The sequence below is a fragment of the Clytia hemisphaerica genome, unplaced genomic scaffold (genome assembly GCF_902728285.1).
Source record: "Clytia hemisphaerica strain Z4C2 unplaced genomic scaffold, Clytia hemisphaerica genome assembly, whole genome shotgun sequence".
In the NCBI taxonomy this organism is placed as follows: domain Eukaryota; kingdom Metazoa; phylum Cnidaria; class Hydrozoa; order Leptothecata; family Clytiidae; genus Clytia; species Clytia hemisphaerica.
In genome coordinates this window covers 284,802-356,890 of record NW_027103907.1, presented here as the reverse complement: position 1 = coordinate 356,890, position 72,089 = coordinate 284,802, and the positions used below count along the sequence as shown (strand labels likewise).

The 72,089-nt window shown below is 37.0% G+C and overlaps 2 protein-coding genes across 2 annotated transcripts; both read left to right on the top strand.

Moving 5' to 3' along the window:
• Positions 1 to 32,966: 32,966 nt before the first annotated feature.
• On the top strand, positions 32,967 to 44,091 carry LOC136809039 (uncharacterized). The gene is made up of 8 exons (XM_067065614.1): positions 32,967 to 33,120; positions 35,608 to 35,784; positions 37,443 to 38,201; positions 38,908 to 39,064; positions 39,540 to 39,865; positions 40,284 to 40,661; positions 41,857 to 42,076; positions 42,575 to 44,091. Exons 2-8 carry the CDS (start codon positions 35,611 to 35,613, stop codon positions 44,089 to 44,091), a joined length of 3,531 nt encoding a protein of 1,176 aa, XP_066921715.1. The 5' UTR covers positions 32,967 to 33,120; positions 35,608 to 35,610.
• A 555-nt stretch (positions 44,092 to 44,646) lies between these two features.
• Positions 44,647 to 70,615, top strand: LOC136809038 (uncharacterized). The gene is made up of 24 exons (XM_067065613.1): positions 44,647 to 44,763; positions 44,921 to 45,156; positions 45,557 to 45,736; positions 48,993 to 49,168; positions 49,422 to 49,814; positions 49,983 to 50,769; positions 51,692 to 51,936; positions 52,341 to 54,222; positions 55,091 to 55,688; positions 55,965 to 56,289; positions 61,824 to 62,354; positions 62,579 to 62,730; positions 63,179 to 63,409; positions 64,139 to 64,285; positions 64,577 to 64,721; positions 65,000 to 65,155; positions 65,646 to 65,738; positions 66,859 to 67,000; positions 67,677 to 67,809; positions 68,022 to 68,268; positions 68,848 to 69,097; positions 69,239 to 69,331; positions 69,764 to 69,892; positions 70,232 to 70,615. The coding sequence occupies exons 1-24, from the start codon at positions 44,647 to 44,649 to the stop codon at positions 70,542 to 70,544; spliced, it is 7,701 nt and encodes a 2,566-aa protein (XP_066921714.1). The 3' UTR covers positions 70,545 to 70,615.
• Positions 70,616 to 72,089: the final 1,474 nt, after the last annotated feature.

Sequence of the window (72,089 nt, the reverse complement as noted above, 5' to 3'; positions counted from 1 at the left end):
CCATCGAATCCCCCACTAAGAAAATATACACTGGTAAACGAATTTCTAGTAGTTTATATGTGGCCTCAATGCACATGACTTCTGGAAACGAGGCAAAGTCTCCCTTCATAACCTCGTCCTGAAAGAAGAACTCAATAAAATCTCCATTTTCGCTCACGTTTAATTCCACAGCGCGACCTAAAAGAAGGGTTGTAGGAGAGTTGTCGACCATCATCATTAATAAGTAATAATCTTTATATAAAAATTATCATGACTCATCTCCAAAATTGCGAAGAATGATAAGAGAAAGTGAATAATGTTTGGAATGTGAAAAAGTTGTGAGGATCTTTATGTACTAAAATATTTGAAACACTCTGTCCTGACAGTATGGTTTATGAAATTGTAGAATAAACAACTAAAGGAAATGTTAAGGTGCCAGCAACGATACTTACTTCTCAAATTCTAAATATACGCTATTCAAAACATACTTTACAGGAATTTTTGTGTTCATTGAAGTCTAGTGAAATACATACCATATTGGTTTCTCAGGATATTTATGAATTCAACAAAGGTATCTTTATTCTGACTATTTTGTGCGAGGTTACTCAAATCTTTCAGAACAACCACCTTACCGCTCTCCGCTTGAAGTTGGTTCTTCAGCATTTTTTTGTTGACTTGGAGATCCATCAAGTTTTTGGCCTTTTTATTAAGTCATCTGGCAGTTTCCTCTGTTGGGGAAGATACTTAAATAAATTCTTTGAGATAAATAAAGAAAATAATAAAAAGTGGTAGTTTGTATTACATTGAATCGAATCATCGTTTAAGAAAGGGACATTAGTTTTTTTATGAATCACAAGATCAAATTCTGTCATTTCATAAATTTTATATAGAAGATATTCTATTGTTTGCAAAGATTTCTGACCTATAATGCAATAAGGAAAAATTTTAATTCTACAATTGCAACTTACAAACAAAACAATTGAAAATGTTGAAAAGTCCGGTTGTACTTATCATTGATAAATAACTGAGAGATTATCTCATTGAGCTCGTGGTTGTGTTCATCAAGAAGAGGTAATCTGACTTCAAAGTGCTAGAAGAAATCAAAAACAAATTGAAGTAAATTTTATATGAATCTAAAGTCCATTCATAAATTCCAACCAGCCAGAAAACAAAATTAATAATCAAACTTACTAGGAAGCTCCTTTTACCAGTCCCACGTGAAGTAAATTTCTACCGACTATGAACACAGCAGTACTTGACTTCCGAACAAACTAGTTTTTCAACACATTTCTTTGTTTTGCTCAGCCGACTACCCTTAATTGCAGCCGCCAAAGTGCGACAATCACTTTTCCAAAGCTGCACAAAATTTTCCTGCGTGATAACTGTAATATGATGATAACAGATAATTTTACTTGAGAAAATTTGTCAGATCTGGTCAAAACTAGACAAAGAAAAGGATGACAATTAAAAATCTAAAGTAAACGGAAGAGAAAATTGCTTCAATCTTTTTTAATAAGAACAACTTTAAGTGTCGAGGCTGGGAATGACAAAAATAAGAACATTTAAAACTGAAGAACACATCAAAGCTAAAAACGTACAATTTCTTACAGAAATAAGGAAAAAATAAAGTAAAATCGATCAGAAAGTTGTAATTTTAAGATAATAGTTCATTTCAAAATCTTTCATAAAGAATGAAAAAATTTAGAGCAAAAAGTCAAAATCTATAGTAATTAGTACTTGTAATCTCAGGGTTATTAGGGAAATTCGGCATAAATTTCCCGAGGTCAATTTAGAAATTTAAAACATTTCTAAATTTGACCGAGGGTAATTTATCCAGAATTTTACGAAAACAAGCATGGGATTCCTGGTTAATCTCATGGTTTGGATTGAAATTCTAAAAATTCTGAAAGACGTCAATTTAACAATGGAAATTAATCTACTTTAAAAAGAGGTCTCAAAAAAGTCATAGAAATGTGAATTGAGTTTTAATTGGATAGCATTCCATTTACTTAACCTTCGAAGTTAGTAAGAAATTCGAAAAAGGTGATGCATTTTCAAACGATGGAAATTTCACTTTTGCGGGAAATTACAAAATCTCGGAGGGAAATTACAAAATCTCGGAGGGAAATTGCAAAAGCTAGGAGGGAAATTACAAGTTCGCAGGAAATTACAGATTAACGTAAGCAAAAACGTTATTCGAATTTCAATCAACCATGAGATAAGTAAACAAAAATCTATAGTAGTTGGTAAACATTCAAGTTAAATGTTTTATTTTAAAGAAATACTACAAAGGTAATCTTTACAATGTTTACAATTTCTACAAAAGAAAAAAAATATTAAAAAACTACCAAAACAAAAATCTTCCAATATTCCTTATTGTCAAGTACGAGAGAGAACTTAAAGACACTGCAATTGATTGAATTAATTGAATTATAATTATAATTCAATTAAAAATTCTGGATAAATTACCCTCGGTCAAATTTAGAAATGTTTTAAATTTCTAAATTGACCTCGGGAAATTTATGCCGAATTTCCCTAATAACCCTGAGATTACAAGTACTAATTACTATAGATTTTGACTTTTTGCTCTAAATTTTTTCATTCTTTATGAAAGATTTTGAAATGAACTATTATCTTAGAATTACAACTTTCTGATCGATTTTACTTTATTTTGTCCTTATTTCTGTAAGAAATTGTACGTTTTTAGCTTTGATGTGTTCTTCAGTTTTAAATGTTCTTATTTTTGTCATTCCCAGCCTCGACACTTAAAGTTGTTCTTATTAAAAAAGATTGAAGCAATTTTCTCTTCCGTTTACTTTAGATTTTTAATTGTCATCCTTTTCTTTGTCTAGTTTTGACCAGATCTGACAAATTTTCTCAAGTAAAATTATCTGTTATCATCATATTACAGTTACAGTTATTGTTATAAATTCAGTGACGTATGCGATTGACCAAGAAACTACAGTATTGCTTCATTTGATTAGGAAAAATTACCCAACATCCAGATCATATAACAAATGCATCAGTTTCCATAAGCAGTTAAATATCCTTGAGTAGATCACTACTATGATTTTCAATGAAGGAAAATTCAACAATTGAGAAGAATGAAGAAAAAAATTACTGGTGACTTTACATTTTTAGAGATACTTTGAACGTTACAGTTTCGGAAAATACTAAATCTAAACTCTTCGTTGGAAGGGGGGAAGGCTACAAATTTTGATCTATCATTTTTTAAATTTATATGTGTGATATACATCTATGAATTCTTTCTCAATCTATGTAGTTGGTAACTTGGTTTTGAAAACACAAACAATTCATCTCGTATTGACATACGAAGTCCCTTTAATAATAACAGATGAGAATTTTGAATAATATTTCTTTCCATAAATTTATATCAAAGTTTTTACTTTTGTCTTGTCATGTCTGGTCATGCCAGCAGCGTCCCGTCGTGATGCCACCATATACAAGACCAAGCAAGCCACCAGTCGCCAGAATTTTAGATAATATTGTTTTGTTGTAAATTTCAAAAATATGTTATATGAAGTATACCGCATTGCTCATTGCTCACGTCTATACCACCAGTACCAGAAAGCAAAGCAAAAAATGTCATAAAGCGAAAAAGTCATGAAGCAACCTAACAACCTAAACATGCAATTTTTTCATCGTTCAACAATAATTCAATTACTTAGCTATCTAGCTGTCTAGTACCCTATGTTTTATACTCCATGCATGGTCCCACCAAGGATAAAGATAATAGCTAAGCTTTCTTTTGAAGGCATTAGCAGCATAGTGTTAACTGGTAGATGTCAAGAGCATGAAAGGGACAAAATCTCACACACTTACATTTAGTTTATCATTGTTTCATAAACATGAAAACAAACTACACATTTTGGTTGGGTTTCAGCTTTTTTGCCAGCATGCATTTGTCCACACAAACAGAGTCCATTGAAATCCATCATCGCCATGAACTGCAATGCACATGTCTATCTCATGAAAGATTTTTACGGAGGAATGTTACTACCCTCAGAAAAGGTCACTTGGGTCCTTGTATTCAAAATTTGTTCAGAGATTGAGATGCTTCTTTCTTTATCCACTCGGCCATCTAGCACATCCACAAAGTTGAAAAATCTACTATTTACTTTGTATCTGCCAAATTTAAAAGGTGCCATTACTCTAGCCGTTCCAGAACGGACTGGCTATAGTCCCGGCAATTCAGCTACAGCACCTGACCCCGACAATGCAATAAACCCCGAGAATGTAGGTTTCTCATTTTTTAGCGTTGTAGCCCTAACGATAGTTCAACTTCATAAAAGGTTGTAACAGAGCCTGCTGTTACATATTACTTATCATTTATAGACATAAAATTTAAACTTGAATTAGTTTTTTCCAACAGAAATCTGAATCAAAGTTGATCGGATACAGCCTGAATTGAGGCATTTTTTGAATAAATCTTCTCTAAATCGAAATCTATTGGAATTAAGTTATGATGATGGGGTATTTTCTTATTCCTAAAGGAAATGGGAAAAATAGTCCATTTCAAAATTTATTGTTCTAAGTCAGATATTTTGACGAAAATGTTTGACCTACTTTTTGGGGTTAGTTGACCTTCAAATTTGGGCCTTCATAATCCAACACAAAAAAGTTTGTCAAATTATGTAAAACTTATTTGTTGTACTTTCATAACATGATAGTACTACCTGAGAGATGATTTATGTTGACATTTTGAGCTTTTTCGACGTATCCCAGACCCGCTGGGACCCCACCCCAATTAGAAAACTTGCCTAAGTTTGGAACAATAGAATTTCTATCCACATTGGGACTTTAGTAGAAATCTTTGTCCCCGTTGTGGGAAAAGTTCCAACGGGGCTATGAGGCAGGGGTATAGTTACATTATTCACATATTTTAACAAAAAATTTTCAACTTACAAAATAAAAACAACTTTCTTGTCTCTTCTTTTCTTCCTTTCTTTCACCTTTCCTCATTTGTAGCACATAAAATTAATATCTTTGTTAAATTTTTGTCAGAGTATATTTCTAAAGTATGAATTTCTCTTAGAAATTAATAATTTCGGATGAATACTGAAATTCTGCTCTCAACAACCAAATCTTTTCACCTACAAATAACAAAATGCTCTTTAGAATATTGTTTTGGCACAAAATATTTCTAAAATTTGCTGTTATAATTAATCCATTTGAAAAAATATCAACATTTTACTATTACTAGATTTAAAGCCATAAAACCAAACCTACATTCTGGGGGTTATAACGGAAATGGGAGTCAACTTCAAGGACCAAAAAAATTAGCCTATCTATCGAAAGTAATGAAACTAACCCCTGGGAAAGGATTTTGGAGGTTCAAAATTTCATTGAAAACATTCATTGTTTTTAAAAATTCAAATCTACATCTTTCAGGTCTGATTCAAATTTCACCTACATTCTCGAGGTCAGGTGCTGTACAAAAAACAATCTACTGGAACTTTAGCCAGTCCGTTACGGAGCTGCTAGAGAAACGGCAAACTAAAAATAACCTGCCGTAACTATAGCCACTTCGAAAAAAAAACTTGCAATTCCGATACCGAATTTTTTGGATATTTTTCCTCGTTTTGACTAATTTTTTATCAAATTTGATTTTTCATGTATGAATTCCGAAAAAGGGGGATGAAAACTTTATAATACCGAAATTGCGAAGCAGAAATTCATGGATTTTCGATACCGAAACAATTTCAGCATTCCGAAATACCGAAGAGGTTTTGCCCTATTTCCGAAATTCTATGGAAGCCCAAATGCACAAAAATATCTGTAAACCTAGGTTTATTTAAGCTTTGTGAACCTAGGTTTCTCCGATGTGACTACGTGAGTTGTTTTGGATAATGGTATATATAGTATTCCAACATTGTTGAAATTGCTGACCAGATTAACTCATAATCATAAAAATGAAGAAGACATTGGATGTAACAAGCAATCAGATTGGCCATTTTTAACATAATGCCTAGGAAATGTTGCCCGGGGCCACTTATAGCTTTTTGATAGACTGGATGGGTGCTGATAAGTGGATGGCACGGTAATTTTGGCAAGCTCCATTTGTTGGCTTTGCTTGAGGTGATAGCAAATCTGTACTGAAGTCTGGTTTCACAATCTTGTCTGCGAAATGGTTGTTTGGAATATATGTGGTTTCTAGTTATGGAATTCGCTCCTCAGTTCTTATTGGTCAGAAATGTGAGAACAATGGATTCAGGGAAGGATGTGCATTGATTGGTTAGCCATGTAAGCCTAAGTAAAAATCCCTAAACCCGCAAACCCTAATCTGCATCATAAACCTGAGATCAGATTGTGAATGTTTTACGCACACCACGCTGAAGCTCTAAATGGATGTGTTAAAACATAACAATCTAACGGATATGCAATCTCGAAATCGTAAGGACTGCGTTCGTCTAAAAGGACTGGAAACTTACGTGCACGTAAGAAAATTACGAACAGCTGTCATAAAGGTTATTCTTCGTTCGATTTAGGTTTGAAAATCATGGGAAGTAATGGGTTAGCCATTTTTTTTTATTTCTTTTGATCCAATGACTCATCTTGAATGGGGTTTTGTCTGAAATGACAAACTTTGTGCCCACTTTGAGAGTTTATGTCCATATCAGCAAAAAAATGATATGTACTCATCTCTAGTCGGATAACTAGTCATTGGTGCGACACATAAACCCTAGGGTTCGGATATATCCGACATCGACCGGAAGTGAAAATATTCAAACCTCACGTATAGTTTTTGATGGCATTTATCATAATAACGTCAGATTCGGCTTACCTCGTTACGTTTAGGTTTGAGCCCCTTTTTACCAGAATCCGAGTATGTCAGGTGTTGAAGAAAGGCTGATACAAACATTGCTGATATCTGAAGGAGAAGGAAATAGGTTTTTACTCCTCTTAACTTTTGTGTTAATTGCCACCCCAAGAGGGAGAAATGGAGCCTTCCTATTTTTATTTTCCGTCAATAATTCGTTTGAGCTTTCCTTTTTCTTTCAAGGAGGGCAAATCCACATATTCCTGGGTTGGGGATGCTAATGTACATTTATATATATATAATATATAATATAATCTTTGTTGTTTGTAGGTCTGACAGGAGAAGACATTTTATATTTTCATATTATATATATTTGCCTAGTACATCAGGATGTGCGAGGATGTCCCCTGCCTGGTGTCTAGGTTAGTCGGCTCCAAAGGAGTCTAAGGTGTTTACTTACACCTTTGCTGATTCATGTTTTGTTTTCTTCTCCTGTCAGTCTACCTGGAGTTTGTTGTCATTTTGTACAGGCCGCTGGGGTAATGTCGCCTGACTGTCTTAAATTAAAGTCAGCCTGTCCCAAGCCAGGATAAAGGCAGAGGGACCCAGAAAGGACTAATTACCCTTTCATTATAACATCGTCTCCCTAAGAGGAAAAAGAATTCGGCCATTCTTTGTTGTTTGTAGGTCTGACAGGAGAAAACATTTATATTTTCATACTATATATATATATATACTGTTAAGAGAAGGTCTACTTACATGGAACTGAAAGAATTCCTTTATCTTATTGTAGTGGCTGTCCATGACATCTGTTACTGCATGACTGTTTCCCCAAATATATAGCATTGCTGTAGTATGTTCCAGAGTGGGAGACGCATTGGCTTTTTGAAAGCTTATCCAAAACAAACTAAAAAAATAAAAATAATTGTGTAATGTCAAAGCAATCCTCTGTGCGATGTCTAAGTACGAAGATTATAACGAACAGAAGTGAGACAAGATTGCTTTAGTAGCCAATTTAGGGATCATGAAATCGTTTGAGGGTTAACAGCATCATGAATATTTACCACTCGTACCTTGCGATTCGTTCAAAGTGCCAATCCTCATTTTGAACCAAAGTTGTTCAAGACGGTCTTTTCGATTCTCTTCTTCGCATCTTGCGCCTTGGCAACCTCTTGCCCTATCCTCAGTAACTTGATCACCTCCCATGAAAAAAAACTCATCTAGGTCTTCCATCCGTATTTCTCACTTATTTCCTCAATGATCTCCATCATTCCCTTGGTTGAATTTTCATTCCTTGGTATCATTCCCAGTGGTACATGCAGTGAAAATACAATTGTTGTATTTAGATTTAGATTTGATCGCCGAGTTTATTATTACAACGGTCGCCTTTGTGGAATTACAACAAAATACAAATTGAAAAATTAAATGGGTGTAAATTTATTCATAGAATTATATTTCACAGGTCTATCGACCTCTACGAAATAATTTTAGATTTATAAATTGTCTAATTCTTCATCTGTCGTCCAGTCGTCAGAAGATATGGACAGAAGAGAAGACGTTGTTTTGGTCTTTGTCCTAGATTTTCGAACTAGGCGAAGGTTTGTTCTAGGGCTTCCTCTTACATGCCAAACGAAATCGTCATTTTTTGAATTCATTTTTTTCGCCTTTTGGCACATATCTTTAATGATTTTTCTTTCGTTGATGGTGAAGTCGTCTGTGATGCTAAAGCCACCAATTTCATTGAATCGTTTCAGCTTATGCAGATTTTGCATTATCCGTTCTTTTTCCTCTATACTTTTTAAGATCAACTTGATTGGACGCCAATGTAGCCCTTTTTGGTTTTGTCCAATGCGATGATGGTGGGACGGTTTGATATCTTGAACGCCAATGTTACCTAGTATACCTGCAATATCTATTTTGTCCTGTTCCTGTTGTTCCTCTTTGTTGTCTACCTCTAATTCCACCATTCCATGTATAATAATATTTCGTTTTCTTGATTCGATGTCTCTTTCTTCATTCTTGTTTTCTTGTTGGTGTTCTCTCACTGCTGATTTCAAATTATCCTTGTGTTTCTTAGTTATTTCAGCGTATGTTTTTTCTGATGTTTTCTCTATGTAATTCGTCGTTTGCTTTATTTCTTCTTTTATAATCTGCTTGGTTTTTATTTCAAAGTCAGCCATCTTATTGGTTAAGATGTTTTCGATATCGTTCTTAAGGCTGCGGTTCTTGGCTAGCTGGTTTTTGAGCTTTTTAATGACGTCGTCCTTCTTCTCAATCTCCCTCTGCATCATATGATACGAGTTCTCACCTATTTTACTCATTAGAGATCGTGTTATCCGCACGCAATTCTGACATAGATATTGTTCGTTATAAGTGTTGGCAAAAATTTGCAGCTGATAAAGCGGTAATTGTGTGCACTCGTAGTGTACCATGCGGTGGCAATTTCGGCATTTTAGACGGTTTTGGTCATCGTCATCTGAGCAGGAGGTGGGAGTGCATGTTTGGTTTTGTTTAGCTTCTTCAAATGGTTGTTTTTCTTGCTTTTTGTCGGTTTTTTCGTTCATGTTTTTGATTTTGCTAAATTTCAACCATTTTTGAAGAACTGCACAAAAATTAACGACGTTGTGAAATTCCGCTTGATTCTGTTTTCTTTTCTTTACTTTATTTGATTTTACTAATTACTCATTTATGCGAACGGAAAAATTAGCAAGAACTACAGTGTACAACTTACTTCAACTGTTTTTTCAGCTGCTTCTTTAGAGTAATGATGAGGTATGTGCCAAAAAGCACAGTCCTTGAAATTGTGCAGGCTTTTTACCTTTAGGACAACAATCCTTAAACATAACAGAATGAAATCTCTTTTAAGCATGGAGAGATCGTCATTTGTTGGAAGAAAGTTCCTGATCGGTATATCCTTCAAACGAACAGTGTGGAATTCGGAGAGATGGTCGCCGGAAACAGAGTCTCTAATCGCATAGAAGTGAAACCAATGGAAGGATTTGTTTGGATTAATGTTACTCTTTTGACGGGTTTGTACGTGCATATCACAGTTGTCACCAGTGAAACTAGATTTCGGACAGGGGTTGAGTTTAATCCGGTCAAGAGATACATCAAAGGTGGGATCAGGTTCTGCATTCGACAAATAGGTTGTACAAAGGTTTGTCAGGTTGGGCACAGAAATCTTTGAGTCTTTCATTTGCTGGACGAAATTTTGAGATACAGCAAGTAAGTCATCATCAAAGATAGGGACATATGCCTCAGGATCTTCTTCGTAGATTGCTTCGATTGGTAGTTCGCTACATAAGAGGTTCATAAGCAGCAATACGGTTTCAGTTTTTGCCGCAGTTTTTTCAAAAAATCTTCTCAGAAATCGCAATGTTTTCTTCTCAGCGGTACATCTATTGCTGGCGATTTTCCATTGTATAACCTCTTTCGTCGTCGTGGTGTTCACTCATTTTCAGTATCTCTCTTGTTAAACTCCTTCCATCTACCGTAAGTCCCATTTGAGCCAACACAGACATTGCCTGAAAACAACAAAAGGTGTGCATACAAAGCTCTAAATATTGGGAACCAAACCTTTAAGCAGAAGTAAAGCAGATGTAAACAAAGCAGGAGAGTTTTACAATACTGTACATTATGGAAATATTTACACTCTCTTGATCTGTTAACCCCTTATTTTTGGAATGTGAAATGTGGTTCTTACATTGCAGAAGAACTAACTTTATCTCAAAAAGTCACCACATAGTAAATTGGAGGAAACTACCTTTTTTTCAGAAAGAGTTTCAAAGAATAATTTTCAAACTTTCCAATCTAATTTTCAAAAACAATTGCTTTTAGTCATTACAAGTCAATATCAATAATAAACAAATACAAATACAAAACGATAATAAAAAACAAGTGTGTCATCGAATTGCATCTATTTGGAAGACATTGACTGCCTTGCACAATAAAGAAAGTGATGAAATTACAGTGGATAGGCGTAAAAGATATTGTCTTAGAGTAGCCCCTAGGTTGCTTAGTACTAGCAGTACCTAGATAAATGTCAATGTGGTTTTGTCAAATCCTTGAATCTGACTATAGTACAATAACCACTCACTTTCAAGCTATGTTATTAAACCAGGTGATTTTACTAGGTGATATAGTTTTCTAAGCTCTGCAACATCACATTCTCATTAACTTAAATTTTGTTTATGACAAGTAAAATGATTCTCCTGGTAGAACTCTAAGCGTGCATGATTAAGTGATTAATGACATAAGGGCGCATAACAATATTCTAGTCATGTAGTATTACGTCTTTACCATAATAAAATAGAATACAGGTGAACTTTAGTAGGGAGTTCCCTTAGGGGTTAAGTATAAGAACCACAATAGAAAAGTGTAGAAATTTTTTTAAAAGCTTTGGGCCTATTTTATTTAGGCAATTTATGATGACCATTTCCAAAAGCCCAATTTTTTTTGGTAAATTTCAAAATTTATAACGTCCTGGCTATTTGATGACGTCATCAAGAAATATGGTGTATTTTGGGCCATTTTGGGTCATTTTAGGGTAACTGAAATAACAAAATTTTAGAAATGATCCCACCTTTCTTTCTTTTTACGATTTATCAGTTGAACTTTCTTTTCACGAATTTTTGGCAACTCTTGGGAATATTTTTTTAAAAGTGGTGTCATGAAAAATGACCGAAAAGGACCAAAGACTTTTCCAATTGCATGCTTGCACTTTTTTCTGCTGGTTCTTGGCCCCCAAAGGACCTCTCCACCAATTTCTTTATCCAAAGTTGGGGCCTTCTAAAAAATAATTAGTAAATAAACTAACTTATGGGAAGAATAATACTTTTTATAAATAAAGAAATTTGCTTACCGATGAACGTAGACCTGACCATCTTAGGAAATAACCAATTTTGTAAGCAAATGATGTCAATGTACGGCTTTGTGAGTGTAGGTAGCATCAAGGCCATGGAGAGACTACTTTAAAGCTCACCCTGTCGATGGCATCCCCTCAAAAGGGACGATAATGTTGGACATGTGCTCTTTGTTTCGTCTCTCAACTTTTCCAAAGTGACATTCATGATGGCATATGGTGTTCTTGGGCACAATGAAGCACTTTTCTGTGACCTGTACTTAGCCATTTCCCCAGTTAGAAAATTTAGCATCTGACCAAGAATAATGTTTCGCAACATGTCATCATTCATCAAAGTTTTTAGGCCCTTCTGAATAGAATTCATTGCAAGACATTTTACTGCAATGCCAAGTGTGTCAGTTGAATCCATTTTAAATACTTTGGAAGAGTATGGAAACTGTACTGATATCTAAAATAAGAGCAAGATATAGGTTTTTAACAATGTGTGAAATGTTAAATTAGGCTATCAAAACCTTCTCGCCACAAGTGGCCATACTATATTCAATTCAATTCAATTATACTGTATTTAAATCAATTTCAAATAACAATTTTGTAATAATTTAATAAGCTTTTTATATTTTCAACCCTTAAAAAATGATAACTTTCAGTTAGCTCTGACTCAATATAAAAACAAAATATATGATGAATGTTCCAAGTACATATGGTATATTCAAATTTATCAGCTGGCAATAAGATTTAGTAAACCACCCAAATCAAAAGAATTTCCATGTAAAGTAAATAGATAACTAAAGAATCACCTTTGTGAATTTATCAGAGGGGCAATGTGCTCCAGTATCCTGAACTCTAACATTTGCAATAGATACAGGTAATGATAGAGGTTTGGCTGTCACCGGATTGGTAAGACTTTTTACTTCTGGCTGCACTATAAGGGTAAAATATGTCCATATAAAGTGGATAAATATAAGTATAAACTTGCTAAAATACTTAAAACCTTAAATCCTACAAGTGTAAATAATACATCTTAGGTTGTATGTCAAACATTTACTTTTGTCCATTTTATATGTAGATTTCCTTTGTTTGTGTCTGATAAAAACTGATTTTGATCAGCTGAAAAATTCAATTACTTTCACTAGCTATAAGAAATACATACCTAATCTACTGTTAATCTATTATTTGTGGTGTTGAATGTTGTATAGAGGGTAGTAGTGTTATTTTCTTCGATGTTGGTGTTGGAACTTGTGCTAAAGCTACATCTTGTGAGGATACCAATGTTGTTTTTAGTGCTGGTGTTTGAACTTGTGTTGGAACTATGCGTTGTACTGAGGGTACCTGTATTTTCAATGCTTGGCTCTGCATTCGTGGCGAAGTTCCACACTGTGTTGACGGTACTGGGGTTGTTGTTGCTGCTTGCAGTGGAGTTAGTGTTTTGGCTAATCTTGTTTTTTTTCCTTGCAAGAATTCATTCTCGTTAACTCTCTTCAATCGAATAGGAGAGTCATTCAAAGTCATATTTTCTTTCCCATACCAATGTTTTTCAAAAAAATACTTTAATTCAGAATTTCTTTGTCTCAGTGTGTCTTCATGTTATTTTATTGAAACTAAAGTGTTCATGCACTTTTTGCAAACTTTTGATTCATCGTCATGTTGAATCCTCTGTGACCAAACATTCATTTGTTGCAGAATATTCAGAAAGGGTGCTTTTTCACTTCTCCAAGAGAGGGGTAGACCTCTCTTGGCTTAATGACCAATTAAGCGAAAAAGGTAGCATAAATAAATTGGTTGCCATAATAGTAGCGGAATGTGCAGTGGGATTCTTTTGTAAAAAATTGTTCATATGGGAAAAGTGTTTTCTTTCCCAATAGAGTTGAAGAGCAAACTTTCATCTGTATTGATTTGATACAAAAGACGAGGAATCTTGTCACAGAAAATGTTCATTTGAAGGCTGTAATTCTAAATCCCTTGATATGCGAGTTGATGATTTTTAATAAAATTTTCTTCAAATTCAAAGGGTTGTAAACGCTTTGACAACTGTTTTGGGAGTCAGTAATGCTTTCCTATCAATTTTCTTTGTTTCAGCTAATCGATTTTCGCCAGACAGTCTCAGTGAAAAACCACCCAAAATATGGTTGGTTTATAAGCAGAGTATAGCATGAAACAATTATACCGTCATCAACATCAAAAAGACTGTCTCCACCATGAAGGTAATAAAGATATAGATGGAGAGAAAACGTCTCGGTAATGACCTAAATGGTCGTTGAAATCTTTTATAAATCTATTCAAAGCGGCTTTTCTTTGATGTACCATCATTGGAAGCAAAAAACATCAATTTATAACTTTATAAGAACAGAAAGAGGCTGGTCCGTTGATTTTGAAAAACTTAATTTTGCGAGAAATCTTAGTTAAAATGCGATTCGAAATAGTTTCAACTGATTTAAGGATAAAAGAATATATTAATTTCATAAGGACACATCTTTGGGCTGGCATTTTGTGAACATTGAGAGTTGCATCACATTATCATTGAAAGTTTCTTATCTTAAAATCTTCACGTCTAAGTGGGCAGCGGTTTTCATACTCTGACAAAATGATCAAAACAAGGTTCCTAATCGTAACACGTAATGAATCTCTATTTGTCGGCACAGCGTCAATATATGATTTTGACCTGCGCTTTTCACGGTAGTTAAATCTCTTTGACAACTAATTTGTTTTCGTGTATTTTTTAATACGCCGTTCATTAAGTCAAATCAAATGACTTTGGAGGTTCGGTGAAATGGTGGCCGAATTGCCGTCCCATGTTCTGTCAGATAGTCCCAAGTTAGAGCAGTTGACAGTAGCTCAAAATGATACCAGAACGTCGTGTGAAATATCCCATGTCATAATCTCAAAATTATAACAAGACGTTGATCGTTGTGTGAAATATCAATTCGTAACATCGGAATCTTCCATTTCGTGGTCTCAGCGTATACTGAAAACATATGTTCTCCACAAGTTTCCCATCCAACTTCTTGATCCTGGAGAGGTGAGAGACAAAATTAATGAGTTGCTCAAATTCCCCTTGAAAATTCCCCTGAAAAATGTAACATTTTTTTAAAATGGTAAAATGTCCAAATCTGTAAATTATAAAACTGTGAGATCATCCTGTCATCTGTTTATCAAAACTTTAGTAGCTGCAAAAATAAAACAGATCAAGCTAAAGAAACATAACAGAATATATTCAATTTTACCTTGAAATGAACAAGAACAGTTAAAAAGTTTTTCAAGAAGGTGATTCCATCAGCCGCCATCTTTTTTTTTTTTTTTTTTTTTTTTACTCTTTATTTTAAGTTGGGTAAAAACAATCCAGAAATTTACAAAGTAAGTTCTAATCCAATCCAACTGGTCATAAAATCAAAACAAAAAATTTCTAAGAAAAATAGGAAAATATTCATAATAAATTAATTAACATAATAATAACAATAATAATAAAATATAAAGCTATGTACAAATATTACAAGTGCACGTGGGTAAAACATCCTTTAGAGCGCTTACAAAAGAGCCTAAATTTTCTTGAGATTCGACAGAAGATGGTAATTTGTTCCAGGTAGAAACAACTCTAAAATCGAACGTGTTTACTCCAAAGGCACTGTTGTATTTTTTATATAAAGGGAGAGACAAGGTGTGACCAGAACGAAGATTATACTTTGATTGTAATGTGACAAATATACCATGCATTATGCGAGGTCCAAGTCCATGTATAGATTTAAAGACTTCAGTAAGAAGAAGTTTTAGGTTTCTTGCATGTACACTTATCGCATTACAATCAGTTAGTAAGGTATCATAGCTCGAGTTTTGTTTATTCTTCAAAGCACAGAGTGCTCTGTGGTGGCATTTTTCAATCATGTTGCTACCCCCTTTACCACAGAACATCCAGACGAGTGGGCAATAGTTGAAAGGTGACAAAATGTAAGAATTTACAAGAAGCTTTGTTTGGTCTTGAAATATAAAGTTTCTCATTCTTCGCAAAGCCCTAAGTTTTTGATTTTATTTTTTGCAGAGTTCGGTGACGTGTGGGTATTCTCACTAGACAGAGAGAGATTTGCGTTGAAAGTACCAGGATAAATTAATTGAAATTTAGAGGGGTTAGCAACCATTGAGTTATGCTTAAACCAATCAAGAACAACACTCAGATTACGTAAGAGGTTTAAGTTGACCTCGTCAATGTTGGAACCTGATGTTGATAAAGTATTATCATCTGCAAAATTTGAAATTTCCTTGATAAAATAAAATAGATCATTAATAAAAATATTGAATAACAGAGGTCCTAAAATAGATCCTTGAGGTACTCCAAGCAAAATATCAAGCCATGAACTAAGATGAGAACCTATACCTACCCGATGCTTTCTATTGCTTAAATAACTGTGCATTAATTTGATGGAACTCTGACCGAGTCCATAAGCAGAAAGTTTTGCTAACAAGAGATCATGGGGCAGACAATCAAAGGCTTTCGATAAGTCAATTAAGACCGCTCCCACTTTTTTATTATTTGCAATAGCACTCTGCCAATCTCTGATCAAATTCAAAATGGCATGTTGAGTGCTATAACCTTTTCGAAAACCGCACAAAAATTTGGAGAATCATGGTTCAAAGTGCGCATTTAATTGATTAACAATCAAACGCTCAAAGATTTTGGATACAACAGGGAGTAAACTGATTGGTCTATAATTGACTTTATCGGTTAGTGAGCCTTTTTCAAAACTCGGAATTATGTCTGCAAGTTTTAGCCTATCTGGAAAAGTTCCAGATACGACGCATTTGTTAAAACATGAAGTTAGGAATGGAGCACAGATATTTGCAGCAATCTTAAGCACACGAGTCGGTATAGTCCCACTAACTGATTTTGATTTATTTAGACTTAAAAATTGCTTTGAGGACATCAGATTGTTCAACCTGGGAGAAGTCAAACACCTCATCTGAGATTTTTTGAGAAATTATATTTTTGATGCTTGGATGTTCTTCGTATTTTTCCAGAGGGTTAGAATTTAGATTTGTGGTTTGACCTTCCCAGGCTGGGATTTCAAGTGTCTCAGTAATCCTATTAAAATATGAATTAAAAATATCGGCAACCTTCTCATCAGATGTATGTAGTATATAATTTTCAAGCAATTTAACTTTTCCTTCAGCTTTGCAGTTTTTGTCTGAAAATTTTGTTTTGATAGCATCCCAGAAATGCTTAGACTTATGTGAATTTTTGCTGAAGAAAATTTTAAAAAAAATTTTTTTTGTTTAGCTGAACGACCAAATTTCTCTGCCGCCTATAATTAGCCCAATCCTCAGGTTTCGTAGTTTTTATTGCCTTGTATGTGCTTTGTTTACTGTATTGAACTAAATCATAGGATTGATCCATCACAGCAAAACTACAGCACGATTAGACGGAGCATTCTGAATATTTAAAACAAAAATGAAGCGCGCTCGTCATTCCGGGAAATCAAATAACCGTTAATTGCTAATATGTTCCGTTAAGCGGAACTAAAATACTGAAAAACGCGCGCAAAATTATGAGATGTTTGCCCAACTTTCCTTATGCGTGAAACTATGAATGCCATCCTCGGGAGCTTTAGGCTCCCTGCGGTGGCAAAAAATAATATAAAAATATTCTAAAGCCGTGTATTTTCCAGACCAAAATGAAATCGGAAGGTATTGAAGCCAATTTTGACACCGTTTATAATATATAACATAATGATATTGACCTAGTAAATTTAGTTTCCTGATCAATCATCCTCTCCAAAATCACTGTTTTCACGATAACTTTCTTCCTCGCCATACTTTGAGTCGTTATGTTTACATTCATCACAATCGGTATCATCACCACTCTCGTCTTTGTCTTCCAGTGACAGGAATAGAGTGGTAATGTCGTCAAGAAACATCTCGACAATCTATTCGATGTCCCCGTCAAAATCCCAACCATGTCCTGATGGATGAGGAGCATCGATCATTGCCAACCCAGCCAGTTTCCAAATTCTAGCTACATAGTTGGCCCTCTCTAAGTGAAGTTCGAAAACAGATTGGCAAACGGGGATCAAAGACAGATCAACAACAACCCCTTTCTGGGCTGAAATCTTGCTTCATTGACCGTTTTCTTCGTTGACCCGTAGATTTTGCATACATATCTTTCAAGGACCTCTTTCACTTTGTTTGTCACATCCCAATCACGTCCAAGCTGTGTAAAAGCTTCAACAGCTTCATCATCATTTGCGAGGACGTCCAAACATCCTTGATTACCTTTCCGAAGAAACGAAGAAAGTCGTTGCCTGTAAAGGCATGAAATCCTATCAGTGCCTGGCGTAGGTCAGTTGACATTTATATTTCATTTAGCCAAACCTTCTTGCGGTTAGTGCTAGTACCATAATCAAATAGCACCCTTGACCTCTCAACAATTGTACCCAATCCAATAATATCCCGACGGTGATCGGATTCAAACGCACTTTGGCTTTTCATTTCGGTTTCTTGAGGGACTCTCTGATAATACTTGAATAGTATGGAGTACGACTTTCGTGTCTGCTTCTTCTTGGTCACTGACAAGTTGCGGCTATGGTTGACTTCCAGATGACGAAACGATATCACAACATTGATCTCACGATAAAGCAACCTGATTGCAACTCAACAGCTTCAAACATTCGATAGGATTTTCATTGATGTATTCAAAAGTTAAGTTGGTCAAGCGGGTTTTGTTTTCGTTGTTGGAGAAAAATGCTTCGATGTCTCTTGGTATCTTCCCATCAGTTGATTTGATCAATATTCTCTTGGCTGAGCCCCTTTTTCTCTCTTTCACCAGATTTGATACTGAAATCTCTATATGTATCTGCCACGATGTCGATTCTGTCAAACTTTTCGTTATTGTGGATGGTTTGGAAAAATCTTTTAGTCAAGTAACATTCATCTTCTCCGATGCAAATCCTTTGATTCCACCTAAAATATTAATATTAAACATTGTTACCGTTTCTTTCTTTTTTACTATGAAGTCTTTACTAATAAAAACGTCGTTGAAGGTTGAAGTAAAAATGTTTTGAAAGATATTAATTACTCACCAGTGGTCTTTGCATCTCTGTTGATTGTCTGCTCTCCTCTTTGATCTGCTGCTGTCGTTATAGGATAACTATCTTGGGCTTGAACACACCATATGGTGATAAGTCACCTGCCGTACCGGGGTAATTCAATTCAAGTTTGGTCATTGTTTCGTAGTAATAGGATCCATACCTATCCATACCTGAGGAAAATTTGAGGAGTTTTATTATCTGCACAGATCACCTTTACCGATTGCTCAATGATTTGCTGAACACTTAAAAGGAGATTCAATCTATTAACAGTATAATACTAGACAGAACATACCTGGCATAGTTACGTTTGTTGAGGATGAAATACATTGGTAAGAACTCTTCCCAGCAATGCATCAGGGATTTCCAAATATTTTCTTGAACTGCGGTGTGTGCCACCGTTTGGATTTGCATGAGGTCAAGGTATATCATCCAGAATTGAGCTGTTTTTCCGATCTCACCAAGTGAAACTCGTTTTCGATACAAAACATATTTGTCAATAATCAAGTTTAACGATCCAAGCGATTCATCTTCTAACTCTTGAATTTTGAAATCGGTTCGTCTCAAAGTAGCAGGAATTCTTGGTTTTTCTTCAAACAAAAATCTTCTGAATAGAAAATTTTCTAAAAATCCTGAATTTTCTGACCATTAGAGAGACTAATCTAAAACTTTCTGATTTTTCCGACCCTTAGAGAGACTTTGAAAGGTGAAAAAAACGACCCTTATCGTCTGCACATACCAATGGGGTTCTACCCATATTGTAGAACTGCCAAAATGAATTTTTCAGAGATTCTGGTCTGAATTCTTGGGTCTGTAAAATTTCAAGTTGGTATATTGGAGCAAAAAAAATTTATTATATGTAAAGGCTTAGGTAGAAAACATTTTTGGCCACCAAATCATTTGGCTGTCAAAAACAAAGTCATTTTTTGACAAATTTGAATATTCTGGTCTGTGAAATACTCAATTTTTATTGAAATGACCCAAAATTTTGAGAGAATATTTTTTAGTATGTTTGCAACTTATGTATAAATTTTTAGAGCTGTATCGTTTCAACTTTTTGAGATATAAGGAAAATAACTGACCTACCCCAGGCAAATAAGTTGCTCCCCATTTTCTCTACCATCCCTCACTTTGGGCCCTACCCAACATTGGTGATAGGTAGTTAGCCTGAAAACCATCTTAATCCTCAAAATATAGATGTGTTGGAACCCAAAAATAGTCGAAAACCTTGTTCACTGGCAAGGTGGGGGTAAGTGTCCCATACTGCCTGGACTATAGTGTTTGCAAGCTCAATACTCCATTCCTAAAATTGAATCAGTTATGAAAAATATAAAAGTAGAACAAGTTCTGAAAACTGATGTATAAGATTTTCCATCTTCTCCTCTTGCCTCTCAAATCAAAGCAAAACAAAAAGAGTCGAAGAATTCTGCATGAAGAGAACCATAAAGAAAAAGCCACATACACAATAAAGAGACACATCAAAAAAGATGCAAGAAATAAAACATCTTTTCAAGTAAAAATTTACACTAGAAGTCAGCCATTTTTGTTCCAATCACTCACTCCCCCAAAATCAAATTAACACGATCTGCTAATTTGATGGATGTTTTCATTTCTAATTTCACGAATTTCTCAAAGTTCATTCATTTCGACACGGCCGTAATCGGGCCGTGTGAGATTGGGGCTTCAGCTTAGCCGTTTTTTCCTTCCTGGCGTTTCGCTCCAGTCGGGCTTTCATCCCTTGCCGCCGACAAAATTTCCCACGCTTAACTAACTCCTACGCTCACTTTTCCCGCGTGATACCGTTCGTGCCCGATCGGCACGCCAGTCTAAAAAAAGACCTGCGTTTTCTTTTTTGCACATCAATTAAGAGTATGTATGAGTGGAGTTAACATCAATTTTCAAAGCTTCAAGTCATATTTTGATTTTGTCACTTTTCATATAGAGTCTCATCTTGTTTTCATTCAGCCATGTTTTTGTAACAGCATCTTTCCAGCATTCACTTTTTGCCAGGATGAAGTCAACAAATCCTACCAAAGTTGCGCGGCCTTGAGCGGCTCGTCTGGTTTTTACACAAATGACAGATTGAAACTAAAATTTACCGCTAAATTTCGAAAAAAATATCAATCGTAAACAAAGGAATTGCTAGATTCAATCTGTCGTCAAAAATACGGCGCATTTTTCAAGGCTTTACTTTTTCTTGCCTGAGAAAGGTTAGAGATTCTTTTCTAGCCCTTCGGGCTTTAAACTCAATGGTCTGGACCAAGGAAACGTAAGCTTGACTCGAACTGAGAACACCAGGTTGTTTCCAGTCGTCGACAGCTCGAAGTTGAAAGTGTGAATAGAGCCTAACCAACAATCTCTGTTGATGGGTTGACTTACTAGCTAGAGTCAAAGCAGTTGTCCCGACGTGCAAGCAGAGTTGGACCAAGGTAACGTGCCTTGAATCAACAAAAGAATAAAAACAACGATCTTAATAATAATAACAATAATAATGATAATGGTATATATATTTCAATCTCCAAAATTTACATTTGGCTCTTCGGCTGAAAATATTATATAGCATATGTGTGCAAAGTGAGTCTGCTAAATGACGCGCCTTACGCGCCCACGCGCCCTCATATTTTTGACGCGCCTTCGCGCCTTACGCGCCCTACGCGCCATCGCGCCCTATGATTTCGACGCGCCCTATGATTCCGACGCGCCCTAGATTTTCGACGCGCCTTGAAAATTTGACACGCCCTAGGGTTTTGATGTGCCTTAAGTTTTCGACGGTTTTGACGGACGGAATAATGGGACCAGTCTAATCATACATGGTTGGTATATAAAAGAATGTCGGCGTTAGCAAAATGATCATTTCTTAAGGGATTAGCCTAAAGTCGACCCGTTCCATTTATCGGCTGTACACATTATGTACGCTTTATTAGTCTATTTCATAGAATTTGTGCATGCTACACGTTATTTCTATTCAATTTACAGGGGAAAATGCACAAATTTGTCCCTTCACAGAAAACCCAACTTTTTGTAATCATCTTTGACTTGGGAATTTTTGAAACGTTTTCCATTGTCGCTGTCTTTGTTAAATGTACATCTCAATTTGGAAAAGAGTGATTTAAAATAATAATTTGATCACTGCAGTGACGTAGAAAAAAATCATGTACTGAAAACACGAATTATGGCTTGGTAATAAAATACTCGGGAAAAAGGTTTGTATCCTCAATCGCTCATAGAACGACACTGGGATAAGAACAACATTCTTTATGAGACATGGAGAAAACACTGATTTTCAAATCAATCAAAAGATTTTTTACCATAAGGCAAAAGTGCAGTATTAAAAATACAGTAAAAACTTTTAAAAAAATGTTAAAACAATATAAACTTCTAGAAAAAAAACGATGAAACAAAAACACTGCAAAATACTTCTACTTGCATATAGGTAAGAAGCTTTTTACACCAAATAAATTTTTCACAAAACAGGCATGGTTAGCTAAAACTAAACATTTTTAGGCTCATTAAAAAAGTATCAAAAAAAGAAAAGTGTTTCATTTCACTACTTAGGTAGTGTCAAATTATCAGGGCGCGTCAAATTATCAGGGCACGTCGATTTTTTAGGGCGCGTCGATATTTCAGGGCGCGTCGATTTTTTAGGGCGCGTCGATATTTCAGGGCGCGTCAAATTTTTAGGGCGCGTCAAATTATCTGGGCGCGTCAAATTTTTAGGGCGCGTCAAATTATCAGGGCGCGTCGATATTTTAAGGCGCGTCAAATTTTTAGGGCGCGTCAAATTATCAGGGCGCGTCAAATTTTTAGGGCGCGTCAAATTACCAGGGCGCGTAGGCGCGTGGGCGCGTAGCATTTTAGGGCGCGTGGGCGCGTAAGGCGCGAAGGTGCGTTAAAAATACGAGGGCGCGTGGGCGCGTAAGGCGCGTCAATTAGCAGACTCGTGCAAAGTCTAGAAAAAAATATTTATATTTATAAAATTATTAAGTATACTAGTGAGATGCTCTGACCGGCTACGCTAGCAAAGTAGAGTGTTAGTAATTGTAAGCAGAAGATTAACTCAGAATTGGGACGATATCTAGTCCCGCGACCAGAAGTAATAAATTCGAATGCAGCCAAACGAAGATAAAACCGGTATAGCAAGGCCTGTTTGTCATTTTCAATATTTTAAGGTGAACATAAAATAAATAACTAACTTTACCTAAAAAAAAACAAAAAAAACATAATACTGGTAGACCACCAATGAAACAGATGATGAAATATAAATTAAGTTAGACTATACAAAATTGGATGGGAGATAGGAATTGTAAATACTAATTGAGCTAATTGAGACTATGTAGAAAAGTGAACGAAGAATTGAATAGACATATGGAATAGATACTAAATAACACCCCTGTCTCAGTACATGGTTTCAGTACATGATTTTTTCCTACGTCACTGCAGTAATCAAATTTTTATTGCACTCATTTGTGATCGTCCTGACCTAAATGGCTTGGGAATTCAAGAACTGTTTTTTATTGTTGCTGTCTTTATTCAATTTATATCTCAATTCACAAATGAGTGCAATAAAAATTTGATTACTGCAGTGACGTAGGAAAAAATCATGTACTGAAACCATGTACTGAAAAAAATCATGTACTGAAACCATGCCACCGGGGCACTGAGACAGGGGTGTTAAATACGAGTGCGAAGGGGTCTGTACCAGTGCCTATGAACATATCATACTGTATATAAAAATAAATTTCAAGTAACATATTTGGTTTAAAATTTTAATGAAATTAAGAAATATGATTGCTTACTGACGTAATAATATGGCTTGTGCTAGAGAAGAGATTATAATGTATCTAGAATTGTGACTTGTTAACAAACTAATATGGGTATTGCAATATAAAAAGTGGAATATTAAGCAGTTTTTCATTAAATGATTATGGGAGATATCGCATACGAGAAACTAGAGATTGAGTGTCAGTATATGTAAAACAAAAGCTTATGCTGAGAAGATAGCAGAAGATATCAAGCCGAGAAAAAGCTTTAAATAAGGCTTGTACTACTGCAGGCTTCTAGCAAGAGCTTTATCTAGGAAATCATTTTTCGCCTCTTTGCAGAAAACTTTATATTCAAGTGAGTTACGACAGGAAGGTCATTAAAAATTCTTGGAGCTTCAAATTCAAACGAGCCATTAATATTCAAATATTCACGCAATTTTGTACCACCGGTACGGTCGTTCCTAGTAATAGGTTGCTCATATTTTTCCATTGGGAGAAACTTTGGCCAAGTACTCATATTAACGGATTTCCATGCGAGTCTAGCCATACTGTAGTCCGAGCGTTCCTTTACCGGAAGCCATTTCATAGCGATGACATCAGTTTCCCGCGAATAACTCTTTCTTACAAAGCTGGCAGCGGCATTTTGTATTTTTTGTAGTTGTTTGAAAATGTAGTCTGGTGCATTGTTGAAGACAGCATTACCATAGTCCAGTTTACTTAGGACGAGGGTTTCGGCAAGCTGGCAACGAAGTCGGTACGGTAGATAACGTTTAATCAGCGCGAGACTTTTATGTGTTCCGTAAGCTTTCGTTATCGCATTTTTAACATGGGCGTTCCATGTGAGATTTTCGTTAAACGTGACACCAAGCAGTTTGAATGATGGAACTCGCTCGATTATCATTTCGTTGTTTGATTTTATCTCAAAAGAAAAGTCGTGTCTTCGTGCCATTTGACTGGTGGCAAAGAGCATCGATTTTGTCTTTTTTGCATTGAAGATTAAGTTTGAGTCGCGTGACCACTCCTCGATAACATTGACATCGTTCTGAACTTCTTGACTAATTAGTTCAAGGTTGGCAGGTTTGGTGTGACGATAGATGCTGGTGTCGTCGGCATACTGAACACATTTGGCGGTGGTCTTAGATGCCATGTCGTGAACATAGATGTTAAAGAGGACGGGACCCAATATGCTCCCTTGCGGCACACCATTAGTGACAGTTAAGACGGGTGATCTCTTATCATCAATTTGTACGTACTGTTGTCGACTGCTGAGGTAGTTTGCAAGAATACTTAAGGACTTCTTCGAGAAGTGGAGCGAATGAAGCTTTTTTATCAGAGTTTCAAAGTCAACGGTGTCAAATGCTTTCGAGAAATCGGCAAGAACAGCAAGTGTGATCTCTCCGTGGTGCATAGCTTTCAGAATGTCATTTTTGATTTTAATACATGTGGTTACAGTGCAATGGCCCTTACGAAAGCCAGATTGGTATTGTGACAAGAGTTCCTGGTGTTCAAGAAAGTTTGTCATTTGTATCATGATGAGTTTCCCGTAAACTTTTGATAGAATAGGTAAAATCGATATTGGACGATAATCACTTGGCTCATTCGGTGATTCAATTTTAGGAATTGGGCTGATTTTTGATATTTTCCATTGACTTGGGAAGATCGATTGTTGAATAGAGCTGTTAATGATGTGACATATCGGACTGCAGATTTCATCTGTGGACAGTTTTATGTATTTTGATGGCATTTGGTCGTGACCGGTTGAGCAATCGTCCCGAAGATTTCTAATGGCTTTACGAACATCAGCGTAGGAGACTTGGGCAATGGTGAACGCGTCATCAAATTCAGGTAGATCGTCAATGAGTTGGTGAAGGAGCTGCTCTGGTTTCGGTTGTGAATTAAGTAGTCTCCCAGCAGTTGTGTTGAAGTGTTGGTTGAGGGTGTCAGGCTCAGCGTGGATCTTTTGAGGATTCGGCTTGAGGATACGATGGATGGTAGACCACACCTCTTTCGGTCGTTTAGAGGATAGGGCACGACGGAAGAAAGAAGATTTGGTTACACGAATGAGAGTCTTTAGTTCATTACGAGCTTTACGGTAGAGGTTCCAGTCTCCCTCTTCGGCATCGGGGGCATGGCACTTAGCGCGGAGGTAATCTCTTTCTCTTTGTTTCTCGCCGATATTGAGATCTTTCAACCATGGAGCTGGCGGACGTGTAATTTTCTGCTTTACAAGTGGTGCATGTCGGCTAAGACAGCTAGTAAACAGTTCATTGAATATGTCAAGCTGTTCCTCGGCGGAGTCGAAGGCGTAAACTAGATTAAATGGTACTTGTGCGATATCGCTTTTAAACGCATATATATCGAAGTTTTTTTCATTACGTATGTATTTAAACCTTGGTTCGAATCTTGGTTTCCTGAGGTTGCAGATGACGAAAGGTGCATCATGATCACTCATTTCGCAACAGGGTATTACGTGTTCGCCGACGACTTTCGAAAACGAGGTGATGATATGGTCAATGCAGGTTTTTCCTTTCCGGGTTGGTTTCTTCACTTGTTGACGTAAACCTAGACGATCTAGGGTATCTTTATATTCGTTAGCAACGTTGTAGTTCTCTTTCAGAAGATCGATATTTGTGTCACCAGTGATCACAATTGGATCAGACCAGATGGTGTGAACGTATGATATCAATATTTCGAATTTTTGAAGCCAGGCGCGTTTGTCGACATCTTCGGAACTTGGTTGATAGAAGACGGCTATAAGAAAGCGACTTTTCTTTCCCTTCACTTCAAACCACTGGTGTTCGATCGTTGTGTCCTTCTTATCAATATCAGTTCTTGGGCGATGTTTGATGCCGTCTTTAAAGTAGGCTCCAACACCACCCCCACGTTTACCATTTCTGTTATTGTACTTGAAAGGATGATAACCGGAGAAGTTGAGTTGTCTGATCAGTGCAGGATTGTCAACGAGCCATGTCTCAGAGATTGTTAGAATATCAAATTTGTGTTTTAGCAGCATGGCTTCAAGTTGGGCAGTCTTATTTTTAATAGATTGTATGTTAAGATGCGCTATGCTGTAGTTGTTTCGGTTGGCGTTAAGAAGGTCCAACTGGATTTGGGTATTTTGTTGCTCAGGGATGGTATTGACGGTTGAAGAGTCGAATAGTAAAAAGTCTATGTCTCTTTAGCAAGAAAGCAGCATTCTTCTTATCAACATTATGCAGCTACCACTTTATGTAGAGAATAAGCTTCTTTGTTTAGGTAAACAAACCCAAACCATTTGCAGTTTAGTGAAACAGTTTTAGCTTTTTGGTTTTGAACATTAAAAGGTATGCAACCTAAGTGTTGTGAGGTTGATGTTCAATGATTCGAAAAAGTCACTTTTGAGCAAATTGATAAATTCATTCGAATATTTCAATTTGGGAGGGGTTTATAGACTTCCAGGCTATATTCTGAGCCCTATTGGACCATTCGGGAACCATTCTTGGAATTTTAGTTTTTCAGATCCTAAGGTCTTAAGTCTAGTGTTAGAACTCAGAGTAAAAGCTCTACCCGTCCTACCTAATTTAGAGCGCTTCCAAATCGTTTGTGGTTGTAAGACTTCGTGGGAATGTCCCTTTTTTCTCAGGTATCATGACTACAGGTTAATTCTGGAATGTTATAAATCATACGGAAGCAAAATTGAGGATGGAAATTTTAGAGTTATGACTAGATGCTATACTGTCTCTAAATATTATTTCGTACTGTCCAGATAAGTTTAGCGCAAAATATCGATATAATTTTTATCCACACTGAGGAAAAAGTTCCATCGGGGCTGTGAGACAGGGGTGTTATTGTATAATTATATTCCCTAATGACATCGTTGGGTATTTCGACATGTTTGAAAGCTATAAAAGCTGTGAAATTTTCATATGTTTAGTTCACGCCACATTTTGAAATGGTTTTTATCAGAAAAAACTCTCTACAGTTAGTTGCCATGGCAATGTTAAGTCAGGTTGAAATCCTGGTAACGATACTAGTGTATTTGCTGGAAGTGTTGTGATTGTTTCTCGAGCGCTTTGGTGATAACTTTTTGTGCTTCGTCCATTCGGAGGAATTTCCGAAGAACCAGACACAATGCTTTTTCTTGGTTATTTGATGTGCTAAATTTTTATTTAAAAAGTCCAAACGAAATTACAATAATGGTTGGGTATGCACGAGCAGGAGGGCGAAGCCTTCCTGCCAGCCCCATTTTCGATTTAAAATCCTCATTTTAGCCTAACTTGATGGAAATGAAATGCACTTTCAAAATCAACACAAAAAAGTTGCAAATTTGGTCTTTTTGGAGAGATTTTGGTAAAAGTGAAAGATGCCAAAGTTTTCTAGAAATTCACTTCTTTGAGATTTTGACCGTTTTTAGCCATATTTGGTCAACGAGTGAACGAAAATCCAAAGAGGCGCACAAAGGGTTAAAATGTTTTCAATTATTCAAATTCTGGTGCGCTTATAGATAATGGTGCATGCAGTTTTGCATGTCAAAGCTGTAAATCAAAGAATAGAATCGAATTTGAACAAATAATAAAATGCTATCTCGTAAAGTCTGAATCAAAAGATTTCTTCTTTTGACATTTTACAAAATCAATAACAAGATCGAAATACAAAAGAAATGACAGCACTGAGGTGTGCTTTAAAAATCAAAACTCAAAATGGCTAGTCAAAAAATAACACAAGTTACTCGGAACCATTTAGTATGGTCAAAATAATCTCCTATGTAGTATTCTACCGTTACAAAACCGATTTTCATACATAGTATCCTCTTGCTTCTGCATACCCAACCATTACTGTAATTTCGTTTGAATTTTTTAAATGAAAACTTAGCACATTATTTCCAATAACTTGGAGAAAAGTCTAAAATTTATCCCGGAAAGTATGTCCAATTTTTTTCCATTTAAACTAGCAAGTAGCTGTCGCTATGAATGCCCCGCCGATGGCAGATATTAGCCCAGAGGAACTTAGCCATGAAGAGAGCAAGGGAATCATAATCAGACTATAAATTGGTGAAGCGAGTCTTCATAAAAAGTGCTCAATGTTACTAGAGCTGTTTAAAGTTAAGAAACACGAGCCCATGCGGTTAAAATTTCCTCAGTAAGATCCATACATAACGAAAGTGTCAATCCAAAAAAAAAACCTGTTAAATTTACACTTTCTGATGCAAAGTGACCTAAATTAAAACCATTACAGGTTTCGCAACATGTTAAGAACTAGAATGATATCAAAGTTGATTTTCTATTCAATCACCAGATAAAAATCACTTTTGAAAACCCAAACATAAGAATGTGTACTGTGAAACTGAAAGTGCTTTCCCTCCCATAAAGAATACATAATGCAGATTAAAGGTGAATTCCATTAAATTGAATACAATTTCAGTCATTTGATTTGAAATTTAAAAAGTAAGTAACTTTGGACTGGTGGCATACTGTAGATATAATTTATTTGTATCATAAAGGTTACTGAAAATTATCTGGAAAACTTTAACAATCTTTATACGTGTTTCTGCAAAAAGTTTTTAGTTAGAATAAGATTTCTTCATGGTTACTAAAGATATGAATTTGCTCTAAAGATATGCTCTCAAAATTGGCAGTTGAATCAGATACTTTTAATAAAGGTATTAATTTACAGGGATTAAAAATTTCCCGGATTTCACAGCCTTTGTTCTTACTTACGAAAGACTATATTAAAATAAAATCCTAAGAAAATCTGAAAAGGTGCCTTTAGCGAAAATTAGTCACCATGAAAATATTAAAACATCATCTAATCCGCCACTGTACACAATTTTTTCTATTGCTGTAATCCACTTCCACTTCCCTGGCAAGCAAGAAAGCGGAGATTCTTCAACGAAAGGACTGTTAATACATAAAAATACCAAAACGTATTTTATCACTTTTTGAAAATAACTTAACGTGGGAAAACACGAAAATAAGTCCTTGCAAAAAGCTTAAATTTTGTGGATAGTGGATGCCCAACCGTGAGTATAAATTAATGGTAGAATAAATAATTATGCGGAATTATTCAATGTGACTGGCTGAAAAATTGCCAAATTTAAATAATGCGAATTAGGGCCTTATTAATTAATTCTGCATTAATTAATCCTGCATTAATTTATCCTCGCATAAATTCATACTCTTAAGGTAATTCCTGCAAAATATAAATTGATCCAATTAAAGTAGTGCCAGACTTTGTATTTCAACAAGTGTGTTTGTTTCGCTCCCATAAAAACAGATTCATCTTGTCTTCAATTTTCAGATACCGTGTCCCGTTGTAACCACCGTCAACATGGTCAAAAACTTTTCACTTCACAGGTAGGTACAACATTGTGTTTGTATTTTATTGGACGTCTGGTTCTAAACACTAAAAAGTCAAAAAGTTTGTTCAGTTTTAATTTGAGCAAAGTAGGCTCCTGCGTTCAACATCAACAAGGTACAGTGTGCAGTGGTGGTATTAGTAGAGAGAGTGTTCGAGTCTGTTCATAATATGAGGCTGAAAATCTTCGGCATACATACATATCGAAGTACCGTTCTGGCACAGTGACATAAACAGCATTTTTAAAGTTTCCTAAAGCTTCAATATTGGCGTAAAGAATTATTCACAAAATAGCATCAAATACTCCATAATCCATCGTTTTTCGGCTTTTGTTCCGCTTCTGTTTACATTTTTCTGCTCGCTGATCCCCATGCTCAACCATTTTTTGCTGTAACACTGTGCTTCAAATGTCCACGAGAATGAATCAGTTCATGTTAGTCATAGTATATTCTCATTGGCATGTCTCACTCACTAAACCTTCTGTAAGAAACTCAATGTTGGTATACCAGTTTTTGGCACGTTTTGGCGCAAGGCTAAAATTTCAATTTAATTTCCTTCAAAATGAAGTCACTATATAGGTAAAAACAATATGAATTAACAGTCAATTTCCCTTTTTTCTATGCCTTTATAATATCAGTAGGGTTTCGGTAGAGCAGCGCGTAAACTGGGTGTGTGTAGCACACTGTCATTGAAGATGTCGTCCATTCTGACAATCGTATAAGGTTTGATCCAATATCAGTAGTTTGATAGTTATTCATTTAGTAGCAAACAATGTCCCTCAAGTAAATCCAGTTGAGCAACTACGTTAAAAAGATATTAACCAAGCAGAAATCTTGTGTGCTGTTTGTTGTTTGTGAAAGCTTAGCTGTGTGGACTGACAGTGCAGACGGGACTTTCGATTTCTCGCTTTCACAAATGCTCTGTGTAAAATGCACGAAAGTTAAAAAAATATCACGAAAAAAATCGAACGAAACAACATGAACATGAATATTTTTCTGGCGAGCAAGTCCGCTACGTGAAGCAACAAAAGCCCCTGCGGGGCAATAACCAAGAAAAAGCATTGTGTCTGGTAGGCTTCTGCTCATCCTCTAGCGAAAAAAGTTTCTTTTATAGAGGAAGTATATCTATAGAGGTCTGCGATTCAGACTATGTGTCTGGTTCTTTACATTTGCAACGGGTTTGCAACAAATTATACTTTTCAAGACACTTGTTAAGTCAGAAACGTGTAAAAAATATAAGGCTCGCAAAAATTACAGCACGCCAAAAATTAGGGCGCTCAAAAAATTAAAAGGAGCGCAGGTGCGCTAGGCGCGCAAGGAGCGCCACTTTTTAGAAGGCGCGCAATTTAACAGATTCGCCAAGAATATGTCAAAAATTTTTCTAAGACCATGATCTGACCAGGTTGACCCATATAATACGATGCTTGACCTGTATAAGACTATAAATTTATTACGTTTGACAAGGGTATAGACAATTTCAATAGATTTTGAGTGGGCTTAATCATGACAATAGTTTACACCATGTAATCCACCGGGAAGATTTAACCGGGTCACTGATACAGGGTAACCCCTCATATATTGTCCATTTGTGAAACTGCATAAGAAGGCATATGAAAATGACATCAATAGCAAAGAAGAACTTTATTTTAATCATTATAAAAAACAGCTTTGATTCTTTAATTCTGTGGGTGGTCAGTTCGGACAAATCTCTGTTCCATACATGTTTGCCTTGAGCGTTGAACAAAATATATCTTGGATTGTAAAAGACAACCCTGTCTTGCAGCCTCGGTGGTAATTTTTCCCGCACAATTGGGATAAATCTTTCTATCAAAGTCCAAATGGGGATAGAAATTCTATTGCTCCACGCTAAAATATTCCAGTGGGATGGTTTTAAAGCGCCAGTTTTTAATACAATTTCAAATGGACACCCCTGTGTCACAGACCCGTTGGGACCCCAGCCCCAGGAAAATACCCTTGAATTTCATCCCCAATGGGAATTTGACTTTAATTTCATCCCCATTCGAAATTCCATATTCAAAAATTGCACTCCAAAACCATTATCACTGGGTTTTTAAACCTTGGAACAATAGAATTCTTATCCCCATTGGGATTTCAATAGGAATTTTTATCCCCACTGAAAAAAAAAATTCCACCGGGGCTTGTGAGACAGAGGTGTAAATGTGGATGAAATTAATGTCAACTTGTCAGTAACTGAGAAGGTAGTTTTTCAACCAGGGACGAAAATTTGGCCAAATATCGCAAATACTACAGTTGGGCTGACGACTCACCCGGGTCTAAGACACAAGTGTGTTAAAAAATCACAATCTTTTCGAACCTGGATACTTTAATTAGATGCTACTAGGCCTGAGACAAAGGTCATGCTTTGCTGCTAATCTCAATTACATCAGAGATCATTTCAGAGAGCTTATTAAAGGCTTTCTTTAGTTTGAAGTCAAAGTTTTTTTGCCCACGTAATCGTCTGCATATCATTCGATCAAATAGTCAAAGGCTATGAATTACATCATCAATAATTGAAAACCAACGTGATTGTGTTTGCCCATGGTGATTAACCATTGCTTTTATTTAGCCAGTTTTACAGAGTAGTATATCAAACATTGAGACATACACGTTTTTTTCATAAGAATATTCTAAATTTTTGATAACTTCGGATGTTCTTAACTTTTTAAGTTTTAAGCTTAAAAATGTTCTTATGTTCATTTTATTTTCACAATTTCGTGATTATTTTTGTACAATCTCCTAGAAAATTTGCTGTGATAGAATGCTTTAAGCCTAAAAATGTTCTTAACTTCTTCTTAATATTTTGCCCATCTAAGCGTTATGTTTTCATATGGTTTGTCCTTATAAAAAAACGTATAGCAGGACAAGTTATAACATGACTTAAAATAATTCATGATTCGTTGTCAAGAGTCGAATCTATGATAAGGAGAATTACATTATTTATAAGTAATTTTTGTAAGGGAAGTAGCACTCTCCATCGGATGTTTTAATTTCCCTCGCAGTTGTCATTACTGTATCGAATATTCCTAGAATATTCTTATGAACAAAAGCATGCGTTTGATTATGCAACGTTTTCCCCTTTTTTCCAAGAAAGCCAATTCCTAAAAATAGAAAGAAAAAAATGTACATTTCTATGAAAGTTCGATGGAAGTTTGCGAAATGATTCTAGTTGATGTCTGTTAAGTTTTTTTCTTTCTCGTGAAGGGTTTTATGTCGTTTGGAGCTCGATCGAGAAATGTGAAAGAGAGATTTGTTTTGGTATAAGTATAAGAGAATCATTGCAAAGATAACGAACGATTGAGTTTGATTTCAAAATTAGGTGGGTAATGCGAACGTATACTAATTATAAGATTTATATTTTTTATTATTTTACTCTTATTTTGCATATAAGTATCCCTGTCTCTGTCTCAGACATGTTGGCTAGAGATCAAAACTCGTTCAATGGGGCAGGGATGAAACAATAAATGGGTTAAAAAATACATTGAGTTGGACACCCCTGTCTCACAGGGCTCACAGCCCTGGTTGAACTTTTTTTCACAGTGGGGATAAAAACTGAAATCTCAATGGGGATAGAAATTCTATTATTCCAGGGTTAAAAAATCCAGTGGGGGTGGGCTTGAAGTGCAATATTTAAACATTGAATTTTGAATGGAGATGAAATCAAAGTCAATTTCCCAGTGGGGCTGAAATTTCAGGGTAATTTCCCACCGGGACGAAATTTTTGCCAAATCTTCCAGCGGGACTGGGGTGGGTCAGTGACACAGGGGTGAGTAGAAGCTTTTGAAAGTAACGGACACGTAAAAAACACCAGTGTTTTCATCAATTTTGAACACTGAAATCTGCTAAAAGCACTATTGCAAATCAAATTAGGAGTTTTCGAGATTATACCATACCATTTATATCATTATTCAAAATTAGAAGAACATAATATTGTATTATTCTGCAAGGCACGTTTAGCGTATATAATTTTTTTGGTTTATTTTAATATTAGAGTAGAATTTAGATTCTCAACGGAGACCTTATTTTCTTACACCTCTGTCTCACCACCCCGGTGGAAATTTTTAATTCTTTAAGTAGGGATTCTTTAGAATTTGCCCACGCGAATTTTGCCCCAAGAAAATTGCCTGCATTAATTTTGACCAACATTGAGATTATTCAAGATCTTAGATAAACTGCAATAACTTTATACATTTGTCTAGATTTGACATCGACACCTAGTATTTTAACACTTTAATTTATGCGTTTTTATTTTTTATTCTGGAGGGGGGGGGGACTTTCCGGGGGCGAAATTCCCGGGGGTTATTTTCCTGTCACTATAACAAGGGATGTAATTTTCAATCTTTATTTCAATTTACGATTTAAAGTTATTATTTTCAGCTCGCTTAAAAATCCTTTTGTAGTGATTGAATAATTCATTTCTACTATTTCTACAGTAAAAATTTGTTCTTCAAATGGTTTCAAAATCTTTGTCGTAATCGAGGGAAAGAATTGACAAAATTCTTAACTTCTTCAATTTTTAAAAGATCCAAAGTATAAATGATGTATAAGAGACTTTTTGTAGGGTATTTGATATCTAATATTACTCGCGCATATCTCTATGACGCCTCTCGTATAGACTAAATTTTGATATATTCAGTTTGAGCTCATATCCCTGTCTCAGTGCCCCCGGGGGTGGGGGGGGGCTCTCGATTTCGAAACGACGGTATGTGCCGCGCAAAATCTGCTTTTTAAAATCATACCCTTACAGTGCAGTTCAATATGGCTGAAAAGGTATCCTTTCAGTGGGTTTTCTTTTGCTTTTCCCAACCCTTATAGTGCACTATATTCCTCAGCTGTAAACCTGCGTGAAAGAAGAAGCTTGGGAAATATCCTGTTTCAAAGAAAAACTGAGAAAATTATTCTTGTCAGCTGTTGTAATTATCAGACAATAGAAACTTTTTCAAACAAACGAGAAGTAAAAACCTTTCTTTTTAACAATTATTTTGAATTTGTTTTAAAATTCAACCCTTGTAGTGCAATCTCACAGAAACACACCCTTGCAGTGCATTTTGGGATGTTGAAAAATCCCACCCTTAAGCGCGGCACATGATGTAGGCCAGATCATATGAGTGCCAAATGATGTTTGACTTGAAATCTTTTTGAAATTGATTGGGTTGGTGTGCACAGCCAGCTAATATATCATCGGGTTGTAAAGTAATAGTTATCAGACAGTAAACCCTTTTTCTTTGTTAAAATAACAAAAATTAAGAAAAAAAGTTGCCAAACATTCTTCTTTGGGTCAGTTCCATTATTTAATCACATGATCAAAAAATGAGCAAAGCAAACCAATTTTATTAACGCAAGTGCAAGGATGTTGTCTAATCCATGATTTTTCATACGGAATATGGAAAAAACATTTGCCCAGAAGATTTCTAAGGTGCTAAATCAGCTTTTACAAGTTCATCAATCAGGTTCTGAGACTTATAATAATTGTTCTGAAGACTGGCTGATGTTTTATTGGAGCTCATTTAAAAAATAATGTCTTACACCGGTGCTAATACACAGATTGCAAAATTAAAGTCTGAAGACAAATCACGTTTTTACTAGAATTTTTTTGTGCTTGTTACATGACATTTATTTCTGATTGGTTCGAATTTATTGACACTAATAAAGTTACCAGCTGTAAGTTGTAAAGCAAGTAACATGGGAATAAAAACCACGTGAAATTTTTCGAGTAATCACATGTTTGATTGTAATTTTGCAACCCGTTTATTTGACCTGATTTGTGCTGGTTGTTTTTTTTGAATAATTTGATTTTCTTTTTTAGGTAATGAACGATAGAGGTAGAGGAGGTGGACGCGGTAGAGGCAGAGGAAGGAGGCATGGTAGAGGCGGCCTCGGAGGAGCCACAAGCTACGGAGGTTCCAACCAGAGTCTTAACAATGATTTGTATGGAAGCAACACAAGTTTGAATGGAGCTGGTATTCTTGGTGGAAGCCCACAGGTAATAGAATTTTTTTATTGTACAAAAAGAAATACAGGAGACTCCCGGTTATTCGAACCTGCACTTATTCAAAAATTCGGTTATTCGAACACAGATGGCATTCCTCTTGGATTTGTTTACTCAACTCAGGCAAAAACAATATCGGTTATTCGAACCATAGTATAAAAAAGCCGCGACTGGAATATGTACTGCATTGTCTTTTCAGTTAATTGCTGTTCTATCTCTGTCTCCAAGCTTTATAAGAACATCAAGATTGTCAGTTTATTATTGGTAGATAGTGTTTGAAATATTTTCTTATTTTCCTTCACAAAAAGTTTTTTTATTGCTAGATATTTTTGAATCTGTACCCAATAGAAAACTTGAACTGATTTTAGACATATTTTAGGGGTATTTTGTGGAAACGATAGTTTTTCGCCAAAATTAAAATTATAAGAAATATATTCAAGATGAAAACTTTCCTGTCAGTTTGAATGATAAATTTTGAAGGTGCTGGCTTGAAATTTTCACAGAATTATCTTGATGTTCTATTTCATTGATTTCTAAAAAGATTTCACTGAGATATTGTGAATGCATTTCGAGGGCACTTTATTAATTTTTGAGTTCTTTCAGTCCAGCCATTTTGTGCTTGTTTGAATTTCTTATTGTTGATCTTTCCTGCACAATGATTTCATATTGCAAGTGTATTATCAAGGGCATATCATTAATGTCTAAAACGCAGTGAGAAATAAGTATTAACGACAAACCAATAAAATTACCATTAAAGATGCTACATTACTTATTTCTTGATCAACAAATAGTCATCAAATACGACAGAGATAGAACAGCAGAAATTCAGATGTTATCATTCCAGCCGCGGCTTTCTTATACTATGTTCGAACTTTAGTTATTCGAACTTTCAGTTGTGTAAAGCAATTTCTATTTCCCTTAGGGGCAATTATAGGCTGAATAACCATCAGTTATTCGAGTTTTAAATATTGGGAAATTGATCCTCTGCGATTAAAACAGTTTTTTTGACAATTTGTTCAAATTTATTCTTTCTTCAAAAAGTCAAAGTAAGGGGCACTCGATTTCTAAACGGCTCAATGTGCCGCCAAAAAAGTGGCTCTCAAATTCTGACCCTTACAGTGTAGCACTTGAGCAATGAAATTGTACCCTTACAGTACATTTTATCGAAAGTTTCTTACATTGTAGTTTGATTGTATAATCTTTTTTGCTGAAACCACCTGAAAATGAGCGTAACATGTCGACACAATGTACAAATTAAAATGGGTACGAGTCACAACTATAAAGATATATCAGATTTATACTGTCAGCTTTGCATTTCAGCAGTCCCTAAAAACACCCTTACAGTGTATCCAGCTAAAAGAAAACCCGTATAGTGCACTCTATCAAAAGTAAACCCTTACAGTGCATTTCAATGATTACGAAAAATCTACCCTTAAGGGCGGCACATGTCGTGGGTCGGACCAATTGAGTGCCCTCCCTATGTTAAACCTTAATATCTAAAATGACGTTGAAATTACCCTGAAACTTTTAACTTCTACAGTTTTTTTGACGTAACGTTAAAAAAATCCAAGAATAGAAAGGTAGATATTACCATTATTGCTCCTGTAGAAGTATAAAACCGATTGATTAAGTTTAATTTCTTTTTCATTTAGAACCATGGAGGACAAAGAAGAGGTGGAGGTCGAGGTGGTCATTCACGTGGTGGAGGTGGTGGCAATTATCATGGAGATTGGCTTTGTCCTAATTGTCGCGAAACTAACTTTTCGCGGAGAACTGATTGCTTTAAATGCCATACTCCAAAAGGTCTGAACGCTGCTACTCCACCTCGAGGTGATGGAAACCTTGGACGAGCTGGCAGCGCTGGTGGTGGTGGTGGTAACTGCGGTAGAGGAGGTGGAAGAGGGGGTAGAGGAGGCAACAGAGGAGGCTCCAACCCAGGTGGTGGGGGTCAGCAGGGTGGACCAAATTGGACTTGTCTCGCCTGCGGTGAATCTGGAAACTTCGCCAACCGTAATCAATGTTATAAATGTAAAACCAATAAAGATGGAACCATATCTGCTAATGCTGCACTGAGCAACCCAGCGAGAAGTGCAAACAATATTGATCAGGAAATCATGTTCATCCAACTTTTAGCCAAAGCCAAAAATATTGGAAGTGTGGTCGAACAAAACTCCTCTATTTATCGGCGAGCCTTCAAAATGTGCAAGCAGTTAAAGATCCACCAGGTTGAGATTTTAATCACCACAATGGCAAAGTTGAGAGCATCTTTCATGTTTGAAGAACCTCCAATGATTGCACATTGTAAAGAAGTGGTCGATATCTATGTTGATCATTATGCAAAAACGAAGGGTGACTTTGGTTATGAAGAAGCTTCTGTTGTCCATGTTGAGCAAGTGTTATATTATGTGGAGGTGAGGTTGTTTAGAATAGAAGCGATTGCATTCTGCAGTGTAGTCTCCATAACTCGAACATGCATAGGAACATAATTCTTTTCGAATTATCGAAATTTCGATTGATTTATTTAAGGCATTTTTACCTAGAAGGATTAGAGAGCTTATTCGAGTTATAGAGATTCGATTTATGAAGACTCCTATGTATTTTGTTGGTTGGGGTTGCTTTAAGTTTTCTTTGTCTTCACTTATTCTACTTTCCACATTTGCTGCATGTCATGAAAATAAGGTGGTTTTGGGTCATTCAACAATATTGATACATGTTTATTCCATCATCTGAGGTTTCCCTTTGAGTTATAAATTATTAAAGTGATTCTATAAATAGAATATTTCGAGCCTGAATTCACATTCACAATAAAATATTTAGCGGTTTTCAGTTTTCCAAGAAATGAAACTATATGATCGCTGAGCCAAGAATACTACATAGAGTGGATAGACTATTTGACTTCCAACACAATAATAGGGGCCAACCTTTAGAACCAAAGTTGATTACAAGATGAAATGCTGAGCAAAAAAAAAACTGCAACAGATCTTGTACTCAAATACCCAAAGAAATACTACAGCTATTTAAAGTTCAGAGATTCTGTCATATAGAGAACGATTTGACGACAAACTTTGTGTCTAAATCGCAGTGTACTTTAAAGAACTTAAAAATCTTCTTTTACAGCGACTACTTCAAATCGAATGGCCTGAGGCACACGAAGAAGTCAAAATTCAATTGTCGGCTATTTTGAGCAAAGTGTATGATCTGATCGTCATGTCAAATAAACAACATCGTGAAAAAAGTAACAAAATCACCGACATGATCGAGAGTCTGGAAAAAGGTATAAATAAATCGTTGTTATTATTGAAAATTATTTAAAAAAGATAACTGTCTCGCAACCCCAGTGGAACTTCTTTCCTCAGTGGGGATAAAAATGGGGATGAGATATAAGTCAATTTCCCAATGCGGCTAAAATTCCAGGGTATTCTTTTCCTACCGGCTGGGACGAAATTTTTGCCAGATTTTCCAGTAGGGCTGGGGTCCCAGTGGATCTGTGACACAGGGGTGTAAGATAATTTAGATTTTTTATAACCGTCGTAAATTCGAAAGACAACTTTTGTGACATACTTTCTAAAAATGTTTAACAACCCTGTCTCAAAATGTTTAACAGCCCTGTCTCAAAATGTATAACAGCCCTATCTCAAAATGTCTCACAAATAGCACAAAGTACAAAGTGAAAGGCAAGGGATGAGATTTCGCAAAATGTGCTGAAAGATTTTCAATACTAAAAAACTTAACTGTCACTTTTCTCACAGAATGGACCATCAAAACGAAAGCATCTACAAAAGAATCACGAAAAGATGCAAAGAAAAAAGACAAACGAAGAGCTGCTTCAGAAGTTTCACGTTGGGAAAATGCTACCATTGAATGGTTATCCGATCCAAAATATTTTCAAGCAAATTATCTCCCAAAAATGAAGGTGCCTGGGGATAAAAGGTCTCAAGGTGTTTATTCAGACAAGAAGGATTATTTTGATACGATCTGTCGGCTCTGGATTGGATTGACGTTCGAAGACGGGAATAAAGCATTGAGTCCGAAATGTCGTGATCGTCAACAAGGCGCCACAAAGGAATGTGGCACGGTAAGTAAAATGACGTAATTTAGAAATTGACCACAACAAAATTGCAAAGAAAAAAAACAAGAAATTTAATTTTTTTTTTTGCTCATTATAAAAGTTGTTGGACAAAAGTAACGGTCATTTTAAAAACTTAGAATATACTTCTTCCGTAACAAATGGTATACGTATCCACAAGTCCGTTCTTTTGAGCTTTTGCATTATGTTGCAACGTGGAAATATCCCTCAAGGAAATTAGTCTATTTAAGCTGACATTTTCATGGCAGTGAACGAGAGCCCCAGTGTTCCAACAGAAATTTAGTTTTTTGCCGCCAACACTTTTTAAACTTTAGAGTTCAAAAAATTAATATCTCATCCAAGAAAAGTAATCTTGGAATTATTTATTTATTCGAATAAAGTAAACGTTAAATGTTTTTTTGCACAGGTGTTATGGCAAGTTCCAAACGGTAATCGAGCCGAGGTTTGTCGAAGTTGCAGGAAGGATACTGTTTCTTATGTCTGTCAGAATATGAGACACAGAGGTGGCTTGTGTTCCAGGTGTTGTATGGGAGCCAAGCAAAGGCTTATGGGTCCTAAAGATGCGAAAGGAATGGCATCAACTCACATCTACGATTTTACCGTCAAATCTGTTGATTTCGAGGGTAGAATTTACTTATTTGGCATGGATTGCCGTAAACCACCTCAACAGCAAATTCATTGGAAATCCACAAGTAGATTAAAGGTGTCATGTCTAGTAGCTGTGGTTAAAGTTCAAGATCGAAATGCACCATTAAAGAGAACTGATCGTATCATTTGGGCTGAGGTAGGAAACAATGAAATTTTCTTAATTTTATTTTTTAATAGGCGAAATGAATTTAGAAGACTTAAAATTGACGTTTTCACGAAATTCGTCATGTTTTCAAATTATTGCTATGGTTATTGATCTCTTAAAAAGTTTATTAGAAGTTTTACTTTATTCATAAAAGTAGCACTTGAAAACTCAACAAAGGACATAAACAGCATGGGGATGGTATCAAAAGTTATTGGCAGGCAGTTATTGCACCAAATATAATCTTGAAAAGGCCTATAGGTTGAGTTTATAACCTGAAGGGCAGGAGAGGAATCTTCAACTTTTCTCAAGCAAAAAAAAGAAGTGATTTCGGAATCGGACGATAGATTTTACTTTCAATCTGACGTGTGTGTGAAACCACGTGGTAAATTCCCCATCCAACTGTTTCAACTCTACCCTGGGCTTTCAACTGAATAGGCATCTTGTTATTTTTTCCGGTTGGCAAGCGGAAAGAAAAATATAATCCAAAAAGCGATGACGTCATCACAAAATTTCCACCTGTCGGAAAAAAGCAAAAATATATGGTTCACAAAAGTGTCTCTCACGGTTGAACCAATAAAGATATTGAGATTCTGTTTGAAGATTCTGAAAGATAAAAGGTTCTTCTTTAACATTATTGCCGGATTTGTATTTCCCATTAAGATTTTATATTTAAAATTCATGCTGAAAATGAGTAACATTTTCAAAATTTGATGCATTTTCAAAAAAATTTTTAGTTGTTTTTTAAATCACGTTATTAATACCCATCACCTGTCAAAATTTGAATATGATTGGATCAATACTTCAGAAATTATCGCAATTTTAAAATTTTGAGTTTTAAGCGTTTTTAGCTTGGTTTTATGTCAAGTTTCTCAATAAAAGTCATAAAACCTGATCTAGTGGACGTATGACCCTAAAATTTGCGCAAGTACTCTTAATAAGATTTTATTAAAAGTCAGAATGTTTCAAGTCGTTTCGAAAATTTTTCTCCGAGATATACACAAAAGAACACCAGCGTGGTAGGTTCTACCCCCCCTGGGGCTAATAGGGTGAAGCAACATATAAGCAACATGTTTTCTTATTTACTATCCTCGTCAATTGAACACCGCTTCTGAGAAAGGAATGAGATTAAAAGGTATTTTAAAGTGAAAAAGATAAATTCCATAAATATTTTTCGTTCACTCTTCAGGTTAAACAATATGATCGTGACGCGCGGGACGAGTTCAAAAGGAGAGAAGGTGGCCAGATGGTAGTGTCCGATTTACGTGACAGCAAGGATGACGGTGAAAATGAGTTGAGACCAGGTGATCATGTGGTTGTTATCGATTGCATGACCTTTGTACCTGAACACATTCCAGTGCTGAAAGCGTTAGAAGATCTCCAACTGTCAACTTTACCTTTCAATGACGGTATGTCAGTTTCTTATTCAGTTTCTTCCTCTTTCATACTTTTCATTAAGTCATTGTGCGCAAAAAAACCTGAAAGATTTTGATTTGCTTTGACCAAAATTCTTTTCCTGATCGATTTTCACGACTTTTTTCAACAAATAAAGTCCTAGAAAGAGTTAAAACCAAAAAAAAAAGCTGATCACAATTCAAAGAGTATCACAATAGTCCAGGCGTTTTGATTTTGTTTGTCTTTTTTGTTACTGTTAAAAAACAGAAATCCGGTAGGAAATCAAAAGTGTGAACAGGCTTGACTTTTTTCTCGTAGTACTTGTATACACTCGCCTGATTGCTTGTGTTGCAAGCACTAGACCAACTTCTAAAGAGCTTGAAAACCTAACCTGTCCTGCGATATAACCTACCCGTTATCAAGACTACAGTTTAATTAATCCTGAATTCAGAAACATTTAGCTTTATGTGCCTCAAAAGAAATTAAGTCACCTTAAATTTTCTCTATTTTAGGTGCTTTGTTGAATATCTCAATCGGTGGAAAAACGGCACCCATAGATTTTGACAAAGAATTTCAAAAGTTATCGGCAAGAAAACAGCGACGTCGGCTAAGCTCTTATCAAGACGATTACCCCAGATCTGACGACGATGACGAGAGCGAAAGTGACGAAGAACAGTCGTATAATATGCCGAGTATTGAGAACCTTGTCGATTTCATGGTTGATCAAAGTAAATTGGAGCCGTTGATTCAAATCAGGAGAGATAATCCTAATGAAACCAGCCGGCTCAAACAAAAGTTGCGTGATTTAATAAAAAAAACAACGCTTGATCGTGAGCAGCTCAAAAGCTTCATCGAAACTTTTGTAGAACCTGTTCATTTAACACAAGGGCCACCGGGGACAGGCAAATCGTATCTCGGAGTCGTCATTGTCCGTGCCTTGATTATGATCCGTCAAGCTTGGATTAACACGTGTCAAGTTCTGGAGATGCCAATCTTGGTTTTGTCATACAAGAATCATGCAATAGATGAGTTTTTGGTTGATCTGGTGAAAGCAGAAGGTTCATTGTCTCTGTTGCGGATCGGATCAAGTCAAAATCCAAGTCTGCATCATTATCTAGAGCAAAATCAGAGAAGTTATGTGGATGTCACTCGGAAGTATAAAAACACACTGACCAATCTGTATCAACAGAAGACCCGTTATCAACAGATCAAAGATGACTTATCCCCTTTGAGTGGACACCAGGCACACCAAGGCTCACAGCCGACTTCAAAGGAGGAGCAAGATGCAAAAAATAAAGCAAGCTACAATGCTGCAACTTATCTATGCAACATCATTGCTCGTGTGCAGAAGATTGAAAGCTTTTTGGAGAAGGAGGAACAAGATGTAGAATCAGACTCTGAATCTGAAGATTCTGGATACAGTGATTGCAACATTACCAACCTTTGGAATGATCTGTTTTCTGCAAGAATTGAACCAAATATGGAGACTGGTCATATGGAACGAGTGGGGAAACTGAAGTTGGAAAACAAAGACATCGAAACGCTTTCGGAAAGAGTTGCTCATTACAACAAACCTGTTCCAGAGATCCTATTTCAATGGATCATAGGAAGATACCCTTTACCAAAATGTGGTGTAGCTGACTGCTTCATAAATGTTAATGCGATTGGTGTGTCATACTGCTATCAGCACATCTGTCAGTTGGTTAACGAGCAAGGCATATCGGTTTGTAGCAATCTCCGTCTGCCTACACACCAATTCTTCTGTGAAGACCATGCATGCAAATTTGAGGGCGAAGAGGTTTGTTTAGCAGTCCGAATGGATCCACCACAGACCTTTTGTGAAGACCATGCTTGTTTTGTTTGCGTTCGAAATGCACCAGACAAAGTTGCCAATGCTGCTGAAGACGAAGAACCAAGGAACACGTGTGCTGACCATCCACTTTGTACTGCAATGACAGGAGAAGACTCTTGCTTGAACGAGGTTGTCCCAAAGACTTCTTACTGTCAAGATCATGCTTTTCCGATATGAAAGCACGTAGAGGGAGGCAAAAAATGTACAGATTATGTCGCATCCAGGGGTGAACCATTTTGTGAAAAGCATAAACCTAAGATACAACCGAAAGAGCAACCAAAAACTCCAAAGTCTTACAAATACTGCAAAGCAACAACTAAGAAGGGCAAGCCATGCAAAGGGAAACCATTGGCTGGACACGCTTATTGCAATGATCATATAAAGAAGTACGGGGACCTGGAAGCTGAAAAAGAAACTGGAACCCACTCTTGGGATACCACATACCATGCAGAATCAAATGAGACAGCTTCATTATTAAATGACAAAGATACAGTTGAAAGTGCGTCTAAGGAGACAGCTGAAGCAGGTAGTCAAGGTGAACCTGCTGGGGCTGGGACCTTCGGATCTGGTCAAAGTGTTGAAGCAGCAACTGAAGGAAGTGCCCCAAATAATGATGTGGTAGACGGGGAGGAAGAATATCACGATACATACACAGAAGATGAACCGTTGCCAGATGAAGATTTGAGCCGCCCGGACGATGAAGACGATTTCTTTGATGATCAGTATGAGCATATGAAAGATGTGTTGGGAATGGAAGAACGAGAAGATATTGGTGGAGAAGAAGAAGAAATTGATAAAAACAAGGAAGATGAAGATATGGTCGCAACTGTAGATGAACAAGAAGAAAAGGTAGAACGTCTTTCGTTTTGAAAGTTACAGCATTTTACGATTTTGATATGTTGTCGCTATTTGATACATTGAGAAGTACTACAATGCCACACTACTACAATCTATCATTGTTTTACCATAGTTTTGTATGTAAAAATTTAGTATAATTCTATCTTAGGTCAATCTGATTCCTGTTTCTCAATGGTCATGGGAAATGAACACAGAAGATCGTTTAGCACAAGCATCTCTTTTAGAGAAGAAATACAAAGAATTGTTAGCAAAATTAAATGTGAAACGAAACTACGAGATAGAAGTTGCAAGAGAAGAATACCACAAATCGAAAGTTCGAGCAAAGTCACGTGTCTACGAAAGCAAGACTGTCATTGGTGGAACCATAGTTGGATGTATTGGAAGGTTTATGCCTAATCTTTAATTTATTGTTAGCCAAAAGCTGAGTACTTTTTCCTTTTATCCTTGAACCGATTTCAGATTGCCTTTGGCATCATTGACTATGACTTTTGCTTTTGCTGGACAACATGTCGAAGTCTTATTTTGAGGAGACCAACAACTGATAAATGCCTCAAGCAGGGCCATTATCTTTCTGATCTCTTTAGCTTATGACTTTTTGAGAGTTGTTTGGTCTTTCCTTTTTATAACCAACTTTTTAAACGTGATAAACTCAGAAAGTATGAATCAGATGAATAACTGCTTTGAGTTTCAGGTTATTTTTAAGATTCTGTCCTGTAGTGATTCCTATGCATTAGAAAAATCTTTGTGAATCCTCAGCAATTAAAAATTTATATTTGTCTTTAAGGTTGGAGTCTATCCGCAAGATCAAACCGTTTGCCATTCTGGTGGAAGAGGCTAGTGAAGTATTGGAGCCTCTCTTGTTTTCATGTCTCGGTGAAGACACGGTGAAGTTCGAAATGATCGGTGATCATTTGCAATTGAAACCTCAAATGATGGCCAAAATGGCTTTTGAGAACCACAATAAGTAAGTATTGAATATCAGACTTTCGTAACCGATTTGTTTCTTTTCGTTATTTACGACGAGTTACACGCTTTTTTTATAAGAATGGTGTAAATCCATTTCATCATGGATTCTTAACTTTTTTGGGAAAATCTTCCTAAAATAGTCTTACAGCATTCTTTGGTCAGGATCCTAATTGATGATTTATAATTTAGAATACGGTCTAAAAATGGCATTCTTAGCTTGAGTAGCAAAATTCTATGATTGTGATATTCTTAGCATATTCTTAATTTTTTGGTCATCTTAATCACGGACATTCTTATAAGGACATGTTTTTTTTTTGACTGTACCAAAATCAGGTTTTCGAAAATCGTGAAAATCACTTTATTTTAATTATTTCGTCATTCGCATGATGAATTTTCCCAAAATTTTGATATGTATTGAAATTTGGGAAGGGCTTTAAAATGAGCTATTTGAAATTTCAAAATTCGGAGTATTTCAGGATTAATTAATCATGGAGTGTTTTGGATCATATCTCACTCCATGACTCATTGTTCGGTCCTGAGGAGGTTTCTATGCATTCCTGAGGTAGCCTAAAATCATAAAATAGCCTGAGGAGTAATTTTTTTAAAGGCCGGAGTGAGTTATGATCAAAACAATCATCACGACTTTTTTAATCATTTTTCACTCATTTTAACAATTCCCGTTTTCTTTAGTTCGTTCCTTTCTTATCAACTAAACAAAAATCTCAAGGAAAATATATACGATTAGAATTAGCACCTAGATTATAAAAATGATCAATTTGATCCCATTTTCCTCCGTTTTTTTCCAAAAAAAAGAGATCGATGTGAAAATTCAATCCTTTAGCTTCACCCTGATATAAGTTTCGTATATAAATTGGACACGACAAAGGCCAAATATAGAGCGGACTTTATAAATCCGAAATAGACTATGATTTTTTTCATCCTGAAATACTCCGGATTCAACAAGCAATATCTTAAGTTCCATAAAAGCTATTAAGATCGGACAAAAAGTATCGGACAGAGCTACTAATCTTTTTTTTAATTTTTGAATAACGATAAGAAAGGGTTCAGCTGTCTCTGTTAGTGCCGTTTTGAACCGGGTTGGTTGAAAATCGGCATTTTGGTACAGTCAAAAAAAAACATGTCCATAAAGTGTATTCTTATATAAAAAGCGTGTAACATAGCGTGGAGGGACGGGCTAATATAGCGCGGGAGCGCCCGTCGTCAAGAACATTCACTGATATATTGTGCCGTTGATATCTTTTATCTTCATTTTTTATTTCTGACGTCTGAAATCCACAAAAATCTGTTTTAGTTTTCTTTCCCAGTCTTTTTCACAATAAAATGTTAAAAACCAACCTAACTAAAAAAGAAAACAAGTCAGCCCTCACTAACCGGTCAGCTTATCGTCAACCTGAAAAATATGAACAACATGATTGGCTAAAACCGCTGTATTTCATATTGTACCGAACAAATGCAAGACACTTTCAGCATAAGGAGTCTTGTAAACGAGAGATCATATTTTTTAAAATTGTATGATTAGAAATGATTTTTTGCTTGCGATACACAACAATTTATCAAAAGAATGTTTTTGTCTTTTTGATGACCATTCAATTCTTTTTTCGAATTTTGATGTTGATTTCATTTGAATAGAAGGAAAAGATCGGAAGAGAAAAAAAAACCTTAGAAAGAGACACAAATGGAGAGCGAAAAGTTTGTTGATACTTTTCAAGTTGACGATAAAACAGTTACGATAAGTTATCACACTTTTACTCGTGCAATATACAATTAGAGTTTTCTATATTTTATCTATATATTAATAGCCATAGTCTGTATGTGTGTTTGTTGGTTTGTTTTTTGTGTCACTTTCGTTTTCGCAAGCAATGTTTTGTTCTTTTAAAAGATGACTTTTGCTTATTGCTCCACAAATGTGTTAAATCAGATTCGCGCCGTTTTATAAAGACTTTGTTTTGATTGATAGATTTGACTTTTTCTTTTTTTTTTCTTTCTTTTCTTTTGTTTTATGTTTTCGAATGTAATTAACGACCTTATTTGATTTGAGACATTCGAATTCTTTTCAAAACAAAAGAAAATCTTTTAAACAGAATCTGTTAAAGAAAAGAACAAATATAAAATAAAACATAAGAATCACAAGACAAGTTTGTTAGAAACAACAGCAACATTGAAAAAACATTCAAGTTCTTTCTTCGTAAAAAGGGACCTTTAAACATCTATATCGTTAATTATTTTGCTATAAATCTATATCATTGCTGATTTGAAAAAGTTATCGAAGTTTATATGACGGAAGTTATTTTATAAAAAGCAACATAAAATTGCGCTAACACGCTTTTTTGTCTGCGTGTCCTAGCTGCCTTCCGGGGGGACTATGGTTGCGAGCTGACTTTCAACCCTGCCCCTCGGACCCTTAGCAGAATAAAGAGGAGAAGAAACAAGGGAAATTGTGTGAATATTAATTCACTTTTTGGAACTAATTTGACCAAATTGCTATCTTTCTGGGGGCAAAAAGTTGAAATTTTCCTATTTTTCCGATTCTTAGTGGGACTGAAGTTTGATTTTCTGATTTTTCAAACTGCCATGTTTCAAAAAAAAGCACCTTTAAGGCCGGCACATACCCATACCCTTCTCTTGCTTAAGTACTTCCCCCCCCCGGGCTGCCTTTTTTCGACGAATCTCGTGTCATGTCTATTATTTCACTCCGCTTATCTTGACATCAAAGTTTTCCTAAACATCAAGAACTACGGCAAATATAACGCGAGCGAAGCGAGATCTGCTTTCTGATCATTTTTGCCAAAAAAATCTTTTTCAAAATATGGTTAAAACATACGTCACCCGGGAGGGATAAAGTCAAACTTCGTAGAGAATTCCTCCCTTTAATTTTGATTTCATCGTGTTTAAGCCACCTTCCCAACATCCAAAGGACTTTAAATGCGTTCAGCAAACAGCTAAACCGGCGTGCGACGCCGGGTACCGGCTAGTATCCTATATTGTACCCGGCACCGTGCAATAACTATTTCTTATTGTATCAGAGTATCATTTCTCATAGTGGAGCTTGATTACTCCTCAATAAACTTTTTGCCGATAAATCGATCTAGAGATTGAAAGTTGAGAAAGCTCAAAGACTGATGATGCTTTTCACCGGAAAAAATGTACCCAAAGTACGAATCATCATCTTTGCTAAATTCTTCATAAATAGGGAAAAAATAAATTTTTTATGAAAATTTCTTTTTCTTTTACAGAATAAACGTGTCAATGTTCGAGCGTTTGATTAACGCACCGACCATGCACACCATTCCGTCAAGTTGTTTATCCATCCAACGTCGTATGCGTAAAAACATCTGTGATCTCACCAGAGAATTTTATGATGAAATCGTTGAAATTGAGGATCACGAAAAGTGTCAAACAAAGAAAATCGGTGAGTTATATTTTGTTTACTCGGCACAAATAAATATATAAAATCTCTTTTATGAGGATTCAATGTGGTATAAATAATTGTTGAAATAACCCTCCACACATTGACCTAGATTTATGTTTAACTGTGTCACAAGTTTTGGAGTACTAAGAGATCGGATTTGGCTTTACTCCAATTAATAAATGTTTCCTATTTTTGCGAAATTTTTTTAAACATAGTGCACCCTTAAATTTTACACTTTGCTTTCAAACAATAGGTGATCAGCACGTGCCAGCTAAACCTCAACGTCGACGATTCAGACACGCTATATCTTATGGTAATGACCCAGCGTTGAACCTGCTTCGTAAATGCGTTGGCAAAGGTCGCGAGGTACCAGGAGTGTTACCACACATTTATTTCTGGACTCATTCTGGAGCACAGACAAAGGCGCATGTAGGTTTGTCACGAGTCAATAACACTGAAGCTAACATGGCGGTGAAATTGACAGAGTATTTAGTCAAGTGTGGTGTACCCAAGCAATCGATAGCGATCTTGACTCCATACAAAGGTCAATTAATGTTGATGAGGAAGGACATGATAAGCAACGGGCTCTTGGATAAATTCAGTGCTGAAGATTCTGTAAGAATGTCAACTGTCGATAGGTTCCAAGGTAACTCATCTTGTATTGAAAAGTCTTTTTAATAAATCTTCCTATCTTCTATCTCAATTAGAGTACTTTAAAGTTATAGAAACTAAGCTTAACTAACTATAGTAAATGAAGGTATACTATCATCTATTTATTTCAAATTCTTGAATTTCCTCACTTTCATTTCTGTAGGTGATGAAGCAGATATTGTGATCATTTCTCTGGTCATTGACGACAAGAGTCGTACAGGGTTCGTCAAGCTACGTAATCGTTTAGTTGTCCTCCTCAGCAGAGCACGACTTGGCATGTATATCCTTGGTAACATCAGTTACTTCGAAAATGGCAAAGTTGATGAATCTGTCGCTCACTGGACTGAGACAATCCGAAAGCTTCGGGAACCAGCTGAGTCTGACACTGATCCAAAATCGATCAATGAGAATTTGGAAGAAATCAACTACCATGGTCCTCGTCTCGGTGAAGAGCTACCAATCTGCTGTCCTGTGCATCGAGAGCGAACTGTAACTGTCAAGAACGCCAACCAATTGCAACTTGGATTCTGTGATGTTCAATGTACTGCTGAATTGTCATGTTCACATCTTTGCAACATACCTTGCCATTACCCAAAAATGGATACACACAATACTCAATGCATGGAGAAGATAAAGCAACCCCCTTGTCAACAGCACGGTCAGAACCTAACATGTTCTGACGTTTACAGCAATCTATCTCAACGAAATCAACGACAGCACATCGTTTACCGGGCAGCTAGAATGAAAATTGATGAGGCTTTAAGGAAATATCGCTGTCCAACTCAAGTTGATGTCCAGTTACCTTGCCAACATGAAGTCCAAATGCCATGCGCGGACGAAACTGATATTGCCAATGGAACAGCTAAATATCCAGAATGCCAACAACTGTCTATTAATCCATACGTGTATGACGGATGTTGCCATCAGTTGCAAGTTCTTTGCTGTGTATGGTTAGTATCTTAAATCCTATTTTTGAACGCAAAGTCCAAGTATCATCATCGATACAGCACGGCTCTGATGTGTCGCGAGCACAGAGTAGAATGTCTGGTAAGCGCTGTGATTTCCCTATCTGGGGGTAGGGCCCGGTCCGATGATATCGGAGGTAAGCCAGGCTCGGATACAGAGGGAGGCTATAACCAATGGAGGAGTTTGCACTTTATTATCGTATTACTTTATATGGAAACTAATTACTTTCCATGAATAAGATAGCCTACCTCCTGTATCCGACCCTGTAAGCTTCTCTTCTCTAACATTCTTTATCAGACTTGCGTTGATATTTTACACATTTGGAGAAAATTTTTCGAAAAGGTTTTCGAATCCCCCTAAAGAAACATAATGGAGTACTTCAAACCTGAGATTCCATGCCATTACGCTCTCGAACCCATAATTTTAGTCTCATTTGATATGACACCCCCTTCTCACAGACCCGGTGGGATTTTATCAGCCAGTGGGGGTAACAATAACGGACCAAATCTCGTATGGATAGGGACCATTGTTTTATAGCCAGATAATTTAGTGGGAATGGAAAAAAATAACATAATATTTTGCAATGAGGATTTGCTTATCTGTTTATTATTAGTGGGGACAAAAATTAGAGTATAATTTTCCACAGTGGATGATATTTTTGCCGATTTTTCCAGTGGGAAGGGTTTCCAGTAGATCTGTGAGAAGGAGGTGTGATGTACCTTTCAACGTAAAGGGGATTTTTAATTTTGCCAGGAATAAGTTACCATTTAAAGGTAACAGTATTCTAAACGTTTTTAAAATCATCCTCTTAGTTACTTCTTTTATGATATCAATTAGAATTGCGCCTTCCAAAGTTTCTTGTTGCTATTTATGATCTGAAATCTTTTTCTCATTTCTTTTTATTAGGTATGAATACAAAAAAGATCCTTCAAGAGCTCCAACCTGCAAACAAAAAGTTTTCTACACACCCTCATGTGGTCATTCCATAAAAGTTCAATGCTTCTTAAAACAAAATTACGAAAACGGTACACATCCGTTCCAATGTGTTCAAAAAGTCAATGTTGTGTTGCCAAGATGTGGCCACAAGGCGGAAGTGTTTTGCGATGAGGCGAAAAAGCTTGAAGGCTGGACTGGACAGAAATGCGCTCCAGGTATTTGGACATTATGGGGATACTATATTTCACGTCCCTCTATTAAAGGCCAATTTAAATCGGTCTATTATTTTATAAAATATTGGAAAAGAAATATGGGATGAAATGTTGATTAAAAAGCTGAAAACGATGGCTTTTGATGTCTTTGACTTATGTTGGATCAAATGTTTGATGGCGAACAAACTTCATATCCAACACGTTTTTTTCTTATTTTTCTTTTTTTCTTTTTTTTGTTTTTGAAGATTTTTCATTAACAAAAACCGGTCCAAAATCTCATTCAACATTCAAAAAATGACATGTTGGGTAAAATATTGGACCAGTTTGCCCAGGCCTCCAACAAAACGCACTGTCGGAGATTTAGATCATTGTAGATTTTACGAAATTGTTATTGCCCTTTTTTCCAGGAGTTGTGGTGGAAGGACAATCTTATGGCTCTACCGACCACATCTGCGATCAACAAGTGGATTTCTATCGAAAATGTGGCCACACTACCAAAATGAAATGCTACGAAGCTTTCCAACAGGCTGCCTTTGGTGGTAAATGCTCTGAGAATGTCGACATCATCAACCCAGAATGTGGTCACACTGCAACAATACCCTGTTCACAAAAACAGCAGTTGGAATCTAGAGGTGTTCTCAAGCATTGTTCACCCATTACCGAAGTTCACCAAGGAAGGAACCAGTTTGGACCTTCTGTTTTACATACCCAATGTGAGCAGAATGTCAAATTGGTTCGCAAATGCGGGCACGAATCAACTGTCAAATGTCATATGTCCCATGACAAACTCCTTCAAGATTGCAAAGAAACGATCATAGTTCAAAACAGACTATGTGGTCACGATGTCAAATTACCTTGTTCACTGTCTGCCATGATGGCTTCTTGGGATCCTTGGGGTAAAGGTCATCCACCATTACTACGAGGAAACATTCTGCATACACCAAGGATCACCTCATGGTGTAGTCCTCCCTCGCAGATTGCCAAGTATGTGGATAAGTGTAAAGAAATTGTTGGTGTTCAAAGAGATACTTGTGATCACAGTTTTGACATGAAATGCAGTGAAGTGATGAAGAAATTGATTGGCAACACCTTGCTGATTGACAAATGCCAGGAGAAGATTGTCAATGCGCAACTGCAGTGTGGTCATACCAAAGACTACAAATGCTTTGAATATCAAGAGTATCTTAGTGATCCTTCCAAGACCAACTGTAGAGAAGATGTCAATCTGACGTGTTGGAATTTCAAAATTTGCGGCAATCTCATTAAATCCACTTGTAATAAAGCTGGCATGCAAGTTGCATGTAAAGCTAAATCAACCTGGATCTGTCCTAACAATCATTCGTTTGAGAACGTTGATTTGTGTACTAAAGGCTTTCCTTCGCATTGCCCAAAATGCATCGTGAAGAGCATTGTATATTTTGCTGATGAATTGAAGACGAAGGAACCTGGAGACCTTCAAATACCTCGTCATTTACCATCGGAGCTGCAACTTTATGGTCCAAAACCAATATGTACACCTGGGATGCTCCAAGCCTTTATTGCCAGTCAAATCAATGCACTGCAGAGTCTGGAAAAGTGGTGCAAAAACGAGCAAAGTTGGAGAAGACCATGCTTGGATATTGCAATGGTTCCTTGTTTTCGCTATGGAAAAGAGGATTTAAATGTCGACTTCAAGACTTATTTCAAGGCGGGATCGCTTAATGGAGTTCAATTAAACGAGTGGACATTAAACAACGTTACCAAGCTGACCAGGGAAACATCCAATCACCTATGTATTCTGTTTGGAATTGTTTTCTGTTGTCGCGTATTAGTCGATCCCCAAGACTATCCAGGCAAGAATAAAAAGGCACACCAGAAAAATGGATGGGTACATAAACAGCGAAATGAAGGCTATTCTGTACTCCAACATAACCGAATGAATGGTTGGGACCATCTCATTGTATGGGATCCCTACCCAATGATGGCTACCCATAAAGTCTGGTTATCCATTCGTGATCTTCAATCCATTGTCTCTGTTATGCAACAACAGAAGCCGCCCCCAGTCAGAGCTGAGTTGAAACCATCCTACCCAAAATTTGAAATTCCAGAAGATGCAAAATCAGAGGTTTCATTGATGACTTATGAAGATGACGAACAAGAAGACGTGATTCAGACCAAACCCGTAGATAAAGTCACGCAAAGAAAGATTAAGAGTTGGGATGGTTTTGCACTTGGCAGAGCAAACGTATTTGACGAGCACAAGCAAAAGGAACTGTTGAGTAAATTGCAATTTTGCATCACAGCATCTGGGTACGTTTTACTCTATTCTAGATTGAAGTAACGATTTACTAATATTTGTAAGTCGTTGATTGAAGCTATTTGAAAAGACATTTACAATAACCGATATGACCTTATGCCCCCTTCTCACCGACCCACTGGGACCGCTTCCCACTGGGAAAATTGGCAAAAATATCGTCCCCGGTGGAAAATCATCCTCCACTTTTTGTCTCCACTGAAAATAATCAAATAAACCAATCATCAGTGAAAAATATTATGCTATTTTTCCCATCCCTACTGAATTGTAAGACTTGAAAACAAAAGAATTTAAATCTTCAGCCATTAAAAATATGGCAATATCAATCCTCATTGAGTTTCAGTCTATTGTCATGATGAAAAACTGTAGAACGATCTAGAGATAGAATAAATCTAAATTATTAACGAGCTATCGAGCTATGAAGAGAACATTTCGATTTTGAAATCAGTTGCGCTTGGAATAAAAGACTTGGCTGGCCGTGCGGCTCGGCCAAGCAGAAGAAATAGAAATTAGAAATTTGATATTTTGTATATATTTATTTGGATTTTATTGTTGGTATTGTGTTTTAATATTGAGTACTAAAAACTAAATTCGTGTCCACTCTGTTGAGCCTTGACCCAGGAACTACAAAGGGTACCAACCCGTCTCCTTACCTTCCAGCGGTAAGTCAGGCCGATATCTGGGGAAAACTTTTAAATATAAACTTTGTTGTCATTAGCTCAGGTATGATCAGCCTCGAGCAACACGACACTATTATTGTTATAGCTGAAAATGTCCTTCCTGGTCTCTGAGAAGGGGGGGGGGTGACCTTCGTTCCTGAACTTTGAAAGTCGATAAAAAAATGATCACATTAACTTTTACTAGGTCCAACGCTGCTTCTGAAAAGCCATTTGATGGTATTAACTACATCAACCACCTCAAGAAATCAAACCAAAAGAAAGAAGTGCCTGATTTGTTATTACTAGAAGCTCTGGAGCAACAGAGAGCTGATGATTTTGAAGAATCTAAAAAAGCTTTTGAGCAGTATCTCAATAAAGTGCCTGTAGACGATTTACATCCATTGCATTACATTGCAAAGGCGAGACAGATTCTTCACCAAGATCCTACATCGCAAGAAGGGAAAGACTTGTTATTGAGATTTTCAAACTCCTTTCCAATGGATTATGTTGATCGATGGATGACTGAAGATGAAAAACAATTGTTGCTAAGCAATTCTGGTGATGATGAAGATGGTGCGGATGCTGCAGACCCAGAAAGTCCAATCAACAAATGGGAAACGTTAAAAGAGGAGGAGAATTTCGAATGTGAGCAAATGGATGAACTGATGAAATTGACTGGTCTTCGCAAAGTGAAAAAATCAGCCTTTGATATTTTCAAGTCATCCTTGAAGTTTAGTCGTTTGAGTCCTGAGTTGCAAAAAGCAAATCCAAGAACGTTGAACTATTGTTTCCTTGGGAACGCAGTAAGTTGAGATTTTTTACACTATTTTTTACGTTGATGTACGTACTGGTTTTTCTGCTATAATTATCACGAAGCCTATAAAATAGATAATCTAAGATGTTTTCATATTCTTCATATTCATTCACCCAGCTAGGAAACTTTTTGATGGTTGAGACACCATTAGGTTCAAATATTGTCGTGTCATTTACTGTCCATATTTCACTAAATGAAGTTATATAGTCAGGAAGCATCTACCTCTCTGAGACATTCCTCTTCATCAAAATATCTATATTCCCAGGGTTCAGGAAAGACAACAGTTGCACGAATGTTGGCTGGTATCTTGAAAGATTCTGGTGCTCGTCCATCTGGAAAATTGGTCGAAACATCCGCGCAAAAGCTCAAAGATGATGGTCCAGAGGAATTCCGAAAATTAGCAGATTCAGCAGAGGGAAGCGTTCTCTTCATTGATGAAGCTTATGATTTAGATCCCAAGGGAGATTTGAAAGGAAAACCAATCGTGTCTGAGCTTCTAGTCATTGCAGAGAATAAGCGAGATAAGTTGTCCATCATCTTAGCTGGGTATGAGGACGATATGAACCAGAAATTATTTTCCTACAACGAAGGTATTAATGAATTTAACATCAATGACAGTATCTCACTCTTCTGCTGGAGAATTGAATCACCTTTGGTTTGACTTACTCCTTGTATAAGTTGTATGCTAATGATATATTTTCCAGTGTCACACTACCCTAAATATAAACTATGATGGAGATATAAGGCTCTATATACATGCGGGACTATACACGCCCTTTTCCTAGTTTTTTTTTTTTTTTTTTTTTTTTTTTTTTTTTTTTTTAATCCTAACAAAATGAAACAAAAAAAACAAACAAAAAACTAACGATGAACGTCTAAGTGTTCATGACATGACAAAGTCTTTAAATTTAGAAGGTAACTTTCGTGTTCTCGTAGATCGTCTCAAAGCAATTTGATCGTCAGTGTTTGTTTCAGTGACAGTCGGTAGCACGACAGTGTCTTGAATAATAACAGGCTCAGACGGTAATGCGGGATCAGCTTGTTCGTTTTGCCGATCTGCGGGTATTACAGTCCTTGATGTAACAGTAACAGTTTCTGGTTCTTCGTTTATCACGTTCCGAGTTTGTTCAGAAACAGGACGAAGAAATCGACGATTTCTGAGGGTCGTTCGTCTACTACCGTCGACCAGTACACGATATTGATCATGAGGGAGCCTTTCAGAAATGATGCCTGTGCGATCCCATCGAAGAGGATGTTGACCATTTTGATTCTGGATGGCAACGGAGCTCCCCACATCTAAAGGTGTGTGCGGGGACAGATCTCCTGGCGGTTTCAATGCTTGGGCACGGCGTTTTGCAAAGGCTTCTTCGCGTGCGTCTGCTAATTCTGACCAAATTTTCCGTGGCGGAACAGGTTTTGGTAGATGGTCGTTAAGTGGTCTGCCAAAAAGGAGCTCTGCGGGGGATGCACCGATATCGGGTGATGGCGTGTTCCTGTGCAGAAGAAGAGCCTTGGCAACGGCATCAGTGTCCAGCGATCCAGTGCTGCTGACATTGGTGGTGAGGATACGCTTAATGGTCTTAACGGCTGCTTCAGCTCTCCCGTTGCTTGGGGGTAATAGGCGGATGAAAGACGATGGGTTACGTTCCAGTCTTTAAGAAAAGTGGCGTATTCGTTAGAATTGAATGGTGGGCCCCCGTCCGATGAAATCTCCTCAGGTACACCAAACGTCTCAAAGTATCGACGCAAGGTGTTGCGTATGGCGGTGGCGTTGGATTGTTTAGCGTCCGCGACTTCAGTCCAGCCAGAAAAACGGTCTGCGTAAATGATGAAGTTGTGTCCAACCATGTGAAGGAGGTCGGTTACTGTTTGTTGGAATGGATATTCGGGGTCTTCGCTTTGTTGTAGTGGTGCTTTTGGTTGGGAGGGTGCTGTTTGGTTGCAGCGTTGACAGTTCAAACGGGTGCTGTTGATGTCTGCATTCATGTGTGGCCAAAAGAATCGTTGGCGGGCATTGGACTTCATCATTGATACACCTTGATGACCGAGGTGCAGTTCGTGTAGGATGTTTCGTCTGAGAGATTTTGGAATCAATGGCTTGTTTGCAATAAACACTATGTTCTGTAAGGTATAGAGTTCTTTACGGAGCGGCCAGAAGTCGTATAAGGCTTTTGGAGTTGCGGTTTTATCATCGGGGAAGCCTTCTTTGATAAGCGAGACTAACTGATTATACTGTTCATCTTTGCTCGCATGGTTGATAATGGTATCAAAGTTGATTGATGACACGATAGTGTCGTCTGGGGATGTAGTCGGGAGTGGCTCTTCGATTGAGCCTACTTTTGAGCTGACAACAGGTGGGATTCTTGATGCTGTATTCGGTCCGATGTTTTTCACCCCTGGGATCGCTTTCACGACGAATGGTAGTGGAGTGTTTTTTCTCGGATTTTCAAGAGTCTGATGTTCTTAATTTTTTCGAGGTCTTTGTCGTTAAAAATCGGTACGAGCGGTTCGTGGTCAACTGCGATTAAGAGGTCTGGACACCCTAGCACAAACATGCGACAGCTTTCAAGTCCGAATAACAGGGCGAGGGCTTCACCTTCAATTGGGGCGTAGTTGCTTTCTGCTTCAGTGGTGAATCTAGAACCGGCATATATCATACGCCAGTGTCCGGGTCCGCACAACGGGTCTTTACCGATGCATTGGCAGTGTTTCTGGGTTAACGTGAAACCTATTCCGGTTTTACTCCAATCGGTAGCGAGGCATGTTGTTTTGTTTGTAGAGAATGACTGCACTCCGTCCTTGATCGAATCGATAATCACGTGTTTGGTTTTGTCGAATAGCGATTGAAGTGTCTCGTCCCAGTAAAACGGGGTCTTTTTACTTAGGAGCTCTCGGAATGGTGCCATCACGGGAGCTTGGGCGAATGCGTAGGATACTTGTGCAACTAGACCGAACCATGATCGGATGTCGGATATGTTCTTTGGCGTAGGGAATTCGAGAATCGCTTTCATGATCCTCTCGGTAGGTCTGAAACCTTCAGGTGTGACATCGAAGCCAGCAAATTCAGTGGTGTCGCGTGCGAATTTGAATTTTTCGGGGTTAAATACGATCCCGTTACGTGCGCAGAGTTCAATGTATGCTATGATGTGCCAAAAGGAGTTCGAAATGTCATTATCATGCAGTAGTGAGTCATCAATACATCTTACGGTACGGGGAAAATCGACAGTTATATCATCAAATCTTTTAGTATAACCATCGTTTGAGCCATGGAAGCCTTGTGGAGCGCGCTTGTAGCGATAGCGTCCCCATTCGGTGATAAAGGTGGTAGCTTCGCATGACTCTGATGCTAGTGGAACGCTGTGATAGCCATTCCATGCATCAATAACAGTCTTTTTCGTTCTCGGAGGGATTGAACTGACGATGTGGAATGGTGTAGGTGTGTGGTGTGTTTCTCGAAGTGTGGCTTTGTTGAGGGCTTGTAGGTCGACCGTTCGGCGCGGCGAGCCGTCTTTTTTAGATACGACTACCATGCGGGAACACCAGTGCGTCGGGACACCCTGCGGTACGGGTTCGATGATGCCCAAAGCGACGTCGGCGTCGAGTTGCTTCTTAACTTTCTCCTTCCAATGATGGGGGACTGGTATTGGTTTGTGTATCGCGCGTGGTGTGATGTCCGGTTTAAAGGTTATGTTGAATTTCTCTCCGGCCATCATCTGTAGTTTTTGGTGTGGGCAGACATTGAAGGCGCTGGATGAGTAGTATTGTAGTAACCATTGTTCTAAGTCCTGACGATGTTCTTCGGTAGCGGGGTATGGTAATTTGGTTGGGGTTGGTGGGCAATCGGTTCTCAGTGGGCAACCGCATGGGGCGAGTTGTACGGTCGTCTGGTTCGTTGGTGAGTCACTAGTGTCTGTTTCTGTGGCTGCAATTATGGACTTTGGAAACGTCCTTTGTATAATTTCTAGGTTCTTTAAAGCAGATTGGGAAAGGTACGTCCCAGTTACGTTTTCACATACGTAGAGTAGTTCGGTTGTTTGTCTTGTTTCCGTTGAGATATCGACGAATAACACCCCTTTGATTGGTAGGGAATTATTATCAACACCTCTTAATTTGTGTTTTGTTGGTATCAACCATTCTTCGGGGATGGTTTGAAGGATGTGCAGTCCGGTTGTACAAGTCTGTGCGCCGGTGTCTGCGATAGCGTCTGTAGTAAATGTTTGTGGTCTGTGCGGTTATTTTTTTTCGGTCTTACGTATTTGTCGGTAGGCTGGGATATTAATATTTATTTCAATGTCCAGTCTTGGCGAGAGTTCGGGTGGTTGTTTTTGTAAATGTCCGTTTGTCAAATTTCCGTGTGGGATACCATATAGTCAGATGGGGTTGGCGTTGATCGATGATAGATGGGAGACAGTTGGTTCCGAGTCTTCACTAATAGGTGCGACGGATGATGATGAGGAGCTGCGACAGACGTTCGCGAAATGGTTTGGTTTCTTGCATTTATGACAGACTTTTTGCCAGGCGGGGCATGTAGAGCGTCCGTTTGGGTGCATTGGTTTACCACATCCAGAGCATTGTTTCTTTTGGTCGGTTGGTCTTCTCGGCTTGAATGACGACGATTTGACATATGCGACGTCGGATGGGGTATTTTCGAACGGTGATCTGAATTGGGTTGATGCGCGATCTGTGGCTTCAAGGGCAAGGAGACGGGTGGTCAAATCTTCAAGTGTTTGCAGAGATGCGATTTCTGTTAATACTTTGGATTGATGGGTTGGGTTTGCGTATGCCAGCGATTAGTTGGGAGCGGATCATATCGGAGGCGTAGGATGGGGAGCAATCATCGGATTCACAACTTCCGTTCGTTTTAAAATCGCATAGCATGGCTTGTGCTTTGAGACGTGAGATGAATGATGTCACGCTCTCACAGTCACTTGTCGAAGGTTGAAAAATTGCTGTCTATACACCTCTGGATGGACAGTCTTAACGGCTACAGATTTGATAAACTTGAGGAGGTCGGCCTCGCTAGCGGTACTGAGGACTTCTGGTCCCACAAAGTTAAATAGCATTTCATTTACCTTCGATGAGCATGTGGATCGTAGTTCGTTTCGAATCTCAGCTTGGTTATTGAGTTTGGCCATTTCTTTGTGTCGTGACCATGAATCTTCGAAGATAATCCATCCGTTATCTGAGCTGTCTGCTTCGATTGTTGGTCGGGTTGGCTTCGAGCTGCGATGTGGCGGTCCATTTGGGGATGCGGGTTAGCGAATTGCGTCATGAGATTTGCGAGTTGTTGTTGAATTTGAAGCTGTTGTGCCATTATCTCCGTAATATCGACGGGGTGGGGGGCGGCTGGCGGCATGGCGTCGTTGCTCGGGTTTGTTGACATTTTTTATCTTCGTGAATAATGGCGGTTCGTCCACGGATGGATGGGGGAAGGTCGAGATGTTTATAATAACGGTTCAATGTTTACTAAATTTCTTGTGAGATGAGCAAATTTAATGTTCTGCAAGTGAGTTCGTGTTTACTCTCAATCATAAAATACGTATTATGAGAATGTTTATAAAATACGTATTAGAATGTTTATTATATGTGTTCGATTTGTTGATGTGATGTTTTGTGTGCGACAACAGCAAAACCAAAGAGAGAGTCTCGTTATACAGCGAATGAAATGTTTGAATTCACTCACGTAAGATGTGCTGGGCTTACCAGGCTTGCTTGTATATTGGATGGGTAGTGTCAGCTTGTGTATTTTCAGTTTTAAAATGAGGACTTCTGATCCCACTTCTGACACCATGTATAAGTTGTATGCTAATGATATATTTTCCAGTGTCACACTACCCTAAATATAAACTATGATGGAGATATAAGGCTCTATATACATGCGGGACTATACACTCCTAAAATAGTATTAGATAAAGAAAATCAGCACTCCAACGTTTTATCTAATGATTCAGATTTTTGCCCACACTCTGATGAATACACTTATTGAGTTATCTTTAATTCTTTCTCCGAGCCACTTACCCTAGAATATTGAATACATAAAACACGTTGGAAATGTCTAACATCTTAAGCTATTTTTGTCTTCATCCTCCCTCAAATAAAGATTTTTTTTACTGCTTTTATAAAGGTATCAAGAGTCGTTTCGAGATGGTTTACTTCGAAGATTTTAATGAGAAAGAATTAAAAACCATTTGGGAAGGGGAACTGAAAAGTCGAAAGTTCAGATCAGACGAGAAGGCTAGCGTGGTTGTTTCTAAAAGATTGGCAAAACAATCTGGGCGTAAAGGCTTTGGCAATGCCAGGGCTGTTCGTAAGGAGGTTGAGAAAGCAATTACTATTGCGATAGGGCGTGAAGATTTCGACGAAAACGACTCACTGATTCGAATTGAGGATGTCATGGGAGAATCACCTTTGAACAATCCAAAACTGCAAGATGTTTTGGACGAGATTAAGGAAAAAATTGGATGGAGTGTTATCAAGAAGTCAGTGGCAGAGTTACTTGACCTTTGCACCAAGAATTATGAAAGAGAGATGCTGGGACAGAAGACGTTGCCCATTATGCTGAATCGTTTGTTCCTTGGTAATCCTGGAACAGGCAAGACCACCTGTGCTGAATTGTATGGACGCTTGTTGAAGGAGCTGAATATATTATCTGTCGGTAATGGATTTTTTATTGTTTTACTCTATGCGCTTTTCATCATTCTCATATTTTCGTTAGCTAAGAATATTTGGATGTTAATAGTTCAATGCACCTAAGAATTTTGGTAATTCCAATTTTGTGTGGGAATATTAACCTTGACGATGGGCGTCTAACAGATAATTTAAAATAACTAAAATCAAAATTTCAATATTTTAATTAGCATCATTTACATGCATTTTAAGGTGATGTGGTGATGGCATCTACAAGTGATTTGGTTGGTTCTCACGTCGGTGAATCTCAACGCAAAACAAACGAGATGTTGGAGAAAGCACGTGGGAAAGTCTTGGTCATCGATGAAGCCTACAATCTGGACGACAACATGTATGGGAAACAGGTCAGTGTTTTGGTTTCGCTTGTTATTTCATTAGATTTGAAAGTTGTCTTTGAAACAGACTCTTTCCGTGAAAATCCATGTTGACCGAAATTCGACAAGCTTTGTTGATTAAATCTTTAAGGACCAATGACGGATGATGTAGTTTAAATGTCAAATTGCCATTGTTGGTCCAATATGCAGGAATCTTATACTTTTTCAAGCGAGAATTGGGTGTTCAAGTTAAAATTACGCAAGAATTTGATTATAATTGAATTTGTTTAGCTGAACTGACCGTGTTTGAAATATTTGTCAGCGAATAATGGGCCAAGAGTTGCACAATCTATAGTTCTGTTTTGCTAGAATCTCTTTTAGTGAATTTGTCTGAAAGGTTTTTACCGGGCAGTTTTCCATTAATACATTCAGGTCTGTGTATCGATACATATAACGATGAGATACATTTTATTTACAGGTCTTGGATACAATAGTCGAGAAGGTGCAGAATACAGAAAGTGATGACATTGCAGTTTTGTTGCTTGGTTACGAAAAACAAATGCGTGAAATGTTACGTAATCAGAATCCAGGCCTCGCCAGAAGATTCTCAGCTGATTATCCATTCATGTTTGAAGATTACTCGCAAAAGGAATTGTTGCAGATTCTAAAGCTGGTGTGCAAGAAAGAAAATATCATTCTTACGTCTAAGGTTGGTGATAACTTTTCCCGTTCTACTGTATTTCTAAATCAAGCTTGCTTGTTTGTCCAAGGTTTTCACAAGTTCAAACTTTACATCGATAGTTAAAATAATTGAAATAACTCTGTATTAGGTATTCTATGTTTCCGGATTCCAATTTCAGCTAATAGAAATACAAACAACTAAAAGCAAATCTACTAAGAGAATGGAGCCGGTTACTACCTACTTAACTTCTCTGTATCAGGTGACTTGAAAAAAAAGTGAAACTTCACTAGCTCTGATTATGAGATATCAAAATCTACTTTTCTGAGAATGTTCAGCTCCAAATTCATCGGGGCAAGGAAAAGTATACTTTTGTTAAGGCTGCTCCTCAAAAAGAATCTGGAAGTCACAGACACAGGGGTGTTACTTACATAATCCTGCGTGGATTTTAACATAAGCAAAACTTTATGTCGAGAAAAATCTTATTCAAAGTGAAGAAACCACTAGTTCCATGCTATCCTCATATATGGGCGCATATTTTAAAGTCTCATTTTCTCATTTCTTGGTTATACTTCATTCGTTTCAGAGTCTCGCAAAAAATGTAGGGCTAAAACAAGGTGACCGTATCCGTAAAGATAGATAGCTATAAATGCTGCTCACTGCTTTGTATATTTTTCCGAAAAAAGTGAGTTCATACATGATGGTCTTTTTTTTTCAAATCTAAAAGAAAACCCTTTGACATTATTTTTCTATCAAAAGGTTCAACAAAAGGTAATCGAAATGCTTGAAAAACAAAAAACACAAGCCAATTTCGGAAATGCAGGTGCAATCAATAATTTGATACGAGCTGCAATCGCCAAAGCTGCAACACGTCCAACACGACCTGATGGCAAGATGTTGTTGGAGGTTTGTTCAACTCAAGTTTTTATATTTCGTTGACAAATTGTTTGGCTCCTTGTATATTTCCTGGAGATCTTCTGGAGATCTTCTTGACGAGGAAAACTATGATCAGATGTTTTAATGATTAAGTACTACTCAGGGTATCTGTCAACTATCATTAATGAATAATTGGAGCCAACTTACTTTCCCGATTTTCGTTTTTAAGAGTTTTCTTATCTTTCAGATTTGAATTTTCTGATTTTCCAAAAATTAGTGAACACCAATCCATTGCTACCGAAAAATATTATTTTACTACAGGTTTCGGACATAGATTCTGATGCAGACAAGGAGGACGATCCAAACGCGGATCCTTTTGCACCACTCGACAAACTGTATCGTATGGAAACTATTAAAGAGGAGTTGATCCAAATAAAGAACACTTTCCAAGTCGCCAAAGATGAAGGTATAAATTACTTTAGGTGGTCTCTTCCACCTCTGTCAAAGATGATTCTAAGGCATGTAGCATTCTTTTGACCATGATAACAAAACAAAAATAATCGATTGGCCGCAGACATTTCAATAGAAACAAAAGGCTGCTAAGCCTATGTTTCAATAGATGAATAGCGAATTTCTTATCCTCTTTTCCTAAATACCTGATGATAAGAATACACAGTTTTTGTTTTAAAGGCATTATGATATATTTATACATTTAGGACTACATTATATTTGCTATTCATTCAGGAGCGAAAGACATGCCAGAGCTTGGTCATTTCGTGTTCCGTGGTGCACCAGGAACAGGGAAGACAACTGTCGCTCGAACCATGGCGAAGATTTTATTTGATTTGAGATTATTACCAAGAAATCACGTGGAACAAACGTCTGGTCTTGATCTTACAGGTAATAATGGGTTTGCACGAGTGTTTGAAATTGACCAAAATAATGAAGCAGTACTGAAAATGAAAAATTTATTAACCGTCTGTCTCTTCATTTAAAAAGCTTCCTTTCTCAAGTCTCATGTAACTAAACCCCTATAAAGACAACCCCTTCTCACAGACCTTCAGCCAGTGGGGTAAAGAAAGCAGATCAAAGCTCGATGGGAACTGATACTTCCAATGTTTTCTTATGTCTTGCGATTTGAATTGTGTTCGAGCTAGAAAATTCAGTTGGGATTGAAAAAATAGTACGATGATTTACAGTGAGCATGGGCTTATCAAATTGGACAAAGATTACAGTATAATTTTCCACTGGGGACGATATTTTGGCTAATTTTTCCATTGGGAAAGGGTTCCAGTAGGTCTGAGAGAAGGGGGTGTACAACTATAAAGATATCTTTACAGGTTCTGTCAATTTTCTCCTTTAAACAAATTGTGAAATTTGAAATTTGCAGGGGAGTATGTTGGCCAAACAAAGAAGAAAGTTCAAGAACGATTAGATGCTGCGAAAGGAGGTGTTCTCTTCATTGATGAGGCTTATGAGCTAGGTGAGTCGGTGTATGCGGTCTATTTGCGTAAACTTAGCGTGAATGTATCAACAAATAGTATTAAAGTATTATAACGCTTTGCCCACGTACAGTTTACTTTCTGCTATTTTGAAATGAAGATCTTTCATTTTTGACACGCATTTAGACTTTACATTCAAGGGATCTTAAGGAAAGCTAAATTATGCGTGATGATTTCCAATATACATGATATGAGTGATATTTTGATATCTGTCATCTAGCTCCTCTACTTATTGTACTAGCCATAACTTTCATTAAGGTGCCACCGCAGCAAAACGAACACATAGGGTTAAATTTGCGTTCAAAAGGAATGATCTTAGCCCTACAGTAATTTTTGTTAAGAGTGACCTCTCATCTGAAACAAAATTCTTTCAAATCCTAACAAATGTGTCAAGGGAGTGATTTACAGTCTACTGAGTGACATCCGTGCCTTGTCTTACACGTTTTTTATAAGAACAATTTCATAAGAATACGAGGCTGAAATTTGGCCAAAACCTAAGAACAAATTAAAAAGAATCTGAACCTCAGATTTCAGAAACTACTGAAAAGTACATGTTTCCATTTTAATTAATATTGACATTTAAGGCTGAAATACTCATATAAATTTAAGAACAGCCCAGTCAGAATCATATGACTTACTGGTTTTTCCTATAAAAAGCGTATATATCTGAAGATACTGCTCTTCATATGTTATTTTACTAATGTACACGTTTAGCAACATAACTGTTCAAATACTTTGAGTAGAGTAATATTTTTAACCTATGAAGAGCGCTTAATAACTACTTGTGGTATAAAAAGGGAATTTCCCAGAAAAGGCAATTTCCTTAGATTCATTTAACTCTCCAGGGATAAGAAAAAGACAAAATGACATTTCAAAATGAGTAATCAGATCAAAATGACTCCGGAAATGTCCCTTTGATGATGATAAAACAATAAAGAGATCGTAAGATAAGAATGCTACCGTTAAGCGGAACTAAAATATCGAAAAACGCGTAAAATTATGAGATGTTTGCCCAACTTGCTTATGCGTGAAGCTATGAATGCCATCCTCAGAAGCTTTAGGCTTCCTCCGGTGGCAATTAAACAAATCTTTCAATACTAGGCAAGGGAATGTATGGTGAAGAAGCGTTGACCACATTGTTGGCAGCCATGACAGATCCTGAATACAAACTGGTCATTATCATCGCTGGATATCCAAAAGATATGGAGCAAATGTTGGCCAGAAATGTCGGACTTAAAAGCAGGTGGGTTTATTCTACTGATATCGACCGTACAGAATCTTGGACGCGCTCAGCAAATAGAAGAAGAAAAATATTAAATTTTTCTTGCAATTTCAAAAAACGAAAAAACGGCTTTGAAACACCGTATGTGCTAGCCTGCACACATTCCCTCTAATCTTTTGATATAGGCAATGTGTGTCGTATATAAAATTCCCGTCCGAGAATTACCCCCGTATTTGTGTTTTTTGAGTTTTAGAAAATTGATGAGCTTTACTAGTAAGTTTTATACAATTTTTAAATTTCATTAAACTTGAATTAAAAATTTGAATGGCCAGACACACATCCCCTAGTGATGGTCATCAAATGGTCACAATCACTGGATCTGTAAAGAAAATTGAAACAGTTTATGCAAAATTTGGGGTAATTCTCGGACGGGAATTTTATAAACAATATATCAAAATATACCAGAGGGGGTGCATGAAGCATACATAACATATGTCTGCTACAAAGAAAAAAAAGGAAAACGTTTGAAAACAAAGACAAGTGAAAACTGCTTATATATATAGCCGTTCAGATGCTAGTTGTAGAACTATTTTAAGACAGAAGGCTTTATAAAGAGGTATGACCGTTTCATGGAAACATGATCTGAGAATATTAGTAAAATCGGTCGAAAGTGCGTTATTCTTTTTGTTTTTGCCAGGTTTACGCGTTACATGGACTTTTTGGATTGGACAAGCGAAGATTGTGTCAAATTTTTCATCAAGAAAGCGGAAAATGACAATTTTGCGATCGATGAACAAACGAAAAATATTGTTGGCAAAGGCTGTGAAGAGGTTTGTTTTTCTCTATTACTTCTTTCAAAGAATGTATCAAAATGTATCAGAAAGGTCAGTGATGTTATCTGTATTTTGAATGAATTATTTACCATTAATATCAGAAGCTTATTACATCAAAGAAGAACTGAAAAATAATTTAAGAAATGGTATAAATTGTATCACTTTGACCTTTAATTCATTTGAAAAACCGAGTAATATTTTTTTTCCAGTTACGTTCATATCCTGGTTGGGGTAACGCTCGTGACTTGATTGCAATGTGGAAAGTCATCATTGAGCAACGTGCAAGCCGTGTCGTGAACGCGCTCGAAGATCGGAAAACAATCACGAAAGAAGATTGCCATAAAGCTGTCTCCAAAATGTTGTCTGAGAGAAAACCAAAAGTGGATTCAAAAGAACTTGAGCGAAGTCGGAAGAAAGATGAAGAAAGGATGATGCATGATCTGATGAAGCAAATGAGTGAGTTTTCAAGTTTATGATTATTCATATTTATTTTTTTTAAGCCTCGCCTAGTCCGGAAATAAGCAACGGTACAATTTTTGTGGATCTGGCAAATTTGGGCTAATGTGTTTTTTTACCATGATGACAGCTCTTCAATTTATGAGTTTCTTCAGGTCTAAAAATGATTTGATCGGTTTCAGGGAACACAGACTTCAGCTTATTCTTTGTAATGTTTTACCCTTTTTGTCCCACGCACCCGCATTAGCGGGTGTAACTACAGAGCCAAACTTTGACGAGCTATATCCCGGAAAAATCGTAGCTACTGCTGTAAGGAACATTAAGTTCGCATGAAGACCACGAAGAGAATAGGGCACGCCTTCCTCTTTACATATGTCTTGCTGAGGGATAACGTCATTGCAAAGTGTTTTGAATATTTTTTTCAAAAAGTGCAAAGCTGATATGGTTAAGCGAAAAAAGGAAGATTTTAAAGTTCCAAAATCGAGCCAGGACTTTGTCAAATGATGTCCTGAAATAGGAAAACTTTTTTTTTAAATACAAGTCACTTTAAATAATTCAAGTCCCTTTTCCGTTTTCCAGCGCTTGACGATGCACAAAAGTCAATTCAGACGTGTACCAAGGAAGAGGTAAAAATCGAAGAAATCAAAGAAGAGGAGGGAGAGGAAGAGGTCGAAGAGAAGATGGAGAAGATGGAATTGAAAGAAGAAAAGAAAGAAGAAGAGAGAGATGCTGGTGTTCCTGACGAAGTGTGGGAAGAATTACAAAAAGTGAAAATGCAAGAAGAATTAGCTCGACGAAAATTGGAAGAAGAAATTAAAAATGCTAAACAGTAAGTTGTAAAATATAATTTTTTCATTAACTATTTTGTTCTTTTTACGAAATTCGTCACAAAATCTTCCCTAATATTTAGTCAAACGGTGAAATTATTCCTTCCTATTTCTAAAAGAATTTCCCATTCCTTCACCTACAGGCTAAAAGACACAAACGAAAGACTTGAAAAGAAACTGAAGGCTGAAATGGAAGAAGAGAGGAAACAGAAACACAAACTGGACCTACATACAAAGTAAATACATTTCTTATTTTTACTAGATGGATCGTGCATCTAGACTTTCCTTTCTTTTGGTATTGTACTGAACTCCTGGATATCAGAGATACCACATTTGAGTACTGGGAATTAAACCTACTTCAACCTCTGTGACATCAATCGCGCACTTAAAGTTCTATGCGATATTCGTGACGTAATGTTCAATACGAAGATACCCAAAAAAAGCTCCGACGTTTATTGTTTAAATTCAAAATTAATAGAAAACACTCGTTTTTGGGTGCTTCCGTATAAAACATTACGTCATGAGTATTACAAATATCTGCGCAAGGTCCACCGGCTAAGTGAACTACCTTGAAATCCTAAACTGGTTTAGTAATACAGGAAATGTAACATCTTTGTTGAATATGGTGTTCAGGGTATAAGAGTGTTTTTAACTATGGTTTTACTCAGGAAAGCCAAAGAAGAGGCAGAGCTGCTTGATAGATTGCAAAGAGAGCTCCATGAAGCAAGGGAAGAAGAAAAAAGACTTCAACTTCAACGTGAATTGGAAGCAAGAAGGCGACAAGAAGAAGAACTGAGGTAAATTGAAGCTAAACCTGGCCTGGTTTAGAGAAATCAAATCGGAAATCAATCCTATAGAAATCGTTAACAGGGTCCTTAAATCTCAAATAGTCATTAAAAACAACTTTTTCATTTTTGTTTTTATCGAAGATCTTCAGCTACTACTTATTATTATATAAAGCTCCTTACAGTTGATTTTGAAAGACTTGCAAACTTGATGAATTTCAAATACACGCCTTTCCCGTTAGTAGTTGATCTGTTTGTCAAATTTTGTACCTATAAAGTAAAGAACAAGCAAGCCTGAAGGGAAGAAAAGTACAATGTGAAGTTTCTATAAGTTCAAACTACTATTTGTAGAAAACAATTGGAGGAGGAGCGTGAACGACAACGGAAAGAACAAGAACGTTTATTACGCATTCAACGTCAACTTGAAGCTGATCGTAAACGGTTAGAAGAGGAAGCACGAAAAAGAGCTGAAGCTATGAGAAATAAAGAAGCTGTGCAACAAAAACTCCGTCAAATTGGTAATTGCCCTGCTGGGTTTCAATGGCGGAAGATACGAGGTGGGTGGCGTTGTGGAGGCGGAAGTCATTTCGTATCGAATAAAGAACTCGAAGAACAATTTACACATGAAGTTGATTTTCCAGGACTGGGAACTAGTTTTTTTTGAACTCATGTAACCATTAAAGACAATGTATGCCAGGTGCATATAATCACAAATGATAGATGAGATGGAGCAAATATCTTTGTGTTTTCTTTGAAACCTTTGCAATAGACTTTTCCTGGGACCCATCACGTGATCAATTTTATAACGTCATCTCAAAATTTCAACTTGGAATTTTAAAAAGAGTTTTTCACGATAAAGGTTTGAAAAATCTATTAGATATTAGATCAATCAATATTTATTATTGTTTATTCTATTAGGATTTCCAACCTAACCACGGCACACTTTTCAGCAAGAGTACGCGATCTAGCCCTTCGGGCTTTATGAATCTATGTCCTTACAGTGCAGCCCTTGAGCAGTGTGAAAATGTATCCTTACGTTTTACCGAAAGTTGCTGACGCTCACAGTGCAGTTAGATTTTATATCTTATTTTGCTGAAGCCACCTGAGAATGAGCTTGAGATGGCGACACAATGTGCAAAACAAATCAAAATGGGTGCGAATCAAAACTATAAAGATAAATTAGACTTTTACTGTCAGGCTTGCAATTCAGCAGTCCCCAAACATACCCTTGCAGTGTATCCAGCTAACAAAAGACCATTGCAGTGCACTCTATCAAAAGTACACAAAAGTGCATTTCGAGGGTCTCGAAAAATCTACCCTTGAGGGCGGTACATGCCATGGGTCGCACCATATGCAGTGGCGGCCTGGCAGGGGGTGCAGGGTGTGCAGTGCACCACCCAGAAAGACCTGAGAGGGGCGCCAAAAAAGCTTTTCAAGGGGGCGCCAAAATTATCTTTGATGTTTGGTTGGGCGATTTTGCGCCCTTTGACACGTTTTTAGCGCCTTCTATAAGTGCAATGTAAATTTTTTCGACTGCGGCGCTTCGTTTTATTTTACGAATTTTTTCAAAACTACTATCAACATTTAATTGCAAAAAGTCAAAGCAAAAGAAGTGTTGTGTATCCACCAGGGGTTGCTCACCCCCAAAATGAGAGATTGATCGAAACTGCTCACTGTGGTTTTTGTGGTCTTATGCGGACTAACTTTCTCCTTTTTAGAATATCTTATAAGCTGTTTGACCGCTTTCTTACACAAAATTTTTTTGCCTGCGGCGCCTGAATTACAAAGAGCCCTTATTCTTGCCAACTTTCGAATTTTTGGGGCCTCTTTCAGCCAATGATATTTAATGATAAATAAAAGTTTGTTAACTCAGAGATTCCGGGCGTTACTTTCAACCAGTCACTGCTCTTACAGTAGTTTCACTTAATGGTATAGGGCGCAAATAAGGACAAAAATACCAGGGGCGCCAATTTCATAGTTTGCACCACCAAGAAAATTAAGCCAGGCCGCTACTGACATATGAGTACCCCCGGGCAAAAATCTCTTCAAAAAATCAACTTTTTCGAACCTAGTGATTACACAATTGACTTTAAGGGATGAAAAAATCTTTTTTTTTCTTCACGGCTTGACAACCAAAGAAATCGTAAGTTCCTCAAAGTTTTAAAGCTCATTTATGGTAGTGGCCACTAAAATCTGAAAATCGACTTTC

What these genes read in the sequence shown, in the direction of transcription:
- LOC136809039 (XM_067065614.1), top strand. Translation starts at nt 35,611, where the DNA reads ATGAACGATAGAGGTAGAGGAGGTGGACGCGGTAGAGGCAGAGGAAGG. An exon ending in AAGTGTTATATTATGTGGAG is followed by an intron (nt 38,202 to 38,907) that starts GTGAGGTTGTTT and finishes CTTCTTTTACAG; the next exon opens with CGACTACTTCAAATCGAATG. An exon ending in CCACAAAGGAATGTGGCACG is followed by an intron (nt 39,866 to 40,283) that starts GTAAGTAAAATG and finishes TTTTTTGCACAG; the next exon opens with GTGTTATGGCAAGTTCCAAA.
- LOC136809038 (XM_067065613.1), top strand. Translation starts at nt 44,647, where the DNA reads ATGAAAGATGTGTTGGGAATGGAAGAACGAGAAGATATTGGTGGAGAA. An exon ending in ATAGTTGGATGTATTGGAAG is followed by an intron (nt 45,157 to 45,556) that starts GTTTATGCCTAA and finishes TTTGTCTTTAAG; the next exon opens with GTTGGAGTCTATCCGCAAGA. An exon ending in TTTTGCATCACAGCATCTGG is followed by an intron (nt 54,223 to 55,090) that starts GTACGTTTTACT and finishes AACTTTTACTAG; the next exon opens with GTCCAACGCTGCTTCTGAAA.